The following is a 72,089-nucleotide window of genomic DNA, read 5'->3' on the forward strand; positions in this document are numbered from 1 at the left end:
ACTCTCGGCTGATTATTCTTATGGTTCCACAATTGAGTATCGGGTCGCTTAGCATGATTGACCCACTTCTTATCTTTCTTCTCTTCTTCTACCACAACATCATCCATATCCAGGTCTTTATAAACCATCTCTGTGAGTTCGACAGCAGAGTCAAAAGTAGCAGGTTTATTCGCCCTGACTAATGTGCGGACCTTCTGTGGCAATCCCCACACAAAGCACTTGATCCTTTTAGCCTCAGTGTTGACCATATCGGGTACCAACCTAGACATTCGGTTGAACTATGTGGTGTACTCACGATGTGTCATCGTTCAAGCTTTCAAGTTCAGCAACTTCATCTCTGCCCTCTCAACTTCTGCGTCATCACATAACTTCTTCATTACCAACTCTTTCAGATCCTCCCACTTCATTGCCTTGATCTCCTCTGGACTCTTCCTCTGCTCAATCGATTCCCACCAATACATTGCCTCATCACCAAATGATTGGGTGGCATATCCCACAGCTTGATCGGGACGACACTCGCTAATGCGGATAACCTTGTCCATAGTGGATATCCATTGGAGAGTAGCGATTGCGTCTCCCAAACCAGTCAGCTTCGGCGGGTCACAACCTTTAAATGACTTGTAGTTGCATCCACCTCGGCCTCTCCTCCTATCATCAACTTTCACAGATTTAACCACACTCGAGGCCTCCCACTCCCTTTCATCATCTTTCTTACCATCTCCTCCCGCCCTTCAGCAGTTCTTTCACGGCCTCCAGCAGACCCCACCGGAGTTAAGTTATTCACAGCAGTGGCTACAGCTTGAACAATAGTTGCTTGAATAGCGGGATCCAGTTGAACCCCTTAGCTATTGCCTAGGTTTCGTCCAGCTGCGCTCCCTTCATCTCCGGTGTTGGAAGCTGTTTCTACCGAAGGTTGTTGGACACGACGAGGACTGCCTCGACGTCCAGTGCCAACAATCTCTCTTGCTACAGCCATCGTATTCTAAAAGGGAAAGCACAAACGTCAACACTCAAGGAACTATTTAGTACAAGAATAGTAAGGCTAATAGGTAATAACAGTGGCCAGCTGTGATTAGCTGATGACGTTACTTTCCGTGTCCTATACACTTCCCCTTTTGAGTCCATTTGTGTTGGTTCTACTCTTAAACAGTTAATCAATCAAACAAGTCAAGAAATCCTATCCCTACGTAAACATATCCTTTCTTTAGCAGTTAAGCTAACATTAACATTCATTATTTAACCATACACTTTACCTTTACTAAGCTTGCTCGAGTGACACATGGCTATCTTGAACTGGCATCTTCTTTGTTTTCTTACTTAAATCCCATTCTCTTTTCGATTCTAAGCATGTAGGATGCTTAAATCTCGAACTTTGCTCTGATACCAACTTGTAAGGCCCCGTTACCAGTGCCCTACATTGGACGTTGGATTTACTCATAAACACAGTTCTAAATATCAGAGTTAATTAAAACTTTACGTGAAATATAAAACCTTGATATCATTACAATAATAATTCAAAACATGTGTCACACCCCCATTTCGGGCCCAGGAGTGTGATCACTAGTTGGTATCATGTTTGAAAATAAATCAGAGTTACGGTTTATAGTGGAAGACTTATAAAAACTTAAGGATCGAAATTATAAATATTTACATTACAAAATACGAGACGAAAGTCTCGTTTTAAGTTTACTTGTTATGAGTTTTACAAAACCACCATATTTTAATATTTAATCAAAATTATCCGAGTCATCAGATTCTTGAGCTTCTTCGTCTTCACAAGCTCTAATCTTGATTACCTGCAAAATGTTATAAAATACGTCAGCAACGAATGCTGGTGAATATGCTGACGCTAAAAATATTTTCTTTACTTAATCACCCCTCGAGACCACGTAAGTCTCGGCCCATATTGGCTTAGGAATAATCAAGTTAAACAATCATTATAAACTTGAGTCTCTACACTAGGTCACCTCAGCAAAACACCGCAGCGTTTCGACATAACTTAGGTACCATAAATATACACATGATCAGTCCACTTGGACATAACTTAGGTCCGGCCCATCGTGGCTGGAGGTCGTGACCAAGCGTGGTGCGATGTACCCACCGCGTTCCACATATGTAAGGATCCAGACAAACGTATACCACATCCTGAGGGCTAGGCTTATACTCTTATTTACAATGTTTTTAGAGACACGTAGTCTCATGTAAATTTTTACACATAACACGTTTGTTTGTTTGAAAACAAGTTTATAAAAGTGGGGCGTATTCACCTTTTCAATGGGATATGCTTCCAACACCGTCCGTGAGTCTTTCATTTGCTATCTCGCACCTATAGTACGAGTATAACTTTCATTAGTCGGATACACGACCCGAATTAAGACCTTTAGTTTTATTTATCTCAATGAACCTTTAGTTCATTATCTCTTTTTACTTTAAAACCTTTAGTTAAAAAGTAATCTTTATAATCCCTTAGTTTATTTATAAAACCCTACGTTTCTTCTTCTTTAAGAAACGTATTTCTTTCTTTATTACTTAAGTATACTCATTATACTTAAATAATATATTTTATAACAACGATCAATCATATACATATATATATACTCACATATATATTTTATTTTTCTTTCTTTATTTTCTTTGTTAAATATTTCTTTGTTTATCGAGAATAACTTCGACTAGGGGTATTAAGCCCTTACAATATTTTATTATTATTTTATTCGGGCATCATGCCTACCTTTGTCGGCTCAATACCTCCTACTCACTCGGGCAGCACTTCGACTCTATTTCTTTATCAACGTTCGATTGATCAACCCTTTGCTTGGACACACGAATCGAACACCAACACTTCTCGGCACGCACTTCGAGATAATTGTCGGAACGTCGGGACAACACCTCCTTCTTGATTATAATGTTGTCGGGGAGTGGCATGAATATCAAGGTATAGCACGCTTATCGAGGAATCATGACACGGATTTCGAGATGTGTTGGAACCCAGATAGTATCAATCTAATAACAATAACAGATCTTAGATCTGTGAATAATCGATCAATACCTTAACTATAGATCTAGCTCATACTTACCTTAGATTCAGTGTTATATATGTTTATGTATTATCAGTATAATGTTATAATGTTAGGATGAAGAATTGAGAGAGAATCTGGACAAGGGTTCGTTAATTAACTCAAAACTTTAAATTAAACGTGAACAGTGTTCACTATATATAGAAGATAGGTTTGGTTCGCTAACATTGTCACACCTCGTTAAGCGAATTGCGGAAGCGTAAAACGGAAATGCCACAGATACAACTGGTATCAAATACATTGTTCATAAAGAAACATTACTAACTAATTTACAATTTATTACATCGTTCTAACATCTTTTACAAACTAGGTGATACAATTTAACCTGTTCTTCAATCACTTTACTTCTAACTCAAATGCCCACGACATCAATCACCAATCAGACACGTAACGCACAGGAAATTACTTCTCATATCTGATTACCTGAAAAGCATGTCAAAACAGGTCAACTACGAATAGTTGGTGAGTTTCATAAGTTTTAACGAAATCAGTTCTGCGCACCATACAGTCATAGTTTGTATGTACGCGCGTATGTAAAAATATGTATTTACGGTTGTATAAATATGTAGAGCCATATCCTTGTGTGTGCATATGCACACATGTAGGTTTATAATATAAATTCGAAATTTCGGTAAAATCGTGATGTTTGTTCGTACTACCTGTTTCCAATTTCCGTGTTTAACCAACCACTGTGGACCCCCTTTCTCCCACAACGGTTCCACATAAACTTAACCACTGTGGCCCCCCTTCCGCCCACAACGGTTCCGCGTTAACATCAACCACTGTGGTCCCCTTCCACCCACAATGATTCCATGTAAACTCAAACATTATATAGTGTACACGCAAATAATTAGTATATTCTACACATAGTATTTCCTACGGCTAATCACATAGCATGTATATAGACACATATACACATATAGTATTTATCACGTATCACCAAATACTGTGGCTCCCCATCCGCCCACAATACGCATAATCACATTATTTTCTTAACATTCATGTCATAATCAAGTAGTTTGTTTAACAAGTTGCAGCAGAACTTGGCTCATAGGCTATACTCAACTTTAGTTTATAAGTTGTAGCAGAACTTGGCTCATAGGCCATACTCAACTTTAGTTTGGTAAGTTGCAGCAGAACTTGGCTCATAGGCCATACTCAACTTTAGTTTATAAGTTGCAGCAGAACTTGGCTCATAGGCCATACTCAACTTTAGTTTGTTACTATTGTGGCCCCCCTTCTGCCCACAACAGCCCCATAATCATCACAGACCGCGTTATCCCCATGGCCATTACAGACCACGTTGTCTCCCAAATTAGTTATGTTTAACATTACATAACGTGTTTGTATAAACATGCTGTCACGTGTAGTTTCATTATGTTTTGCAATTCGTATTATCTCCACTCAATATATCAATCAACGATAATAATCATCTTTCATCAGCACGTAGTCAATCATTATGTTTGTAGGGACTTCTCATATATAAATGTTCAGATTTTTTATATCCTGATCCGTGTTTAGATAAATAACGTGTATAAACATGCTTTCCACCCCAAAAGTTCGTAAAATAGTTTAAAGAGTGGGGTCATGAAACTCACGGTTTTGTAGGCACTCAGTGCGAGATCAGCACGGGGTTCGTTTCCCTTGCTATCACTTAGTCCCTATAGTCCATATTATAATAATATTAATATTTTAATATTATTATAATCTCAGTATTAAACTGGGCTGTATAACTAATCTGGGTATAGCTGGTACGCCCAGAAAGTGGTAATAGGCTTAGGCTGTGATGTTGTTTAATGTCTAATACTTAAAACTGAACTTGGCTCAGATTCCCGTTTTCCCAGCTGGGCCAAGTTGTTCGTTTACGCGTTCAGAAAACAGTTATGGGAAAATAAGCTTGGGTAAATGTATTGGTTAATAAAATGATTAAGTTATAAAGAAGGATCACATACTGGGGTACCGGATTAGCCTCGGGGTCCGTTTCCGTTTATTCAGTTTGATTTAAGAAGAAACGCGCCCAATCTATCCGGATTGTCCAGGTTTTTCATAGAAAAGTTCGTTTTTACTTAATTAGTCCAAAAATATGATTTTTGATCACTCTTGGTGTTTTGATATTCCCGCAGGTTCGTTAGTCGCGAACTTGCCGGTTTTTATAAAAACTGAATTTGTTTAATCTTTAAATTAGCATAATGAATTAACCGTTAATCATTAAATTATGAAAATTTAGCCACTTATCAATTAAAATATGTAGATTTTTATAAAAATATTTCTAGAATTATTTACTGATTTAATAATTTATAAAATTTCATTTTATCAGCTATATTTCGCCTGAAAATCGTCTGTTTATCCCTAACAATTTCCAAAAATTCCACAAAATTTCCTGAATACTCAAATCATGTCCCAAAACAACCTGTATCAATTCTAGAATGTAAAAATCCTGTTCAATATTCTTTTCGGCCCAAATTCGGCTATAAAAATTCGCATGAACGCATATGAACAAAACACCCTTAGACTTATCCAAATGATCTCAAAATTCATATGTGATCAAAATACATTAAATCTGAGTTCCCAGAAAAATTTCATAATTTTTGAAGTATTTTAGCTATTTTTCCCAAATAAACGTCCCAATTCGGTAATAAATTCGCCAAATATTCTCGGATGGTTAAAAAATTACCAACTGTTAACAGGGACTCAATGACATGGTCCCTGATGTTCCTGAAAAATTTCAAGGTCTAATAATATGCACATCACAACCTTAACCTAAACAGCCCTTAAACGAGTGTTACGGGTTTACCTTGTCGGTTTTCGATGAGTTTTGCTAGCTTAAACGACTTTCCGGGTCTCGGGTTGAAATCTCAGTGTATCTACATATCATATAACATCAAACCAAGCATAAATCATCCATGTGACAGCCTTGATAATTAGGGTTTCGGTTTTGGGTTCAAACCGAACTTTCAAACCGTAAAAACGTTATATTCATGTTCTAATCCGCGTTTTTGACCAAAAAAGTATATGTTCCTGATTTGTAAACATTTTTAACATCAAAACATGATTTTACTTGATTTTTATGGTTTTTGGATGGTTAAACATGTTTAAAACTAATCAAGGATTAATTTTTCATGTTTAAACTATGTTAATTAAGTATGAAATCAATGAAAATTAGAGGGTTTACCTCAAAAATTTGGCTGAACTTGAAGAACACAGCTGAAGAAGGTCTGGTCTTTATGTTTAATGTATAAAATAGGTGGCTTATTCAAGAAGCTTTTAAGGTAATATATTTGGTAGAATAATGTAAGGGGGCGACCGCAAGTATATAAGGCCCATTGGGCCTCTTTTTGGCCCAATGGTGCCTCGGTTTTCGTGCCACACGTAAACTTCGGTCCAAAATTTAATTCGGGTTTGGTTTTTCGCATGAACGCATATGAACAAAACACCCTTAGACTTATCCAAATGATCTCAAAATTCATATGTGATCAAAATACATTAAATTTGAGTTCCCAGTAAAATTTCATAATTTTTGAAGTATTTTAGCTTTTTTTCCCAAATAAACGTCCCAATTCGGTTATAAATTCGCCAAATATTCTCGGATGGTCAAAAAATTACCAAATGTTAACAGGGACTCAATGACATGGTCCCTGATGTTCCTGAAAAATTAATTCGGGTTCGGTTTTTCGCAAGAAAACCAGTTCGAGTGCGAAAACCAGCGCGAAAACGAGTGTTTTTCAGCTTCTTTTTGTAAAATAAGAAAAACGTACTGACTCGTTGTAAAATTCCAAAATATTTTCAAGGATTGCTTAGAACATGTCATATAAGTGTTTTATAAATCTTTTTCGGCTTAACGGATACTACAATGCTCGTTTTGATATTAACGATTGCGTTTAAGCTTATAGCGTATCGATAAACGAAACCTTTTTCGTTTAAAGAGTTTTAAACGTACTTGGGCCTAAATATCAATATGTTAGCCTCTATAATATATATATAACTCGTATATGACCCCTCAGTATATATATACGGGTCATAATTAGTATCGGTCGGTTACTCGTTTAAGCACTACGAATTAACCGATTTATCGTTTACTTGTTACGTAATGAATATAGTATACCTTGTTTTGTCACGAATGTCACATATATCGCTTATAGATAGCACCCTGGGATATCCGGACCATAACCAGACCCGTTTAGTTATTCGTTTGTTCGTTACGCAATAAGCGGTTAAACGCTTATTCGAGTTTGTAAGTACTAAGGTGTACTCGGTTTTGCCACGGATGTCACATTCTCCCCCAGTTAAGAAATTTCGTCCCCGAAATTCAATATGCCAAATATGCTCTTTTTGGGGAAAATTTTATAACCATTTGTTTCGGAATTCGTTTTTCTGTTTCCGAACACGTTTGATTCCCCGTTGTGGATTCCACTGAATTTTATTCAATGAGATTTTATTGTGTCGTAACTGTTTGATTTTCCCCGCTCAGAATTTTCACGAGTCTCTTTATAGAGTTTAGTTGTATAAAAGTTTTCAAATAATACTAATTATGCCCTGTCAGTAAGGCACTTGTTTTGATTCGATATATGAAATATCGGGAGTGAAATAATTTTGTTTAATACGTTATGGGGTTAACTTTCAAGACAATTTTGTACAGTGCTATATATTTTAGAATCAACTCACCGTTCCTCAACTCAACTAACAACTTTCAAAATTTGATAACTTCTCGTATTTCTCAGTATAGACCTCTTGTTAGCCTTAGGCGGCTTTCGGTTTGTTATTAATATTACGAGCTTTATTTATGATTCTCGAAATCGAATCGGATTTTGTATTTTGGATGTCACCAATTTTTTTTAATTTTAATAAGATGGGGAGATACATTCTTGCTCGTATAATATAGTATATTACCACTTGTATAATATTATGATGACTGTTAATGTACGAGGATTGAAATTACTGGTCTCACTTTCCTCTATTGTTTGAATAGTTTATTTGATTTGATTGTTTTATAGAGGATTATAGACCGTGCTTAGGCCAATTAGGGATCTAAAATTTCATACACAATTCACCAAGAGTAAGATTTTGTTAAGGTGAGTTTTTCAGTTGGATATTTGTTACAAATCAGAAGAAGGTATTTGGAGTTGATTAGTCAGGGAACTATCATTCAGCTTGAATTGCTTTCTTGGGATGTTTAAGGAACACATATTAAGGGTTCCATTTTAGTTTGTTTCCCACTTCCAATGGGGTATCTCGAATTGTTGTAGCATCTCCGAGGATCTTTAGTATTCCCCCAGAACTTATAATAGTGCACACTTTACAACACATGAGCCTATGATTCCTTTATAGATTTCGCTTGCGTCTTTATACTAGTACTCAGTTTATCTAAATATCTGGCCTGACTTTTCCTTGTTCATCACTCAGTTATTAAGGCTATAGAAGTTTAAAGTTCAAGTTTCGGTTACGGATAGTATAGTTTTTCTCATCCGTGTTTCATCATTGAGGTACTAGGTTTTGTTCCGTGTACGGGATCACTTCTTTATCTAGAAGAGGCAGTATAACAGTTCTATTTCTATATATAACCTTCATTTGAACTCAATTAACTAATCCATACTGACTATTACACAATGACTCCTCACTTTCACCGGGAGTGCATCGATAGGGAATAGCTAGTTATTTAGGTTAAGAGGGTAGTTTTTCGAGTAATATAGTTAGTATTTATAGTCTTACTTTTGGTGGTTTCAATAGTATACAGAATTGTTATTTTACTAGACGGTATATTTTCCAAGGTAATAACTTGTAGGAACGAAACGTCTATCAGTGTCCGTAATAAATAAACTAAAGTATATTAGGCATTACTAGGAACGTACCTGTTACTACATTTGTTCTATCCGGTTTATTCACAATACTTGACCCCTAGTCGAGTTAGACGTCAATGTCGGTCCTTGCCTTTGTCTTCCTGTCGCAATTGGGTTCAATCTAGGGTAGTCTTTCTTGATGTGCTTCACACTACCACACTCATAACAGGCATTACGATTTATTATGGTTTGGTTTTGGTAGACTGGTTGTTGTCGTGTTGGTTGCGGTTGGGGTAGTTGTGAGTCCTGGAGTTGGGTTGGTGGATTTATAGTATTCATAACGGTTCTACAATTTCGGGCATAGTGTCCCACTTTCCCACATTTGTGACACTCATTGGTCCGACATTCACCAACATGATGATAACCACATTTTCCACATCTAGGCAAAGGCCCGTTATACTTATCTTGCTTCACATCGGAACTGATCATAGTGTAATTTTGTATTGTAAGGCGCGCACATTTACTCTGTTGTCTTTCTTGTATTCCCGCTCCATAATTGGTTCGTTTTGTACCAGATGATTCCCCGGGCATTCTTAACGCACAACTTCTAATCAAATCAGAAGTTACAATGCCAGCTTGTAACACGGCATTTTCGAAAGTTACAGGGCCAATTGAATTAACCAAACTCCTGACTTCGGGGGCTAAACCCCAAATGTAGCGTTCAGCACGTTTAGATTTTGGAGTAACTAACCATGGGACTAGACGAGCCAGTTCGTTAAAGCGATGGGTATACTCCAAGTGATCTGCACCCTTCATTTCTAGAATCCAAAGTTCTTGCTCTAATTTCTGAATTTCGTTTATCGGACAAAAGTGTTTTATCATAAGATTTTTAAGTTATGTCCAAGACATACGATTGGTTGCCTCTTGTCCTCGAATTTGCACAACAGTATTCCACCACATTAGGGCGTGGTCTACAAATGTAGAAGTAGCAAATTTGACAATACAATCTGGTGGACAGTTAGTGATATTAATGATGGATTCAGTCTTTTCGATCCACTTTACCAGTCCATTTGGTCCTTCAGTACCGCTCAATTCCATAGGTTTACATAGCATGAAGTTCTTAAGTTGATATCCGTGTTGCGGAGGATTTTGATTGTTACAACTATTGTTCAAGTTCGGTGGGAGATTATCATTATTGAAAGTAATATTGGTATTCAACGGAGGAGTATTAGTTGTGATAGTATCAGTATTTATCGGGGGAGCATTTGTGGTTGTATTAGTATTTGTTGGGGGATTAGTATTTACGGCCGCGTTAGCGTTCGACACTTGATTTGTATTCATAGTTGTATGGATACCAGCAGCGAATTGTGCTGCTATTGTCGGAAGTACTGTTTGTAGTTGTCGAGCGATCATCTCGGCTATATCTGCCTCAGACAACATGTTTACTTTCTTCGGGGCCATTCTATAACAATAACCAGTTATCCAACAATTAACAAAATTCACATACACTAATGATCACAAAAGGAATTACAATAACAAGTAATCAGGTATTTCAAGTAACACGTATATATCACACTGGTTTGTTCTCGAGTCTGAATACTAAGGATAGTATGTAAAATTAGCCTAGCAAACGCCAAAGTTTGCATATATATTAAAAGTTGTCATCTCATGACAAGAAATTTTAACCCAATAGGGGTCAATGTTTGTATTAAAAATGCCCAATCGTCCTCCATATTAGCATAGCGCACCACCATATGCTTGTATGGAGTATCAGAAGCTATTCACGACAATACCATACTATCCTTATCTATCAAAGCACGCGTTATAACAATTATAAATAGTTCACAACTTATACGACAATTGTTCCTATACGATCCCATTATTGGGAAGCTGTTTTTGTTCGGTCTCTCCTGTAGGTAGATATTTGCTCATTACGAGTTTAATCAGTACGTTATAATGGGAATGCACGTGTACATTCCACCTGACTTCTGAATGTTTGTTAACTATAATCGTAAAATATATTCTTTCGCCAGGTCATTCCGTTTTCGTAGGCATGTCGGACTTAATAAAAGTAGTAGTTTACTAGTTGGAGGTAAGTAGGTTCCATTCCAGGCCGGGCACGTCATCATTTCTTGAGCATGAGATTTCTCTCCTATAATGACCAATTGGAATAGCAAAATATAGGAGAGGTTGGAGGTTGTCTTTCATAGATGGTTCGAAGAGTTTGCTAGTTAGGGAGGTTCATCAGATTTAGTTGTACTGGTGATACGTAAAGGAAATTACTATTATTAATATTTCTTTTTGAAATATTATTAGTACATTATATGTACTGATAGTAACGATTGCTCATATTATAATTGACAACTCAGTTTTGGTAATTATCATATTTATAATTTGATAAATCGGGCTCATCACTAGGTATTTCCCCTAGGGATGATGTTTGTTTCTGAACAACAAAATTGGAAGGATGACCGGAAAATAGTTTAGATTAATGTCAAAGGAACCAGTTTATAAGATAGGATTGGATTCAAACTGTGGAGTATTATATATATATATATATATATATATATATATATATATATATATATATATATATATATGTCTTTGTGAAATTATTATCTGTAAGTCACACCTCCAACGGTTCGTTCCCGGGCCTTATATATTAAGCCCCTTTTGTGGTTCCGTCACATCACCAGCTTTAGTTTAAACTTATTGAAGCATTCTTGTATTCTCACTCACGGGCAACACCGGTTCTTCATCAATTGTAAACTACTCACATCTTTCGGTGCAATCGCTAATCAGAAGAGAATGTTTTTCGATAGCTTAGATCCGCACAAAAGATATTATTAATTAGGGCAGAAATAAAATATTTTATTTGTTATGAACAGATATAATATTAATTACAATAAAATATAATATTAATTTTGGTAAGATATAATTTTGATTAGAATAGGAATTAATAGTGATTATAACCGAATATAATATTGGTTATGATAAGATTCAATGTCATCCGTAGTACCGTACGTACACGTATCCCTATACCTCGTCTCAGATAAGCACGTATGCACATGTCATATATACTTCACATCACCTTTATGCACGTATGTTGCCATTTTTTTACCTATCAATATGTTCCGCGACTTCTCCCGGAATTCCCTCGTACAAGCAAGTCTGTTATTACGTTCCGGACCCTAATAACTCACTTGCCCTTCGAGTTCATCCCGGCATCCATCAGTATCTATCGTTACTCATTATTAACTTTCCCAGTGATAATCGAGCCTACGGTTATATTATAGGTATCCTATGGGATAACCTAATTCTTCATAACCAATGGCTCTGATACCAACTTCTGTCACACCCCGTTAAGCGAATTGCGGAAGCGTAAAACGGAAATGCAACAGATACAACTGGTATCAAATACATTGTTCATAGAGAAACATTACTAACTAATTTACAATTTATTACATCGTTCTAACATCTTTTACAAACTAGGTGATACAATTTAACCTGTTCTTCAATCACTTTACTTCTAACTCAAATGCCCACATCAATCACCAATCAGACACGTAACGCACAGGAAATTACTTCTCATATCTGATTACCTGAAAAGCATGTCAAAACAGGTCAACTACGAATAGTTGGTGAGTTTCATAAGTTTTAACGAAATCAGTTCTGCGCACCATACAGTCATAGTTTGTATGCACGCGCGTATGTAAAAATATGTATTTACGGTTGTATAAATATGTAGAGCCATATCCTTGTGTGTGCATATGCACACATGTAGGTTTATAATATAAATTCGAAATTTCGGTAAAATCGTGATTGTTTGTTCGTACTACCTGTTTCCAATTTCCGTGTTTAACCAACCACTGTGTACCCCCTTTCTCCCACAACGGTTCCACATAAACTTAACCACTGTGGCCCCCCCTACGCCCACAACGGTTCCGCGTTAACATCAACCACTGTGGTCCCCTTCCACCCACAATGATTCCATGTAAACTCAAATATTATATAGTGTACACGCAAATAATTAGTATATTCTACACATAGTATTTCATACGGCTAATCACATAGCATGTATATAGACACATATACACATATAGTATTTATCACGTATCACCAAATACTGTGGCTCCCCATCCTCCCACAATACGCATAATCACATTATTTTCTTAACATTCATGTCATAATCAAGTAGTTCGTTTAACAAGTTGCAGCAGAACTTGGCTCATAGGCCATACTCAACTTTAGTTTATAAGTTGCAGCAGAACTTGGCTCATAGGCCATACTCAACTTTAGTTTATAAGTTGCAGCAGAACTTGGCTCATAGGCCATACTCAACTTTAGTTTGTTACTATTGTGGCCCCCCTTCTGCCCACAACAGCCCCATAATCATCACAGACCGCGTTATCCCCATGGCCATTACAGACCACGTTGTCTCCCAAATTAGTTATGTTTAACATTACATAACGTGTTTGTATAAACATGCTGTCACGTGTAGTTTCATTATGTTTTGCAATTCGTATTATCTCCACTCAATATATCAATCAACGATAATAATCATCTTTCATCAGCACGTAGTCAATCATTATGTTTGTAGGGACTTCTCATATATAAATGTTCAGATATTTTATATCCTGATCCGTGTTTAGATAAATAACGTGTATAAACATGCTTTCCACCCTAAAAGTTCGTAAAATAGTTTAAAGAGTGGGGTCATGAAACTCACGGTTTTGTAGGCACTCAGTGCGAGATCAGCATGGGGTTCGTTTCCCTTGCTATCACTTAGTCCCTATAGTCCATATTATAATAATATTAATATTTAATATTATTATAATCTCAGTATTAAACTGGGCTGTATAACTAATCTGGGTATAGCTGGTACGCCCAGAAAGTGGTAATAGGCTTAGGCTGTGATGTTGTTTAATGTCTAATACTTAAAACTGAACTTGGCTCAGATTCCCGTTTTCCCAGCTGGGCCAAGTTGTTCGTTTACGCGTTCAGAAAACAGTTATGGGAAAATAAGCTTGGGTAAATGTATTGGTTAATAAAATGATTAAGTTATAAAGAAGGATCACATACTGGGGTACCGGATTAGCCTCGGGGTCCGTTTCCGTTTATTCAGTTTGATTTAAGAAGAAACGCGCCCAATCTATCCGGATTGTCCAGGTTTTTCATAGAAAAGTTCGTTTTTACTTAATTAGTCCAAAAATATGATTTTTGATCACTCTTGGTGTTTTGATATTCCCGCAGGTTCGTTAGTCGCGAACTTGCCGGTTTTTATAAAAACTGAATTTGTTTAATCTTTAAATTAGCATAATGAATTAACCGTTAATCATTAAATTATGAAAATTTAGCCACTTATCAATTAAAATATGTAGATTTTTATAAAAATATTTCTGGAATTATTTACTGATTTAATAATTTATAAAATTTCATTTTATCAGCTATATTTCGCCTGAAAATCGTCTGTTTATCCCAAACAATTTCCAAAAATTCCACAAAATTTCCTGAATACTCAAATCATGTCCCAAAACAACCTGTTTCAATTCCAGAATGTAAAAAGCCTGTTCAATATTCTTTTCGGCCCAAATTCGGCTATAAAAATTCGCATGAACGCATATGAACAAAACACCCTTAGACTTATCCAAATGATCTCAAAATTCATATGTGATCAAAATACATTAAATCTGAGTTCCCAGAAAAAGTTCATAATTTTTGAAGTATTTTAGCTATTTTTCCCAAATAAACGTCCCAATTCGGTAATAAATTCGCCAAATATTCTCGGATGGTCAAAAATTTACCAAATGTTAACAGGGACTCAATGACATGGTCCCTGATGTTCCTGAAAAATTTCAAGGTCTAATAATATGCACATCACAACCTTAACCTAAACAGCCCTTAAACGAGTGTTACGGGTTTACCTTGTCGGTTTTCGATGAGTTTTGCTAGCTTAAACGACTTTCCGGGTCTCGGGTTGCAATCTCAGTGTATCTACATATCATATAACATCAAACCAAGCATAAATCATCCATGTGACAGCCTTGATAATTAGGGTTTCGGTTTTGGGTTCAAACCGAACTTTCAAACCGTAAAAACGTTATATTCATGTTCTAATCCGTGTTTTTGACCAAAAAAGTATATGTTCCTGGTTTGTAAACATTTTTAACATCAAAACATGATTTTACTTGATTTTTATGGTTTTTGGATGGTTAAACATGTTTAAAACTAATCAAGGATTAATTTTTCATGTTTAAACTATGTTAATTAAGTATGAAATCAATGAAAATTAGAGGGTTTACCTCAAAAATTTGGCTGAACTTGAAGAACACAGCTGAAGAAGTTCTGGTCTTTATGTTTAATGCATAAAATAGGTGGCTTATTCAAGAAGCTTTCAAGGTAATATATTTGGTAGAATAATGTAAGGGGGGCGACCGCAAGTATATAAGGCCCATTGGGCCTCTTTTTGGCCCAATGGTGCCTCGGTTTTCGTGCCACACGTAAAATTCGGTCCAAAATTTAATTCGGGTTTTGTTTTTCGCAAGAAAACTAGTTCGAGTGCGAAAACCAGCGCGAAAATGAGTGTTTTTCAGCTTCTTTTTGTAAAATAAGAAAAACGTACTGACTCGTTGTAAAATTCCAAAATATTTTCACGGATTGCTTAGAACATGTCATATAAGTGTTTTATAACTCTTTTTCGGCTTAACGGATGCTACAATGCTCGTTTTGATATTAACGATTGCGTTTAAGCTTATAGCGTATCGATAAACGAAACCTTTTTCGTTTAAAGAGTTTTAAACGTACTGGGGCCTAAATATCAATATGTTAGCCTCTATAATATATATATAACTCGTATATGACCCCTCAGTATATATATACGGGTCATAATTAGTATCGGTCGGTTACTCGTTTAAGCACTACGAATTAACCGATTTATTGTTTACTTGTTACGTAATGAATATAGTATACCTTGTTTTGTCACGAATGTCACATATATCGCTTATAGATAGCACCCTGGGATATCCGGACCATGTTATTCGTTTGTTCGTTACGCAATAAGCGGTTAAACGCTTATTCGAGTTTGTAAGTACTAAGGTGTACTCGGTTTTGCCACGGATGTCACAAACATCCCCTAGCGAACCAGACGCTACTTCGTTACATACATAAATAAGACGAAGCACCCCCCTGATTCGTTAACATTTCCTAACGAATCAGGAGAGAATAAGCTTAAGTCTTAGTTCGCTAACATCCCCTAGCGAACTAGACCTTACATATAACGAACTAGACAATAATTAACCTAATTATTACATTAAATATAAAACAAATACGTTAACGATAATTACAAAGACTCAAGACGCATAGCCGTGCACTAACAGACACCCCCTCATCTTGAGCTCTTTGTCTTTGGTTTCCTTTAACCCATGCAGCAGCAGTGTCTTTCTATTCTTGATCAACATATCGATACGCACTGATAATTTTACCCACCTTCTGGCGTTTGAACCATCTTGCAATATCATCATCAGTTATGACTTCAAGTGAATGAACTGTCCGCTTACATTTCAACACTTTTTCCAATTCGTCTTCTGCCACTTTAACCGTCTGTTCATCAAATATCGGAGCACTTTGATCAACATTAGTGTGTTGAAACAAGTCAAGATACTCCTCAACAGTTACATCTTCCATCTCAACATCCTCATTTTCATAAATGAACTCCGTATTCATCTGAATAGACGGATCATCTTCTATACCTTCCTCATTCACTACTTCGACATCAGGCTCTGTTTCTAACATGGTTAATTGTTCATCATTTAACCCAAGCAGTATGGAAATCTGCTCTCGTGTCAGAGACTTATCAACAAACTCACCCACTTGGATCTCATCCTTATTCACCACACTTCTAACCACCCCCGAACCATCTAAAAATATCACAGTGTTGGCTGCAATCATCTCAATTGGCTTAGCGGCAGTTGGATCTTGATATATAATAATCTGTTTGCCCGAGTCTTCACCACCACTAGTACCAGCACCGGAAGATGAGTCATATGATTGTTTAGGCTCACTTCCTGCACCAGACTCATCAGGATCTTGATCATCATCTTTGAGTTTCTTTAGGGCATCTTCTTTGCAAGTTAATTGTAAGATCAACTCTTCTTGTTCTTTCATTTTCACCCCTTGAGACTCAACAATCGCTCGTAGCGCTTTAGTCTCCTTCTGACAAAATGAGATATAACTCATCATCCGTCGTTGATTCTCCATAAGACGTTCTTGATTCTGACGGTCGGCTGCCATTTGATTTTCATAAAGGTGGAGAATATTCAACAGCATCTCAGTCTGACGGTTTGGTGGCAAGTTGTATAGTGATGGATGAACAACATCTCAGTCTGGCTCGAGCAGTGATTGCATAACGTATCACTGAACGTCTTAAGAACGCTAATATGTCTCCGAATACGTCAACGTCAGAAATATCTTGATCAATATACGCACAGATGTTGTGTTTCGTGTCATATGGAAATAGAATAACATCCTCCTGCTGTTCTTGTTGCCCTTGATCAGCAACCGGTGGATCTGGATTTACTTGATCAGCCATTTGAACTGTATAAATATAAATGATTATAAGGAATGTGAAGATCTTGTCGCCATGAAGATGTCATATATATTTAGGACATATAAATATCTATTTATTATAAATGGTGTATTTAATTTCATAGGATATGTGTAATTAATTTATTTACGTGTTTAGACTGTTGATATACTTTATTTCATTTAAATATTAATTTTAAATTTAATTAAATAATTAAAAATGAATGTCATTCTTGTAGATATTACTCTGATTCGTTACCATCCAGTAACGAATCAAGCGATTCGCTATCAGGTAAATAAGTTAACGAAAGAGACACAACGAATCAACTATGTAAGTTTAACGAACTGAAGTCTAGTTCGTTACAAATTTGACGAATCCATATTTGATTCGTTAAGAAACCGATTCGCTGAGCTAGTTCGTGTATTTCTTTAACGAATTGGACACGAAGCAGTTCCAATTCGCTAAAGATAACGAATGGTCAATAATTTAGACTTGATCTTTGACTCGCATAGTCAAAGTCAAAATTAATAAGAACACCGAAGGTCAACAACACAGACCCAACTACAATTAGCTCATGCTTATCGTTGAACAATCAAACTAGCAGGTCTATGTGACTCGGAATCGCAATACGAAGCTCACGGTGTTAAGATTGAGGCTTAACACCGTAACATAAACAAGAACAATCAGTACCTTAAACAGAGTTTAAACCGTCAAACATAGTATCATTCAATCAACCTAGCAAACTATAATCGATCAATGATTAAAGTCTACCCAAGGTCTCGGAATCACATTCCGGTGACATTGAATCATAAATAAGCAATCTTAACATAGTAAATCATAAATAAATCAGGGTTTAAGAACTCGGAAAACCCTTAAACCACAAAAGACCATAATTAGTCTATCAAAACACAGTCATTTTTGAAGAAAATCACATCGTTGTGATCATCTATACCTTAGACACACAATGAGATCCTTGAAATGTCGAAATTTGAAGGTCGAATTTCAAAGAAAAATTTGAAAAGGTGTCTTTAGAGTGAAGGAAGAAGATGAACAGTGAAGGACTGTTCTTCTTTTCTATCTTATATAGCCCAGCACGCTACCCTAGGTACCCACCAAGCGATTCGTTTGAATTTTAGACAACGAATTAGACAATTCGTTATTACAATTCGTTACCTTAGAGTAACGAACAAGACATGACTCATGTCTTGATTCGTTAAATATGTATAACGAAGTAGAGATGTTTCGTTACAGAGTGCGGAAGCGAATTAGGTGAGAGAACTAGAATCCAGTTTGCTAAAGAATCACCTAGTTCGTTATCCATAATTAACGAATTAAACACTTTATTTAATTTTAACTTAAATAATTAAATAATGAATTAATTAAATAATTAAAAATTTTAACTTAAAACAATTATTAGGAACCTATTTATCTCGGTATTTAAATACTTTTAAAGAACGTTTCACTATTACGAAACATAAATTAAAATTAAAAAATATGTCAAGAAAGAAAGATAAAATATTTTTGGTATTTTGTGAAAAAATAAAGAATGTATTTACAAAGAAGTATCCGAATATTAAAAATGGACAATCTTTTTGTGTTTTTTTTTCAATGATTTATCAAAAGTAGTTCAATTTTTTATTTTGAGTTTGAGCAGAGAATCGTATTGACCAAAATGCCCTTCCATCACAGTTTTATATTTCAGCGATATTACAACTGGCGTTAAGTCGGTCATTGATATTGTTGTCCACTTAAATCTTATAATAAACCTTCGAGCATTTATGTGATATGATTTATGGTTCAATTAGCGCACAGAATGTCAGAAACTATCAGCCCCTAATCTCGGTTCAATCTTAATTTGATTTTTGCCAAATCACCCAACTTGACTTAAACCATTATAATGTTGATCAAAATTTTTGAATATCAATTGAGAAATTTTGAGCAATGCATCAAGTTTCCTTTACTGTGAGTGAGTATGCACGAGTCCATCTGTTGGCTTACATATAGTGTATCCCCTGGGGTCCGTTTCTTATTGGTATTGAGACGCACGCAAGGGAGGAACAATTGTATGACTAACAACGGATTTTGATCAAGTCAGTAATTTGGATTGTACGAAGTACAGCAGTGATCAAGTTTAATGACTTTGGGTTTGCTCTAGAAAGCGAGTAAAATATTCATGCTTGTGAATTACCAGATGATTAAGCCGCATAAAGACTCACAGTGTCCAGAATCCTAACACTTGTTATTTGCTTTATTATATTTTTTTAGTGATCAACAACTATAAGGCTTGAGTATGACCGGTTATTACATTTCTGCCATCTTCACTGAAACTTTTGCTAGAGACTAACACCTCTTTCAATTTGGCTTTTCTTTAAGTTTGTATCACTTACTTTACTCTTAACAGCTTGTTTAAGACCTATCAATGCACCAATGATTAAGCACTCAGTCTTTTAAGCTTATTTCTTTCTGGATTTGGGGTCAAATAATCAATGTACTATCATTTTCTCTTTTTGCTTCAAAAACTCAAAATTTTGAGGAGCATATAGCAAAATGATTTTAATTGCCCCAGTTAATTTAAGTTTATAAATAAATGGCTATCCTATCCATCTACAAGTAGAGAACAGGACCAAAACGTGCAAGCACGCTTCACAAACTTAAATAAATGACTAATTTTACAGCTAAAAATAAAGTAGAAAACTTAACGAATGCCCCAAGTACTATCCATTTGTCAGGTAAATGGTTAACCCGAAGATTTACAAGAAATTATCAGGACCAAACATATACAAGTATATGTCCTTCAAAATAGAAGCAAATGACATAATTTTCAGCGAACATCAGCAAAAATCTTTTTGGTTTTCTCTTTACAAACTTAAAAACACAATCTTTTTGTCTTTTCGGATTTTTCTTTACAAAATAAGAAACTTCACATTGTTTTTGACTTTTTCAGAATTTATCTGTACAAACAGAAATCACAATCTTTTTGATATTTTCAAAATTTTTTAATGTTTTTGGATTTTATCTATACAAACAAAAAGCACAGTATTTTTGTATTTTCTAGAATTCACCCCTTAAAACCTAAAAACAAAAAAAATTAAAAGTAGAACAAACTAGAATAAAGATAATCATCCTAACTTTAGGATCTCAGCAAGGGTCTTCAATCCATTTAAACCAAGCAAAAATTTAAAACGTGTGTTATCAAACGCTTTGGTAAATAGATCAGCTTTTTGAAAATCAGTGTGCACTTTCTCAAGATCAATTAATTTCTTTTCATAAGAATCCCATATAAAATGATATCGAATTTCGATATGTTTCGTTTTAGAATGTTGTACGGGATTCTTGGTGATACTAATGGCAGCAGAATTATCAATCAAAGAAACTTCAAACCGTAGTCGCGAAGATGTTGTTGTATCCACAAAACCAGGGAACAGCAACTCGAGACTGCAACATACTCAGCTTTGGCGGTTGAAGTGGAGACCGTTGTCTGCTTCTTACACTGCCAGGAAACAAGCCGGCTTCCTAAGAATTGACATCTCGCTGTAGTAGACTTGAAATTGATCTTGCATCCTCCATAGTCTGAATCAGAATAAGCAGTAAGATCGAAAGTATCATCCTTGGGGTACCACAACCCGATGTCTGGATTTCCCCTCAAATAGTGAAGAATTCTTTTTACCGCAGCTAGGTGAGTCACTCGGGGACTAGCTTGGTACATATCACATAAACAGCAAACATTATGTTGGGTCGAGAAGCAGTTAAATACATTAAAGAACCAATCATAGCACGATAGAGGGTCGGATCAACGGTATCCTCCAATTCATCCGGTGATAAATTGTGACCCACGGGAAGAGGAGTAGAAGGGATTTTTTCGGCAGTAATCTTGAATTGGCTCAAGACATCGTTCACATATTTTGTCTGATGAATGAAGATTCCCTTCACAGACTGATGAACCTGCAACCCTAAAAAGAAATTCATCTCTCCCATCGAACTCATCTCGAACTTGGTTTGCATAGACTTCTCGAAATCCTTACACAATGTATCATTTGTAGACCCAAAGATTATGTCATCGACATAAATCTGAACAAGGAGAAGATCATCACCAATATTCTTATAAAACAACGTGCAGTCGACAGTTCCACGTTTGAAACCATTATCCGTCAAATGGTCGGCGAGCGTGCCATACCAAGCTCTCGGGGCTTGATGTAGACCATATAATGCCTTGTTTAAACAGTAAACACGGTCAGGATAATCAGGATCTTCAAAACCTGGAGGCTGTAGAACAAACACTTCCTCATGAAGTTCACCGTTGAGAAAAGCACTTTTAACATCCATTTGATACACTTTGATATTCTTGTAAGCAGCATATGCCAGGAAGATTCGAACAGACTCTAATCTTGCAACTGGAGCATAAAACTCAGTGTAATCAATACCCTCTTGCTGATGAAAACCTTGCACCACCAAACGTGCCTTGTTTCTCACAATTACCCCACGATCAACTTTCTTACATTTAAATACCCACTTTGTCGGAATTGCTTTCTTGACTCTAGCAGGTTTGTCAATAAGATCCTAAACACCTAAACGTGTAAATTGCTGTAATTCTTCTTGCATGGCTTCTACCCAAGATGGATCTTGCAGAGCCACACGAGGAGTTGTAGGCTCAACTTGGGATAGAAAACAAGAGAATTTAGCTTTATTTACAATACCAGTGGAATGTAAATCGGCATAAGCACATAAAACATTATTTTCAGTTGAAGAAGCAACTTGATGTCGTGTCTGAACTCCCACATCAAGGTCTCCAATAATGTTTTCCTGTGGATGGTAATTATGAATCCTGAGAGTAGGATTTTCAGAAACAACAACATTTTCAAATAAATTAGTGTAATGTTCACCCAATTCAGGAGATGAAACATCACTGTCAAGTTCAATAACTTGATCCACAATTGCATTATCATCAGATGAAGTAGAAGAATTATCATGATGAACAGGAGACTCATTGTCAGGTTCTTCAGTTGGAGCAACCAATGGAACTTCAACATCATTTGAACTTGCAAATCTTGGAATTTCTAAATGTTCTTCAAAATAAGCATGGACTAAATCTTCATCTGGATGATCGGTTGATGGAGTAAATGAATTGAACAAGCCATCGTAGTCAAACATCCAGTTGGGACATTTCCCTTGTGGAGGAGTGGTGTACTTTTGACAGTCAACATGGTACCACTCTTCAACACAACCAGACGTAAAATTAAAAACCCGTTTCTTAGGAGACGCATACCCCAAGAAATAACCTTCAATGGCCTTTTCATCAAATTTACCCACATCCCTTTTTAACATAGTACAAGGACACTCAAAAGGTTCCAAATACATTAAGTTAAGCTTACGATTATTCAATAATTTATAACTGGTCTTCTTGAGTCGTTTAACTGTTAGAACACGATTGAGTGTATAACAAGCTGTATTCACCGCCTCATTCCAAAACTGAACAGGAAGCTTAGAATCAGCAAGCAAAGCTCTTGCATCTTCAATCAAGGTTCTATTCTTTCTTTCAGCAATGCCATTTTGTTGAGGTACATAAGGTGCACTATATTCACGGTGAATTCCATTTTGGACACAAAAGAAATCCAATATAGTGTTTTTTAATTCAGTTCCATTATCACTGCGAATTCTCCTCACCTTTTGTTTGTAAAGTGATTCGATTTTAGTGATAAGGTTTTGTACCAAAATAGGCGTTAAATCTTTCAAACTCATAAATAAGACCCATGAGTATCTCGAATAATCATCAGTCACTACTAGGCAAATGATTCACTGGACCGAACAAATCCATATGAAGTCGTTCAAGCGGAGTATCAATGGAATTTAATACCTTAGATGGGTGTGGTTTCTTCTTCTTTTTGCCCATCTTACAAGCAACACAGTGATCGGATAACTTAAAGTTCTTTAACGACACCCCTTCTACCAGACTGTTTGCCATTAAATAGTTCATCTTTCGAACATGTATATGACCCATTCTTCGATGCCAAAGCACTGAGTCTTTCTCGGTTGCTTTCGAGACAAAACACGTTTCGATCGATGTAGATACATTAGTATTCATATTTAAGACAAAAATATCATTTGAGCGTGGTGATCGCATGACAACCATGTCCTCGGGAATCACATAACCCGGTTTCAAAATCAGACACTCTTTATCTGTAAATATTGTAGTGTATTGCTTATCACAGATTTGCGACACACTCAATAAATTATGATCCACTTTATCACAATAATTAACCTTCTCAAACGTAATCTTTCCATTTGAAACATCACCTTCCTGTGTAATCATACCCCCAGAATTCCCAGCAAACGCCACATAACCCCCTTGAATATTTCTCACATTTGATAAGAGGTTGAGATTTCCTGTAATATGACGAGAACATCCACTGTCCATGATCCATTTTTCACCAGAAATGGTCTTGGATGAACCCTACACACAAAAGAAATAATTAGTTCAAAAAGGCAGCCCAGGCCTCAGTCTTGGGCACCTTTTGGTTTTCTTGAGAAAAATTAACCTTAGTTGCATTCAATTCTTGTTCAGCAACTTGAGAATAAGTTACAGGCTTTCAAGACTTTCGTCTTAAGTAAGCGGCTTGAACCACATTTGAATTTTCATTCTTGCATAAGGGTGCAACAGGAATAAACTTAGGTTTAACAGAACCATGAGTTTCATTCATATGAACCACTTTTCGAGGATGTACATCAGAAAACATAATATGAGTATCATCAGCATACGACACAGGTCGTTTCAGAATCTCCTTTACCAAAGGAACTGGCTTAGAATGGTCCTTGATAAAAGGACGAAGATTCTGATAGTTCTTCTAACTACAATTCCTCACTACATGACCATGCTGACCGCAAAGAAAGCAGCTTCGCATGTCTACACGATGATGTTGAGAGGTAGTTAGAACGAACGACGCAGAAGTTTGATGATGACTCACATTTTTGGTCATGCTCTTAGCAAACTCATCAGATAATTCAGATTTCTTTTTCAAGTAAAAATCTAAATTAGAACAGTTCGAAAAACTTTTCAATGTATCTGTCCCAGTTGACTTCACAAAATTAATTTTCTTAGCTTGTTTTAAAAACTGCTTTGCATTAGTCAATTGGTCAGATGGAACTGATGTTTTCGCTTGAGCATATTGACGTTCAAGTTCACGAACCTTGGAAGTTTCATTGTGAAACACACTCTCAATCAGTTCAGGTTTAATGATACTTATTGGAATGTCTTTCTCAGTGAACATTGTGTCTATCCCCTTTAACTTAAATACACGAGCAGATGATGGCTTAGATGTTTTAGGATTTATAAAACGCAACAAATCCTCATCAGAAATTTGGGTTTTTTCTGGTTTCTTAGCCTTCACTGGTTTGACAACAACATCTTGTTTCATCTTAGTTGTGTGCGAACCATACACAGCCTCCTCAAATTCATGAGGTTCACGCTGTATGTGATTAGAACTTGGAATGTTCTTGTTCTTGTGTATAATTTCCGGTTCAAACACATCCTTAATGATAACTTTGTCAACATTTTCAACAAAAACTTTTTTGCTTTGAACATGAGGTTTCTGAGTTGAAGATTGGGGTTTAAGACCTTTGTTAGAAACAGGTTTTGATTTTTCTGAAATTGTAGGTTCTTTGGGAATAACATCTTCCTCAGTTGGAGCAAAAGGATTAATTTTATAATCATTATGAAATGGTGGAGGAATTTCAACAAAACCTATACCTTTCTTTGAGTCCTTTTGTTTCCAGAAACTTCGATAATTTCATTCAACAGAAAAGATGAATTTCGAAATTTACCCAATTTGTTCTTTAACTCAAGAACCTCATTCTCAAGCTCGGTTATCTTTGAACGATGTTTCAAAATTTCTTGAGACTTTTGGTCATTAGTTGTCATTTTCACAGATAACTCGGCTTTAAGATCATGATTGCTTATAGTCAATGCCTCAATTTTCTCTCTCGAGTTGATTTGAGAGGTCAAGGATTGCCTATAAGTATCTTTTAAAGACACAATCTCTTTTAGCAAATTATCATTTTGAAGTTTTAATGAGTCTATCTTGGACTTATTATACTCACAATCAACACATGATAACTTAGATTTAGAATTACTAACCTCACTTTGTTTGGCCATGCAAGCAGATGTGGTAGAATCACTGATCTTCGCCATACAAGCAAAGCTAGTTGGAAGCTTTTCACTTGAATTATCAGATTCAGACTCAGTTTCAGCATCAGAAGAAACTTCACTTCCACTTATATCTTGAACGTATTCAGGAAACCCAAACATAGCTAGATTAGCTTGATTATCATTGCACAATAGTCGTTGTGACCAATCACTTCCATCAGCTAACATTGCATGTAACCTAGAAGTAGACGATTTCTTTTCAGCATCATTGACCCGTGGTGTGGAAGAATTTTGATTTTGACCACGAGGACCAGTATACTCCTTCTTTGGCTTGTCACATTCTTTCGCAAAGTGCCCGAATTCTTGACAGTTATAACATTTTACCTTCAACTTGTCAAATCCCAACTTCTTATTCAGGGCAGGAAGATCTTTTCCGGTTCTTTGCATAAATCTTTTTACCTTACGAACAATCATTGCCATGTTCCACTTTAAATCCATGAGCTCGAGATCATCGGGATCAATTTGATCATAATCTTCATCGGTTAAATCACTAGTTGCAATCTTGCTACTCACCAAATTCTCGTAAGAGGACATAAAGGCAGACAAAAATGCAAAGTTTTGTTCAGCCTCCTTTATGTTTACATTAGTTTGAGATGAGAATTGACTTCTAGATGATGAAGTTCCTGATCCTCCAGATGGACCAGAGATACCAGAAGATCCAGTATTTCCAGCTGTGTAGAAACAGGCTCGTGGATCACTATACATTGTAGTAGCATTCTCACTTGCAGCTTGAGTAAGGAAAGCAGTCAGTGGAGAAATAGTTGAACTTAGAGGCATACTACCACCATAGAAAGAAGGATCTTGACTTTCCTTAGAAGATTTCTGGCACTTAAGATCATATTCCCTAGCTTCAATCTTTTGTAAGAATTCAAGAGCAGTCAAATCTTCATTCAAGAAATAATTATTCTCCTTGAGAACCATTAAGAATGTGGAATAATAACTTGGGAGTACACTCTTAATAGTTTCAATTTTATCCCTCTCAGAAACTTCTAACCTCATCTTGTCCATTTCAGCAATTAAGTGATTGAATCTCGTTGTCATTTCTTCAACTGTCTCACCTTTGATTAAATTAAAGTTTCTAAATTTAAACTTAAGCATCACTTTCTTGCTTTCAACCGTGTTTCCCATACTTCTCATTCGAATGTGTTGAAACAAAGAAGCACATATTTTTATGCTACCCACTTGGTAAAAAATATTTTCAGGAAAAGCCATGGTTAGAGTAGAATAAGCTTTTGTCTCTATCTCTAATGCTTTGTTTTCTTCAGCTGAGTATTGTGAGATAGCCTTTGGTGTATAACCAATAGTCTCATCTCCAATCATAGGAACGGTATAAACTTCATCTAAACAATATGAACAGTCTGGATGAACTGAACCTAGATGAGCACGAAACCTAGGTTCTCACTTGGCAAAGTCACTAAACTTCATCAATCTTGGACATTTCGAATGTGAACCTATCTCGGTATCAAGTTGCAACATTTGTTGCATCAACATGTTTTGAGACGCTAATGCATACATACCGGCCATTTTTGACAAGTTTCAAAAACTTCAAGGGTGTAACGAATCAATCAGCGAATAAGATTAACGAATGAGAATTTTAACGAACTGTAAACAGTTGTAGCAACTGTGAACAGTAGATTAACGAATCAAATCTTAACGAAGCTAAGATTGATCAGACAACGAATCAAAGTTGATTTTAACGAATCAATCTAACGAATTAGAAGACCAACGAACTAGAAAGTCAAACTAACGAATTGACTAACGAACTGGCTAAGTAATTGATAAGAAAAACTTAACGAATTAGAAAGTATTCAGTAGCGATATCACTAAGAAAAACTTAGCGAAATAGATAACGAATCAGCTACAGTTGATTAGCGAATCAACTATAGCGAATCAGGTTGTTACAACCGTTTGTAACAAACTCTGACACCTTATGCCACGTGGCAAAGGTTGTTATGAGACAAATCCCAAAGTGGACGCGTGTCACGCAAATCAATTAATCCAAATAACGAATCAGATGACACGAATTAACAAATGATACGAACTGGCTAGCGAATCACTTGAAGATTATGACGAATCGACTAAATTCGATAATGAATCAAAGTGAATAATATAACGAATCATTAGAAAGATGATAGCGAAACACATTCATCTTCAAATCCTCAAATCTTCAACAGAGAATTTCCAGAAATCTGGAAATGATGAACATCAACCCAGAATCCAGAAACTGAAAATTTGTAATACTAACTCGTTACTAAACCAAATCAAACAAATAACTAATCAAAACACTCGTAATTCAATCGCGAACCCAACACACTGATACTTGTAACCGATTATCTCCGAAAACCAACTAGATTAGACCAAATATACCCCTGTTTCGGCCTTAAACCAAAACCAATACAAAAACAATCCAAAATCAATTCAAAACTCAATTCCAATTCAAAAAACCATTCCAATACTTTAACCAACTCAGATTCAATCCAATTCGTCCATAATTCAATCAATTCATCTCAAAATTGATTCAAATTCACTCAAACATAATATAAACAATATCAAAAACTAATTAAACACCAAATCAAGTGTAATTTAGCCCCGAAGGCTCTGATACCACTTGTTGGAACCAAGATAGTATCAATCTAATAACAATAACAGATCTCAGATCTGTGAATAATCGATCAATACCTTAACTATAGATCTAGCTCATACTTACCTTAGATTCAGTGTTATATATGTTTATGTATTATCAATATTATGTTATAATGTTAGGATGAAGAATTGAGAGAGAATCTGGACAAGGGTTCGTTAATTAACTCAAAACTTTAAATTAAACGTGAACAGTGTTCACTATATATAGAAGATAGGTCTGGTTCGCTAACATCCCCTAGCGAACCAGACGCTACATCGTTACATACATAAATCAGACGAAGCACCCCCTGATTCGTTAACATTTCCTAACGAAACAGGAGAGAATAAGCTTAAGTCTTAGTTCGCTAACATCCCCTAGCGAACTAGACCTTACATATAACGAACTAGACAATAATTAACCTAATTATTACATTAAATGTAAAACAAATACGTTAACGATAATTACAAAGACTCAAGACGCAAAACCGTGCACTAACAAGATGGATCGAGGGCACGTTTCCCAAGGTATAGTGAGAGGTTAGAGAGAGAGTAATGTTTGTGTTTTGGGATGTGATGGATCTGAATTCGTAGCCCTCTATTTATAGGCTGAAATTGGACCCACCCCATAGCGGTACGCGATGGGTCCCTTGTCAAAACAAATACGTTAACGATAATTACAAAGACTCAAGACGCAAAACCGTGCACTAACAAGATGGATCGAGGGCACGTTTCCCAAGGTATAGTGAGAGGTTAGAGAGAGAGTAATGTTTGTGTTTTGGGATGTGATGGATCTGAATTCGTAGCCCTCTATCTGTAGGCTGAAATTGGACCCCATCGCGGTACGCGATGGGTCCCTTGTCAAGCCCATCGCATACCGCGATGTAGGCTTGCTGAGTCAATGTGTTGACACGTGGCAGGCGCCGCGCCACGTGGCGACACGTGGCGGACGTGTTGCCACGTGGTGACACAGGCGGCAGACGTTGCCACCGTGTGCCACGTGGCACACGTGTCACTGCGTGTCAGATACCCCATCGCGGAATGCGATGGGGCTCTCTCATGATTCATCGCATTGCGCGATGGGTCAGGATTTCAGAATTTTTATTTTAGTCCCTTAAGTTTGGAAATTGATAGTTTGGTCCCTCGACTTCGATTCTTGACATTTTTGGCCCGAAATTTACGTGATGTTACAACATGTCTTAAAACATTCTTGTCTTTCAAAATTAAAACATCAAATATAAAACATCATGCGTCCTAAGATGCCAGACTCTTATTCTTCTGCCATGTGTCCCCGCTCAAGTCAGCTGTCTCATTCTACTCACCTGCGTGCATACTAAAAGTCAGCTACGCTTAGTGAATTCTAGTTAACTTAATTCGTTATCCTTCACGTTCTGATTCGCTAGCTTAATTCGTTATCTTAACATAGTCTGATTCATGGCCTAATTCGTTATCAGAACATGTCCTGATTCGTTACCTTAACTTAGCGAATTGGTGAGTAACGAATCACCTGATTCGTTATCTGTTTCATAACGATTTGGCAAGTAACGAATCACCTGATTCATTATTTGATTCGTTATCCTAGTCCGTTAGTCTAATCCGTTATCTTGACGTGACCTGATTCGTTATCTTAATATAACGAATGGGTAGATAACGAATTAAAGGTTCATTCTTTATCAAATCACACGAATGAGTCCCATTCGTTATGACCGCGTAACGAATTGATCAGTCATAACGAATCATCCTAGTTCTTATCCAGATCTTTGACTCAAGAGGTCAAAGTCAAAATCGTCAAGAACACGAACTGGTCAACATATAACAAATATGCAATTAAGCCTTCGATTCTTAAAGAAACGTCATGATTTAGGTATCAATGAACTCAGAATCCCAGCTCCAACAAACCCAATTCATTAATCACCCGAATATCACGTTTTAAAGGGTGCGATTTACCCATATATACATACGTCTCGTTAATCAAACAATTAAACCATCAAATGCTAACGAATTCGAATAAGGTTTGATGCATCGGGTTCGTTTTTACCATTTAAACATAGATATAAGATTTCTAGATATAAATCGGACCTAAACGAACAAGTTCTCGATATAAACGTACCTTAAACGAGTCGGTTTACGAACACGGTCTAGTCTTGATGTTGTTTCGGGTTCGTCAGTGCGTTCTAGCACCAACAAGCTCGGGTTTTCACCTTCATATCTCGGCTCTGGTTATAGGATGGTGTTAGTATGTGTTTTTGATGGTGTAGGCTATGGTGTAGAGATGGATAATTTGGAAAGGATTAGGGTTTAAGGGGTATTTATACTCCCTTAAGCCCATAGACCTAAGGCCCATTCCATCCCTTATTCCATCTTTTAAATGTTCAATCCCACCTTCTATAATTTATTTATCTAAACCGATAAACAACACAATATTAAATCAACAAAACTTATTTTATTAATCTTATCAAAATCAGGATGTTACACATGAGTTAACACACGAGTTACACACGAGTTAACAATAAAATAATAATAAGATTTTTACACAAATGTTAATTGTTAACCTAAAGAACCGGGTATGTAAATGGACCTATCGCACCATTAAAAACAGACTGATTAATGGTTTAGTTGATTGGAGTTTGTAGGCGACATATATACGAGTAGATTGATACCAATTTTGCGTTATTTCATCAAGATTTGAGGGTTAATCGGAGATCTGGTGTATGTTGACTGTTTTGGTGTTCTTGACGATTTTGACTTTGACCCCTGAGTCAAAGTCTGGATAAGCACTGTTGATCATTCATTATGATTGATCATTCGTTACGCGGTCATAACGAATGGGACTCATTTGTTTGACTTGATAATGAACGAACCCTTTATTCGTTATGTACCCATTCGTTAGATTAAGCTAACGAATCAGGTCATTTGTTATATTCTCATTCGTTAGGATAAGATGACGAATAAGGTCATTCGTGATATGCTTATTCGTTAGGATATGATAACGAATTAGGTCACGTCAAGATAACGAATCAGCTAACGAATCAGGTCATGTTAAGATAATGAATCAGCTAACAAATCAGATCACGTAAGATCACGAATCAAGGTAACGAATCAGGCTTAATCAAAGGCTATTCGTTATAGCGAACAAGTTAACAATAAAATAATAATTTAAGATTTCTAATGGAAATTTTGTTAAGAACAGTTAATGAAAATAAATTTTTTCCAAGCTGACATGGCAGCTTAACCCAGCCAAGGGCTCTGCCCCCGAACCCCCGTTCGTTGTGAGATTACATTAAACTAGAAATACGATATGGATAGTTATAGTTGATTGATACGCGTAATCGTTATACAGTTAGCCGTGCCCATTGAAAGAAAAGAATAACTATTAACGGTGAACATAACAGGACTCGGGTGAGTTTCTAGCCCCATTTCCTTGTTATGTTTTCGGGGCTGTGTGCATACTCGATGTGAATGTTAATACACTTACCTTAAATGGTAAGTGTATGCTATGATGATTGATGTGATAATATATATGAATGTTATGAATGAATATTTGTCGGTGCGTGAACGATCTACGGATATTGCACGTATCATCAGGAAAAGTAATGTGTAGTATGTCTAGTATGAAATATGTATGTATGAAGGTAAGTGATGAAAGGAGTATGTACGAAAGTATGTTATATAAGGAAAAGGTATGTATGATTAAAGGATTGAATGAATGTATGATTAAAGGGTTGCAGACCCTAATAATATCTGCGAAGGTTAGAGGGTTGCAGACCCTAATAATATCTGCGAAGGTTAAAGGGTTGCAGACCCTAATAATGTCTGCGAATGTTAAAGGGTTGCAGACCTTAATAATGTCTGCGAAGGTTAAAGGGCTGCAGAGCCTAATAATATATGCGAAGGTTAAAGGGTTGTAGAGCCTAAGAAGGTTAAAAGGTTGCGGACCCTAATAATATATGCGAAGGTTATAGGGCGAAATGCTCTTTAAAATGAATCGTTAGTTATGTATGAAATGTACAGACTAAGGTGCTGTTTGTTTTTTCAGAGGTAAAATGTCTGCAGTCTGCGGACCACATCTGCAGGCATCAGCTATAGAAGAGGTGGACCAAACTCTGCAGTTTGCAAAAGAAGACTGTTTGTTTTTAACGTCTGCAGACTGCTAACAATTGCACTAATAACAAATGAAGTGTTATAAATATTTTACAAGAACTGATTTTTAGTACGTAGCTGGACGGGTAACCAATTTTTTGTAGGATTTTGTATCACGGAGTTATAATTGACTACTTCTTCTATAAAGTGTTTAGAATTAGATAAAACTCATGTGTACTCAAACTAAATTAATATGTAGGTTGTAAATGAAACGTTGTTAAATAGAATTTATATTTATTTACTACAAATTATTATTTAATTTTTTGGTACTCAGCCCCGTATATTACACTGATTTATAACCTAGTATTAATTACATAGTTAAGGACTTAAGGGGTTAATTTTATTAGGTAGGAATAAAAATATAAATAGCAACTTTTTATTCAAAACACAACAAAGTCAAATATTAGTCAGGGGTTAATTGTGGTCATTTCTAAACTCGATAAGAGAGTAAAGTTAAAATTGTGTTGGTGCTTGAGAAGAAGATACGAAACCACCCAGAAAGATGAATTATTTGTAACAAGTCACAACTCAAGCTTCAAGTCAGCGTCATTAATTAATATTCTTCTTCGCTGATCAGATTCTTCGTAATTCCTTTTCCTACACCTAAATTGTCGGAGCTTGAATACTAATCATCGACATGCAACTCAACTGACTGAAAACTACTGGTGTCTGGCTCTCTCTCCGTACAGCGATCAGAGGTGTGGCTGGAGGGTGGCGCCGGAGATGCGGGTGGAGGGCGGCGCCGGAGGTGGGGAGAGGGGGTGACGGGAAGAGGGGGAGATATGGAGGCTAGGGTTTGTGAAGATAAATGTATGATGTTGTTGTGAACAGGTGAAAAAGTTTAGAAGAGGTGAAAAGTGAGTGGTCCATGTCTGCGCCAAGAAGAGGGCGCGCAGACATTTTTTAATGAATTGTATTCTGGAAAACAAACAGTCTGCAAGCCTTCATGTCTGCGCGTGGTTTGTGCGGCGCAGACAAAAGAGGCCAGGAAGCTCTTTTAGGAAAAAACAAACACCCCCTAAAAGAATAAAAGTATGAAAGAAAGAAAGTATGTATGTACGAATGAAAGAAAGATAACAGGCTAAGTATGTAATATGTGTATTCGGATATGTATATATCTAAGTATGTGAATGTATTGTATGTTGCCTTATTAACTGGAACTCCCTCAGCGTAGCTGACTTTTAGTATGCACGCAGGTTAATAGACTGAGACAACTGGCTTGAGGGGGAACACATGGCAGGATTGAAGAGGGTGGCATCTGAAGATTTGTCGTGATGCTTTGATACTATGTTTTGTTTTATGTTTTAAAAAGACAAGTTATGAATGGTTGAAGTTATTAATATTCCGCGAAGTTTTAATTCACTCTGATATTCAGATGTTTGTTTATGAGTAAATCCAACGCTAAAGTAGGGCACCGGAATCGGGGCCTTATATTTATGGATACATTTGATATGTTTACCAGATGAAGCAATAGAACTTTTGTAAGGCCTAGACCCGGTGCCCTACTTTAATGTTGGATTTACTCATAAACACAGTTTTAAATATCATATTGTGTTAAAACTTTTCAGGGAATACAAAAACATCAAACATTCATTACAAAATATTAAAATCTTGTTTTCAACCTTTAAAATTAACTTAACATAAAACATCATAACTTTTCGTCAGTATATGCCTGTCGGCTCAGCCCATGTAATGTGCCTCCCTCAAGCTAGCTTCTTCATCCTATTTTCCTGTGTGCATACTAAAAGTCAGCTACGTTGAGTGAGTTCTAGTTAATCAGGCAAACACACATTACATTCATATATATATATATATACGTATTCGTGCATACATATTACATACTTAACCTGCTTCTTTCATTCATGCATACATTCATACATTCATACTTCTATAATTTCATACTTCCATTCTTTCATACTTTCATACTTACATTCTTTCATACTTTCATACTTTCTTGTTTTAGCTTACTTATACGTACATAATTATCTCTACGTTTTAAAGAGCCTTTCGCTATATAACCTCACAGTTATTATTAGGGTCTGCCACCCTACTTTTCACATACATTATTAGGGTCTGCCACCCATCATTCACATATATTATTAGGGTATGCCACCCTACTTTTCACAGATAATATTGGGGTCTGCCACCCTCCTTTGACAGATATTATTAGGGTCTGCCACCATACTTTTCTTATATATTATTAGGGTCTACCACCCTCCTTAACCATACAACCATACATACTTTGCCATACAACCATTGTAACATCCTGATTTGATAAGAATAATAAAATAAGTTTCGTTTATTTAATAGTGTGTCGTTTATCGGTTTAGATAAATAAAATATGAGTTATTATGAATTGGGCTTGTGTGGGTACATAGATGTGAGTTATGGACTCGGGTTAAAAAGGAAAGAGGTAAAGACCATGGGCTTAAGCCCATGACCCATCTTATATAAACAATAATTAACCCTTAATCCATTCATTTACACATATTTCATACACCATCCAAAACACCCACTTAAGCTCTCTCTCTAGTTTCTTCCTTTCTCTAAACCGAAACCAAGAAGGAAAACCGATCCCGACAATAGGTAATGAAAGTATGATGTTGAATGGATCCAAGCCCGCTAGATCTAGCCGCGAAATGATGAACCAACACCCTCAACCATTAAATTCACGAGATCCGGATGGAATCAGGTATAAACCGGTCAAAAGATGACTTAGGGGTCACCCTATCTCAGATCTGGATCGAACTGGACGAAAAACGGTGAAAAATGGGGTAAAATACGTTTTTCCGGCCACCACCCGTTTTTCCGGCATGACGGCGCCGGAAAGGCGGCGCGGGCATTTAAGGATGTCAGAGAATGTTTCTGACGTTCTCTGACCTAACCCTAATTCGTTAGCGCGGAATTAACGAATTAACGGTAATTCGTTATGTTGATTCGCTAAGGAAGAACAACGAACTAGCTTCAAATCGTTAAGCAGTTCGTGATGATCATTCGTTAAAGTCAGAAAGCCAGTTCTCTATGTTAAAATAACGAATCAAGTGATTCGTTACTTACCCAATTCGTTATGTTAAGAAAACGAATCAGGTCACGTCAAGATAATGAATTAGCTAACGAACTAAGATAACGGACCAGAATAACGAATCAGCTAGCGGATCTGATCAGGAAAGATAATGAACTAATCGAACGAATCAGATCATGTAAGATGACGAATCAGATCAGCTCGACCCCAGCCAGGGGCTCTGCCCCTTGGACCCCGCTAGGGGCTGCCGCACCTAGAACCTCGCTGCCAGGGGTGCTGCCTCCGGACCCCCGTTCGTTGAGGGTTATAAGTAGACTAGAAACGCGATATGGGTAGTGATAGTTAATTGATACGTGTAATTGTTATACAGTTAGTCACGCTCAGCTCAAGAAAGGAATCACTATTAACTGTGAACGTAACCAAGTTCAGGGGAGTTTCTAGCCCAATTCCTTGTTATGTTTTCGGGGCTGTGTGCATACTCGATGTGATTAGTTAATACACTTACCTTAAGTGGTAAGTGTATGCCTTATATGACTTATGTATGAATGAATACTTGTCAGTGCGTGAATGATCTTCGGATATTGCATGTACTGACAGGTGATGATTTGATGATATGATTGTTGTATAAGATGAATGAATGATGTATGTACGTATGAGACTTATAATTATATATATAAAGGTATGGCATGATACTAGGGAAGAAAGGGAGATCAGACCCTAACAATATCCGAGGATGGAGGGTACCAGACCATAATGATATCCGAGGATGGAGGGTATCGGGCCCTAATAATATCCGAGGAAGAAGGGAGACCAGACCCTAACAATATTCGAGGATGTAGGGCACCGGACCCTAATAGTATCTGAGGTATGTAGGGCGAAATGCTCTTTATAATGTAAGGATAGTTATGGATTTATATGGAAGAATGATGAACAGGTTAAGTATGTAAAGCGTACATTCGGGCACGTATATGTGTATGTAAAGTAAGTTATCTGATTAACTAGAACTCACTCAGTGTAGCTGACTTTTAGTATGCACGCAGGTGAATAGATTGCAACAGCTAGCTTGAAGGAGACACATGGCAGGATTGGAAGAGACTGGCATCTGAAGATTTGTTATGATGTTTGATATTATATGTTATGTTATGTTTTAACGAGACAAGTTATGAACGTTTGTAATGAATGGTTGACTTTTAATAATATTCCGCGAAAGTTTTAATTAACTATGATATTTAGAACTGTGTTTATGCGTAAATCCAACGTCCAAAGTAGGGCATCGGTAACGGGGCCTTACAACCATACATACTTTTAGTTATATATTTTAATATACATCTACGCACATACTCTCAACCATTTCTAAAACATTCAATATGTTTTATAAACATTCATATAGCATACACTTATGTAAGGCCACACTCCCGGTGCCCTACTTGGACGGTGGATTTACTCATAAACACAGTTCTAAATATCATAGTTAATTAAAAATATTCGCGGAATAGAGAAATGTCAACCATTCATTACATAAGACTTAAGTTAAAACAGTATGAAAAATGTCTTTTAGTTCAAACATTAATAACTAGGTTATTGACCCGTGGGCGTCATGGGTGGAAAAATATAAATCATGTAACATCCACACGTAATATGAAAGTGGAAAACATAATTTCATATATAATTGTGGAGACGACAACATGACATATAATTGTTAATAATGCCGGTAACAAACTAAAAGATTTTTTAAACATAACTTTCAACGAGAAAATATGAAATATTATTAAATATTTCCAATAATGCTGGATATACAAAATCAATCAGATCAGAAATAAGATCGCATGAAACACAATCAAAAGATCATCTCGTATATCTATAATGGCATTGTTGTATTTATAAATAATGAAATGCAAATGTTGTATTTATAAATAAATGATAAGTTTACATAAATTATAAGACATCATAACTTTTTTGAATTAGATACAAAAACATAAAAAAGACTAATAAAGATAAATGAAAAATTAAAATATTTTTTAACTTATATCATCATGAGTACAATAATAATCAAACAAAAAAATTAGTCTTCAAATCCTCAAAACAATTTTACAATTTTGATTCAACAAAATTTCTATCTCAATGTTAATTCAAAAGATGAACTTTATTTAAGACATTTATTACACATCAATAACCGTAATGTTTATTACTCTAAGATTTTACCCGTGTTTATTTACACATCAATTTAAATATTTGTTGCACATCAATGTTAAAAGATGAACAATATATAAGACATTTATTTTTATAAGTATATTTTAAAATTATGTTACCAAAACAAACTGTTATGACAATCTAAAACCAAATTTAGTCTTTCATAATACTATAATTAATTGATCTTCAAAATACTGTCTTAATCAATATTGAATAACATATTAATTTTCATTCAAGTATAGTTGACATATATTTGATTCCTAATATATATTATTTAGGAAATTAGGCAAAACATTCTCATTCATATTTATATAACTCATTTGTGGATAAATTATGTTAAATAATTATTGAATACATATAATAATAACAAAAATAATAATAATAATAATAATAATAATAATAATAATAATAATAATAATAATAATAATAATAATCTAATATTGTTTTAATAGATTGCGCTCTTTATTTTTTATTCTTCTTTCAATATGTATCCGTTTAACCCGTCTTTTTTGTAGCTGTATTTTTTAAGCATTTAGGCAAATTGCATCTACTCGTGAGATTAAACTTTTTGACATATTTCGTACATGCTAATTTGGTGGTGATGAAAATAGAAATTTAATTTTGTTAAAACTTAAACATAGAAATAATTAAAAAATGTTTTTTTCATTATGAGAATAATAAGAATAAACTAAAAAAACATTCCATGTTCACTAATGGTTATTTTACGGTGAAAATTGTATAAATTAAGTAGAAAACGTGTTTTATTTTTAGCAACCACTATTTGTTTGATAATTATGTTTAAATCATTTTATGCTTTATTTTTAGGTGTTTAAAAATATAAGATTTAATGTAAATTAAAGTTTGTCAACTTAAGAATTAATAGGAAGTCAAAACTTATATTAGGTCAAGAAAAGTATTATCCTCTTGTACAATAAACATAGTAATACGAATTAAAACATAAATTAGTAGATGATGTATATGAATATGGTTGATGACTGTTAAAGAAACTTTATAATTAATTTTATTCAAACGAATAGCAGTTAAAAGTTACAAATAATTTTTATTTTTTTGTGTTACAACTGCCGATGGAACATATTTAAAAACATAATGTATATGTAACATCATATATATTTAATGAAATGCAAATGTTGTATTTATAAATAAATGATAATTTTACATGAATTATATGACATCATAACTTATTTGAATCAAACACAAAAACATACAAAGACTAACAAAGATAAATGAAAAATTAAAATATTTTATAACTTATATCTTTAGTATAATAATAAGCAAACAAAAGAAATTAGTCTCTAAATCAACAAAACAATTTTACAATGTCGATTCGACAAAACTTCTATCTCAATGTTGATTCCAAGATGAAATTTATCTAAGACATTTATTACACATCAATAACCGTAATGTTTATTACTCTAATATAGCACCCGTGTTTAGTTACACATCAATTTAATTATTTATTGCACTTCAATGTCAAAAGATGAACAATATCTAAGACGTTTCTTTTTATAAGTATATTTAAAATCTAACTAAACTATTCAAACAAATGAGTTTAACTCAACATGGTCTCTTCCTATTGGTGGAATCTTAAACTTTTCATTTTTATCTACCATTTATCTATTTTTTATGTGAATAAAAAAGTTCTAAAATAAATTAAAATACTAGACAATAAATTCTATTAAATGTTTATTGATTATTAATATTAATTTATATCATTTAATTATTCCTTTTTCATTATTCATTATAACATATTTTACCCTACACCCAAATCCATTATCCCCTCTTTCACGCCTCCATCCTGTTCTTCCACAGATCCTCCACCTTCATTTCATTTATCCGGCAAATTGACCGTCCACCGTCGATGAAGCTGTTCACCAGCCGGACGTTTAATCTACATCAATTCGGCCTACCTATGACTGTGTTAACAAACCATCAGTGTTTCTACCGGTCACTTAAAGCATCAGGTATTATATTGTGTATGTTGATTCACATGAAATTATAATATATTTTTTTGTGATTTCATACGCTAATTTAGGTTGCCCAATAGGTGTCCGATCAAATGTCATTTTGTTATTATTTATTATTATTGCTTCATGTTTAATTTTTTAATTTATTAATTGATATAAATTGGTTTTAATTTTAGATTTATGAGATTTGACCGATTAATTGCAAGTAAACTTGAAATCTGTAATCAATTGGAAGTAAATTTCTCTATATTATGAACAAATTAACCATATGATTAAGGATTACTTTGATTACAGAATTTCAAAATTATAATCAGTTATGATATATACGTGGTATGAATGACTTTAACATAATCATCAAATCAACCATATGAATAAGGATATAATATTATCATAATGATTCTAATTTTAGGGATGATAATAAAAAAAATAAAATTTATTATACAAGAAAACAATTATCATAGGGATTCTTAAATTATCATAAATCCACAACTTATATCAATTATGCAATTATTTAATTGATGATTAATTTTATTAATGGTAATATATAAAAAATAAATTAGTTACATATTTTTGTACATTACTATCTTTATGCTATATGTTGAAATATGGTGTAAATTTAAACATATTAATTTTATTTATATTGTAATTATAATATAATAATATAATTTAACAACATTAAATTCAAATATTTCAAATTTTCAAAATCCTTAATTAAAGACCTCCTAATTTTCATCCATATTTCAAGCTAATTCAAAATCTCTAATTTTATGATTTTTAATTAATTACATTTATACCTTCCTTATTTATTCATTTATCCAAAAATTCAAACGTCTAATACTTATGTATAAATACTCTGACATTCACACAATAATTGTAACATCCCGTTTTCTAGTTTCGGTTAATAAATAAAAATACGAGTTACTATGAGTCGGGCTAGTGTTGGGTTAAATGGATATGAGTTATGGACTTGGGTTATAAAAGAAGGTAGGAAAGACCATGGGCTTAAGCCCATGATCCATAATTATATAAGTCAGAATGACCCATTTAATCTCATTTCACTCATATTCCATACACCACCAAAACACACACTTAATCTCTCTCTCTAATTCCTCTCCTTTCTCTAGCCGAACCAAGAAGGAAAACCGATCCCGACCCGAGGTAATGATAGTATGATGTTGTATAAGCTTAAACCCGTTAGACATGGTCACGAAACGACGAGCCGACACCGTTAAACCATTTAAGTCACGAGATCCGGGTGGAATCGGGTATAAACCGAACCTAAGATGAGCTTAGGGATCACCCTAGCTCAGATCTGGATCTAACGGGGCGAAAAACGGTGAAAAACGAGTCACAACTCGTTTTTCCGGCGAAACCGCGTTTTTTCGGCGACGGCGCCAGAAATGCTACGAGGTTAAGAGGAATGTCAGAGAATGTTCTGACATTCTCTGACCTAACCCTAATTCGTTAACGGAGAGTTGACGAACTAGGGGTGATTCGCTAGTTGATTCGTCTAAGAGAGCGTAACGAACTAGCTTTAGTTCGTATCCAATTCGTTAAGGGAAAAAGATAACGAATTACCCTTGATTCGTTATAGTCATTCGTTAGAAGAGATAACGAATTAGATGGACTGATTCGTTACATGGACTGGTTCGTTATGGACTGATTCGTTACATGGACTGGTTCGCTATGGACTGATTCGTTACAAGAACCAGTTCGTTATGATAATTCAATTCGTTAAAGAACTGAGTAACGAACTGAAAGTTTAATAAAATGACAGAACAGTCCATGGACTTAGAAAAAGAATGATTTAATCACAAAGAAGCCCTTGAACTTTTAAGTTAGCAAATTAATAATGAGTTAAAATTTTAATGGAAAATGTGTTAAGACGGTTAATGAAAATAAAACTTTTCCAAGCTGACCTGGCAGCTCGACCCCAGAAAGGGGCTCTGCCCCTTGGACCCCGCTAGGGGCTGCACCCCTAGAACCCCGTTGCCAGTGGCGCTGCCCCCTGTTCGTTGTGGGTTATAAGTAGACTAGAAACGCGATATGGGTAGTGGTAGTTAATTGATACATGTAATTGTTATACAGTTAGTCGCTCTCAGCTCAAGAAAGGAATCACTATTAACGGTGAACGTAACCGAGTTCAGGTGAGTTTCTAGCCCCATTCCTTGTTATGTTTTCGGGGCTGTGTGCATACTCGATGTGATTAGTTAATACACTTATCCTAAGTGATAAGTGTATGCCATATATGTATAATGCGAAATGTATGAATGTTTTCTTGTCGGTACGTGAACGATCTTCGGATATTGCATGTACTGCTAGGTAATGGTTCGATGATGTATATACTGTAGATAAAGAATGAATGATGTATGTACATATGAAACTTACAATTATGTATATAGAAAAGTATGGTATGAAGGCAGGGAAGAAAGGGTGACCGGACCCTAATAATATCCGAGGATGATGGGTACCGGACCCTAATAATATCCGAGGATGAAGGGAAACCGGACCCTAATAATATCCGAGGATGGAGGGTACCGGACCCTAATAATATCCGAGGTATGTAGGGCGAAATGCTCTTTATAATGTAAGGATTGTTATGAATGTATATGGAAGAATGATGGACAGGTTAAGTATGTAAACCGTACCTTCGGGCGCGTATATGTGTATGTAAAGTAAGTTATTTGATTTACTAGAACTCACTCAACGTAGCTAAATTTTAGTATGCACATAGGTGAGTAGGATGAGGCAGCTCACTTGACGAAGACACATGGCATGGAATTGAAGAACTAGCATCTCAAGAAAATGTTATGATGTTTTAAAGACTATGCTTTGATTTTATATAACTAAGAATGTTTGTTAAGACAAGACTTGAAAGTTATGTAATTTGCTATGGTTGAAGTTTTATATTCCGCGTAAAGTTTTAATTAAATCTGATATTTAGAACTGTGTTTATGAGTAAATATAACGTCTAATGTAGGATACCGGTAACGGGGCCTTACAATAATTCTCACACCATCACACCGGAATTAGCAAAAACGAATTTGTTTCTTTGTAAGGTATATAGTTTGGTCGTGCTTATATAATTCATTTTGTTGTTTAGTTGTTTGGTTCAATGTATAATTGTTCAAAAATTAATAGTTTGTTACTTTATAATTTTTCACCACCAGGAAGATGGAGCCAACAAACGTTACAATGTTGAACCAATTGGATGTGCTTAACAACGATTGTGTCCTCAAGGTTCGTATTTTGAAACTATGGCGTCTCCAGGATAATAACAAGTCCGGAGAAGATTGGTCGATATAGATGATTTTGCAAGACAAAATAGTATTGTTACATAAAAATAAATAGCTTACCATAATCCGGACTTTTACTTTTATTCCTAATTACACATTCATTAATGTTAGTATATTATTCACACAATTTTGTACTAATTATTGGATGGTGAATGATTTTATATTTATTGGTTATGTTTTCACCGATTTTGTACTAATACACATTTATATGTTTTTCCGGTAAGGTTTATATTTGTTTACATAATTCAAATCTTCTATAATTGGTAATTTATTTATTATGTGATATTAATATTAATATTTAATTTTATCATTTCAGGTTAGTGTCCCCAACTTGATATAATGGATTGAAGATTTGTTGACAAGATGTCTTATTTTTTCTTTGATGTTAATGTATATTTTTGTTATTAATCATGTATTTTTTTTTTTCACAGTTCATGTAATTTAATTGATTATTATATAGTCTGGAAATGAAATTTAATTGATCATTCTATAATACATTAAATTAGTTATAGTAAGATAATCAATCTTATATTGTTGTTGTTCAAATTCCAATTAAATCACTAATGTCAACGCAATTTAAAAAATTATTATACTTTCCAATATTATCGTATTTAACATTTTAAAATAATACACATTTAATATGACATTTTAGAAACCGATTTTTACCATTCAAATTTGGATTTTCAGTATTCAAGTGAAGTTTACAAAAATGTGTTATATAGTTTGACTTTCACAGCTATTCAAGAACCGAAATTTAACGAATTTGACCGTTTCATAAATTTTCAATATTAATGCCTTAAATAAAAAAAATTTATTTTTAATAAGCATTTTTAAATATTTCTAGTTATTATGATTTTAATGTCAATTTCAACTAAATCTATTAATATATTTATTCCTAAATATAAATAATAAAATATATAATACAATGTACATTTATTTAATTAGGTGTTTATATAATAAATTTAGTATATGGTTAATATTCATAACATATTTAAACCCTTATTTCTATTTTTAATATTTGACCATTTTTAATTATGTCTAAATTTCAAGATTCATACCTTTAATAAAACCCCCATATTTTCTATAACCGATTAAATACGAAATTTACAAACTTTTACAAATTGAATCTCAAAATTAATGTATAAAATAAACCCCCATTTTAATATTACAAAAATAAAAAAAATCAGTTTTTAAAGTTTATTTATTACAATACAAATGTACTAAATACTTTTTTGAAGTTTACTTATAATTTTTTTTGTTTATAAAAGTGAACTCTAGAATTGGATTTGATAGATCTAACAAAAAAAAGTTATTGAATATTTATGATACAAAAGTGTAAGGCCCCGTCACCGGTGCCTCACATTTGGACATTGGATTTACTCATCAACATAGTTCTAATCATCAGTGTAAATAAAAACATTCGTGGAATATAAAAACTTTCATAAAACATTTCATAACAATCCATAACTTGTCTCAAACAAACAACTTGTCATTCAAAAACTACTTATTAAACATAAAACGCTTTAAGTCTTCAGATGCCAGCCTCTTATTCAATGTCACATGTTCCCCTCAAGAGAGCTGCCTCATCCTACTCACCTGCGTGCATACTAAAAGTCAGCTACGCTGAGTGAGTTCTAGTTAATACAGGTAACATGCAATACGTTCTTATATTACTTACTTGTCATTCTTTACTTTCTTTCATACATACATAAGTGCATATACTTTCATTCTTACTTTCATACTTTCTTTCATACTTCATATTTTATCTTTCCTTACATACATACTTATACGTTTTAAAGAGCCTTTCGCCCTATAACCTCACAGATATTATTAGGGTTTGCCACCCCTTATCGTCAAATCCTTCATATCTTACTTTCCTTTCCTCTTTATAAATTTATATACTTTCTTTCATTCTCATAATCTATATCATACATACAATATATATATATAAACAATCACATCCTTTAACTATCTCTTGACAGTACGTGCAATATCCGAAGATCGTTCATGTACCGTCAAGCATTCTTTCACAACTTTCACATATATCATAATAGGCATACACTTACCACTTAAGGTAAGTGTATTAACTAATCACATCGAGTATGCACACAACCCCGAAAATATAACAAGTATTGGGGCTAGAAACTCACCTGGATCCTGTTGCGTTCGCCGTTAATCGTTATCCCCTTCGTTAATTGTGCACAGCTAACTGTTATATATATATATATATATATATATATATTTGTTAATTAACCGTATAATTGATTAAGTTGGTATTTTAGTTTACCGACGTATTTTCTAAGTTGAGCTTGTTTGTTAAGCTTAAGACAATGGGCTAGTTTGTTTTAAATTAGATATAGGCTTAGCATCATGTGGGCTTAGTTAATTCAGGCCCAACGGTCCACCATTTGAGCCCAACTGTCCGTTATGGTATCTGAGCCCAACTGGACTCAAGCCCAAAATCCAACAGAGAACTGTGGCCGAGAACTCTTGGCAGAGAACCCAGGTTGACCGAGAATCCTCAGTTTGACTGAGAACCCTTAGTTTGACCGAGAACTCTCAGGTTTGACCAAGAACCTTTGGCAGAGAACTCAGATTATCGAGAACTCATCGAGGACCCGTGACCGAGAACTCAAGTCACCGAGAATCCCCACACTTTCAGCTTTATTTTCTATCTTTTCACCCTTAACCCAGCTTTAGGTACCCATTTCATTAATCTTACAACCTTTTCTACCCTTCTTAACCATTTTGCACCCCATATTAGTACATCACCAAAATCTAGCCCTTTTTTGGTATAAAGTTTAAACCTTTACGGATTTAAAACATTTTAGGCTAGATCTAGGGTTTTCTTCATGAACCGTATCTAACCGTAGGTCCATTAAGTCCATTTAATCATCAAGTTTGCAACTTTATGGTTTGTCTAGACCCAATCTACTCTAGGTTTGAGTTCCATGATTATTCGTTCAAAAAAACGTAACCTTTAAGATCAAGAACATACCTTTATGATTCCTTCCGACTACGGTTGGCTTGTTACGTGATCTTGGACTTGTTAGCTTGCTTATATGATCGAAGATCTAAGGTTACTATGATCGGTTTATGGTTTAGATGATGGCCGACGACTAGGGAGGTGTTTTTGGCTTAAGTGTGTGTTTTAAGGTGTAGGAAAAGGTGTAGAATGGATGGAAATGGAAAGGATTAGGGTTTAAGGGGTATTTATACTCCCTTAAGCCCATGGACCTAAGGCCCATCTTTCCTTTGTAGTTCATGATTAATTTCATCTAATTAGCCTACTAATCTTATCATCTTTAATATTTTATTATTTATTTATCAACTCAAGTAAACTTTCCCATCGTAATAAATATTATATCAAATGTTATTATCCGAAATTTTAGGATGTTACAAAAAGTTAAAAGATTTTAATACTTTTCAATATAATATATTTGTAGTCGTATCTCAAACTCAGCAAATATTATTTGACCAATTCTCATTGACATTTAAAAGATTTTGATACTTTTCAATCTTAGAAAAGTTTACATTTTTTTATTTGACAATTTTATAATTATGTCTAAATGTCAAGATGCATATGCCTAAAAATAGTATCAATTGACTTCCTGAATTTTTGTACTTTGAGCATTTTGTTATTCCATCATTATTATCAAATTAACTCACTTTCTATTGTTACAATATTTTATAAAATAAAAAACCATTAGTGTTAGAGTCAAAAATCAATATTCGTTTTATATCAATAATAATCATATTACCAAAATTATCGTTATATTAAATACAATTACTTTAAAAATAGATTCATATTAATTAAATATTTATTTAGTAACTGTTACACTTTTAATTATGGTATCAAAATATATCAATACTGTCACACCCCGACCAAAGGCGGAACATGTCGGGGCATAACGTATTGATTGGACAGTAGCTCAAAAGACACTAATTAAAGCGACAATAATTATTTAATTTCATTAACATTAAACAAGTACACAAATTCAACAATTACATCATGTTTTGTGTTTTGAACAATATCCTAAGGTAAAACTAATTTCTTCGATCTTGAACAAAGTATATTACTTGTACCTATAGCATGTATAAAAATAAAGTTTGTCAACAAGAATGTTGGTGAGAGTACGTAAGTCTTATTGGAGATATATATAGATAAAAAGCACAATTCTTATGTTAATGTTGAGCATTACAAGTGCTATGAAAATGTAAGCAACTAAATAGATGTGGACCCGTTACAATTGATACGAAATCAATGTACTTGGGTAAGTGTATGATCATACTAGATGAGAATAGATGAGGATGAAATACCAACCACCAAACATAAAATAAACACTTAAGCACATAGAGCATAGTCATAGGTATTGTAATCATCACACATAAACATATAACGAATTGTGTTTTGTAATAGATGTAGAAATAAAACAATGAACAAAATTAAATAAGGTATTCATGCTACCCTAGAAATATAAAAGAAGAAAGAGGGGTATGTAAACTCACATGAAATATATAGGTGTTGTTAAAAAGTTGTCGGATTAAGCGAGTTTATTGGTCACACGGTGAATTACAATAGGTTGTCCTAAGTTAAAAGTATAAATGAAGTAAATATCAAATCGAAATAAACTAACTAGGCACAATAGAATGGATTTATAAAGGATTTGGATCGATAAAGTGTTATATATATTTTATATTAACTTATAAAGTTGAATTGGAATCTTAATCAATTTTTAAACGTCACTATAATATTAGACATTTATAATAAACGAACCATTGTTATGAAAGATTAGTATGCTACACATACTAATAAACGAACCATTGTTGAATTGGCCGGTTTCCAAGTTTTAATATTCTACGCACCAGCCAACAGGCTGGTGTTCTCATTTGTGAAAGATAACAAATAGAAAAATATATGAACACACAGCCAACAGCATAACCCAGCTCAAGGATAAACCCTAATTCCATTTTGCTCCATTTGATCAACAATACGATGATGGTGCTTAAAATTGGTATAGGGTTAACGTTCCTTAGCTAAAAACGAACTGAATGCATGTTTTAATTACCGCATTAGGTGACGAATGGGTACAGATCAACGAGCTAGGGCTTGCGGCTCAGTTCCTTATCAAAACCGATCTTGATGGTTTCGTTTGCTGCAATTAGCTTAGGGCTTAGAGTCGTGATACGGTGAGGAGTTTATGGTGTAATTTAATTGCATTATGGCTGAGTATATATAGTGTTTTAGAGTCGGTTTGATCCGCGGTTTGTTTAGGAAGTGATTAGCTGTCAATTAGTTGATGTTTACCACAATTAGGGTGTCGGTGGAACGCGTTTAGGATCAAGGATTGATTTGGTAACGTTGATTTTGTTGATTAAGGCCGAATTTTACGGGTTGAAGTATGGTATGGTGATGGGGGTTGTTGATGATGACGAGGGATGTGGAGAAGGAGGAAAAAAAAGATTTATTATTTGCAATTAGGTCCTTAGGCTTTGGATGGCTAACAAGTTAGGGTAGAACATGAAAAGGGGTGATTTTTGCTCAATTTGGATAGTTCTAATATTTTATTAAATAAACGAAACAAATACAAGTGGCGTAATGTAAATAAATGATCAGTGACCAACCAAACTTATAAATTATTGGTTTTAATAAATAACCAAACGTCCGGTTAATAATATAAAAATTTAAATGGGTCAATTTCAGGTTTTAAATATTACGAATGTTACAATATTCACAACTTTTTGGAAATTTCGTCCCGAAATTATAGAAAGACCATAACGTAATAAAGGAAAGTAAGAGTCTAAGAAAGAATAGATTTTTTTTATAAAAATATAACGCAGACCTTCGAATGACCCGAATAACGCTACAAATGAGAAATATGATAAGAACACTTATATATAGGATGTACCGGCGGCGTATCCACCATATCCTTATCACATCGACATTTGTATTATTACCCAAAATCACCCTCGGTTCTGAGTTATGACACACAACCGTATTCACTATGAGTTCCATGCGAGGACTTTGAAACTTATGCGTGCACTCATAATTATTTAGGTCTTCGCATGATGCACATAGTTCGTCCCGTTGTGCGGGTTCGAAAATAACAAGGTAAATGAAAAACTTTTTAAGTCGATAAATAAATGGAACTATCTGAGCAAGAGCAATAAAATAAAAAATAAATAAATAAATGAGTGAAATTTTATTAGCATAAATAGCTAGTAACAACTTTGCAAAATAAAGCGAAATTACTAAGTTAATCGTCAAAAGTAATAATAACTAAATTAAATAAATAGATAGAGGGAATTTTGAATAGAAATACTTAGGATGACAACAAAATTCACGAATAAGTATTCACATAGACAGGTTCACATAACAAACGAATCACATGATTAGAGAAATATAATAACATATGAGGCTCGAAATCAAGATTATAAAATCGAATGAGAAAAGAGTGACGTGAGAATGAGGTGAGTTTGGAGGGTTTGGGTAGTCATGTATTAAAATATCTAAATAAAATTTGTACATGTGACTCCTATTAGATAACTATGTACAACACATGTTCATAGTCCCAATTTCCAAAACGTTTATAGGAAATCGGTCATAGGTAGTTTATGAAACAAATACGATAGTATTAGATAACTATGCCATCACCATGCGCATAGTCCCGGTAAATAACCGGTCATAGACCACTTAAATCAATATAATAAATTGTTCAACATTAAATAGTGCACTAAACGACATAATAGATTGAATACCATTATAAATAACCAAAATTCTCATTCATAACAAAACTGGTGTAATGAAGTTAATACATTAGATTTAAATAAAAAGAACTAAATAAAAGAAACGTCTTTTGTGTACCATGTCTTCATAAAGGGTTAGGCTTAAACTTGGGAACCGTTGATGTAACACACTTGTCCTTGAGTAGCTTGGTCACTTGAGGTTGATTGGTTGATCGGGGTTTGGTTGACTTGAATTGGTTGAATAGGTTGGACTTGAATTGCTTGGATAGGTTGAGCTTGGATTGGTTGAAGTTGATTTACTTGGGCTTGATAAGCTTGATATTGAGCGGTTTGGGTTGGGTAGGATTGAATTTGGTTCATGTGTGCGGTCTTGGGCATGCGTTGCGATAATGGTTAGGGTCTCCACAATTGTAGCAAGCTCTCATAGTTGAGGGTGATTGAGTAAACAGTTGAGCATAGGGTAAAGTTTGGGGTTGGGTAAGAGGTGAGGTAAATGGTTGCATTAAAAGTTAGTTGCGTTCACGACATGTGGTAAAGAGGTGACCAAATCGATTGCAATGGGTGCATTGTCGACACTTGAGGTTAGGCGAATGGTGAATGTTACATGTATCACATAATGGGTGGGGTCCTGTGTAGGGCTTCTTGGTGGGTTGGGCTTGCGATTGGGTTAAGACATAGTTTTGGGAATTGGACTTTCTTTTGTTGTTGCGGTAATGAGGAGAGTTGTTGTGCTTGAGGGATTCGGGCTTGGAAGATCCGGGCTTGGGTTCTTCGGTGGGCTCAGATGCAGGCTTATCATTGGGCTTCTTGGAAATTTTCCGCGTCAAGGTCCCGACCTTAACGTGGTTTTCAGTGAGGGTACCGGCTAAGGTGATGGCATCATGGAGGGTTTGAGGGTCACGACTTAGGACGGAATCTCTGATTTGCATAGGCAAACCCGAGATGTACTTGTCGATTGAACGTTCAAGGGGAGTGACCATGTGGGGGATGAGAAAACTCAGTGCATGGAAACAATCGTTGTAGAGGGTGTCATTACCACTTTCTTTTTTCAAATTCCAAAAGTCTTCTTCCAACTTCCGAAGCTCATGTTTCGGACAAAACCTCTTGAGCATGAGTTTCTTGAGCTCGTCCCACGGCAAGGCCATGGCAACCTCAGTGCCAAGCGTGCGCTTCTCATCGTTCCACCAATTGAGGGCATTCTTCTTGAGTACGCTAGAGGCGTAAGTGGTTTTCTTTTCCTCGGGACATTCACAGTGGAGGAACACGCTCTCCATTTCTTCTAACCATTGGAGAAGAATAGTAGCACCGTCGATACCGAAGTATTCAAGCGGGTTGGCACTCTTGAATTGTTTGATGTAGAAAGCAATAGGGTTCGAAGTTGTGGATGATGTAGGAGCATTCACAGTTTGGAGTTGAGAGATGATTGTTGGGAGGGCTTCCACGATTCCCTTAGCGATGTTGTAAGGCCCCGTTCCCGGTGCCTCACTTTAACGTCATATTTACTCATAAACACAGTTCTACAAATCAGAGTTTATTAAAACTTTCGCGGAACATAAAACTTTAACCGTTTATTACAAAACATTTAATATTTTCTTTAAAACCATAACATAAATCATCATATTAAAACATCATTTCTTCCATCTTAAAATGCCAGCCATTCGATCCATGCCATGTGCCAACCTCATGCTAGCTCTTTAATCATATTCACCTGCGTGCATAATAAAGTCAGCTACGCTGAGTGAGTTCTAGTTAATCAGGCGACATATAATACATACACATATCTTACATACATACATATCTTAACCTTGTATAAATATCCATAAGAGGAACGTCACATAATATCTATTAAAAGAACTATTACTATTACCCCTACTATTTATATTCTCCATAGGACACACTCTCTCTCTCTCTCTATATATATATATATATATATATCCATAGAAGGAACATCCTATATACTTCCATAGAAGGAACACTATGCTTTCCATTAAAGGAACACTATGCTTTCCATCAAAGGAACACTGGGCTTTCCATTAAAGGAACACTATGTTTTCCATCAAAGGAACACTGGGCTTTCCATTAAAGGAACACTATGCTTTCCATTTAAGGAACACTCTATATATTATCCGTAGAGGGAACTCTATATATAAGTTGTCATTTTACATCCATATAAGGAGACAATCATCACTATTCTTGGCAATACATGCAATATCCGAAGATCGTTCACGTATCGACAAGCAATCAATCGTATCTCACATATATCATACATGGCATAGACTTACCATTTAAGGTAAGTGTATTAACTGTCACATCGAGTATGCACCCAGCCCCGAAAACATAAGAAGGAATGGGGCTAGAAATTCACCTGAACTCGGTTACTTCTTCCGTTAATGGTTACTCCTTTCTTTGGTTGTGCACGGCTAGCTGTATATCAATTATGCGTATTTATTACTATCACTTTTCATATCGCGTTTCTAGTTAAATTATTACCCTCAATGAACGGGGGGTTCCGGGGGCAATGCCCCCTGGCAGCGGGGTCTAGGGGCGGCAGCCCCTAGTAGAGTCCAAGGGGCAGAGCCCCTGACTGGGGTCGAGCTCATCCCATTCGTTAAATATTTATTCAAAATCTTTACAAAAATTTCATCCAAATTCATCAAAATCTTAAATAAATATTTATTTGCTATCCCATTCGTTATCCCATTCGTCATCCCATTCGTTATGACGAAGGCTCCCATTCGTTATAACGAATGGTTTGACCTGAGACGAAGAAGTGCATAACGAATGACTAAGGACATTCGTGCTTTCCATAAGACGAATGAGAGGCTCATTCGTTACAAGAGCATATGAATGTACCTCATAACGAATTATTATCCAATTCGTTAACTCATTAACTGTCTTAACACATTTTCCATTAGGATTTCAAATTATTATCCAATTCGTTAACTCATTTGCTATAACTAATTAAGCCTAATTCGTTATCAGATCACGATCTAATTCGTTATCAATTCACAGTCTAATTCATTACAAAATCCTCTTTCATTCGCTATAACGAATGGCCTAGTTCGTTATCTCAATTATAACGAATTGAGTTTGATTCGCTAACTGATTCGTTACCTTATCTTCATCTGATTCGTAACCCAGACACAACCTAATTCGTTATCTGAATTATGAAGAATGGTGGGTAACGAATCGCTAATTCGTTATCTTCACAGAACGAATGGGCGAGTAACGAACTACCTGATTCCTTATCTTAATTATAACGAATCATCTAGTTCTTATCCAGACTTTGACTCAAGGGTCAAAGTCAAAATTGTCAAGAACAATAACAGTCAACATATCTTAGATCTACAATTAAACCTTCAATTCTTAACGAAATATCATAATTTTGGTATCATTAGAATCGTCTATGCAGCGCCTACAAACCCCAAGGGTCCAATCGTCCAAATATCTGAGTTTATATGGTGAAATTTATGTATATACATAACGGTTTTTTTTATTCTAACAGTTAACCTATCAAACTGTAATCAATTTTAGTAAGTTTAGCTTTGTTGGATTCGTTTTTACCATACTAGCACAGATTTATGATTTCTAGACTAAATCCGAACCTAATGAACAAGATCTCGATATAAACATACCGTAAACGAGTCGAACTACGAACACGAGCTGGTCGTTGATGTTGCTTTGGTTCGTCACGACGATCTAGCACCAATAAGCTCGGGTTCTCGTCTTCGGATCTTGGCTCGGGTTAGAGAATAGTGTTTGTGTGTGTTTATCAAGGTGTAGGCTATGGTGTAGAGATAAAAATGGAAAGGATTAGGGTTTAAGGATTAGGGTTTAAGGGGTTTTTATACTCCCTTAGGCTCGCAAGCCTTGGTGTCAAGTGCTCAGTAAACAAGTGTGTCACTCTTACAGTTTACTACATATCCGTCACACGAATCTTCCTCAAGGAGAGGGGAGTGAAAAGGCGGGATAACTTAAGGAATTTCCCATTTTTTTCCCTAAAGTTTGAAAACAAATTTGAGAGTGAGGTATAGCCTCGGATTAAATGTGTGCTTTTGTGTACAAGTATAATATTAAATCATTAAATAGTATTTAAGCTACTGCAATCAATAATATAATTCAAGGTGCAAACACGTAAAGACATAACACGTATAGGGACCATAAGCATGCTAATAGGCCGTTATATCTAACCACCTATCTTATAGCATTCAGCTCTGATACCAATCTGTCACAACCCGACCAAAGGCGGAACATGTCGGGGCGTAACGTATTGATTGGACAGTAGCTCAAAAGACACTAATTAAAGCGAAAATAATTATTTAATTTCATTAACATTAAACAAGTACACAAATTCAACAATTACATCATGTTTTGTATTTTGAACAATATCCTAAGGTAAAACTAATTTCTTCAATCTTGAACAATGTAAATTACTTGTACCTGTAGCATGTATAAAAATAAAGTTTGTTAACACGAATGTTGGTGAGAGTACGTAAGTGTTAGTGGAGATATATATAGATAAAAACCACAATTCTTATGTAAATGTTGAGCATTACAAGTTCTATGAAAATGTAAGCAACTAAATAGATGTGGACCCGTTACAATTGATACGAAATCAATGTACTTGGGTAAGTGTATGATCATACTAGATGAAAATAGATGAGGATGAGATACCAACCACCAAACATAAAATAAACACTTAAGCACATAGAGCATAGTCATAGGTATTGTAATCATCACACATAAACATATAACGAATTGTGTTTTGTAATAGATGTAGAAATAAAACAATGAATATAATTAAATAAGGAATTCATGCTACCCCAGAAATATAAAAGAAGAAAGAGGGGTATGTAAACTCACATGAAATATATAGGTGTTGTTAACAAGTTGTCGGATTAAGCGAGTTTATTGGTCACACGGTGAATTCCAATAGGTTGTCCTAAGTTAAAAGTATAAATGAACTAAATATCAAATCGAAATAAACTAACTAGGCACAATAGAATGGATTTATAAAGGATTTGGATCGATAAAGTGTTAAATATATTTTATATTAACTTATAAAGTTGAATTGGAAACTTAATCAATTTTTAAACGTCACTATAATATTAGACATTTATAATAAACGAACCATTGTTATGAAAGATTAGTGGTGAACGTTTTTTGTTAAACGGGTAAAAATTATTTTTTAATATAACTACCCTTTTAAAATTATATTAGGTTTTTAAAAAGAGAAAATATAAATTTATAAGTATATGTAAAATTGTGTGTGTGTGTGTGTGTGTGTGTATATATATAGGGAGAGGATCATGAGAGAACTCCTTTTTATGGAGAGAACTAGAGAACTAATAATGAAATATATTTAATTTAATTAAAAAAAATGTAAAATTTTTTTTCTTTCATACTTCTTATATGTTGTTATTCTTCACCACAAAAAAAATATAAAAATAAAAAATAAATAAATAAAATTAACGAGTAATGCATATATGCAATACACCGACTTTTTTTATAATTCATATGTGCAATAGTGTGCATTTTGATATTTGAAATAGTGTTGAATAGCATATATTTATATAGTTGTTTGTATTGTATATTTTGCAATAGTGTCATATTATATACAAAAATTAAAAAAAATCGATATAATGCATATGTGCATTAGTGATGTATTACATATATGTGATAATGTGTTTTGCATACAATTATTAGTGTTGTATTTGCATATATTCAATAGTGTGTATTTAGATAATGTATTTGTGTTGTATTATATGCAATAAAACACTATTTTATATATACAATACACATTAATGCACATATGCATTACATCGACGTTTTTTTTTGTTTTTTTTATAGGAACAATATCATCTTATCAGAAGAAGGAAAGAAAAAAAAATCACAAAATAATTTTTTTAAAATAGTTAAAAATAATTCCTTACTAGTTCTCTAGTTCTCTCTTTAAAAGGAATTCTCTCTAGATCTCACCCCTATATATATATACATATACATATATATATATATATATATATATATATATATATATATATATATATATATATATATATATATATATATATATATATACGGAGATGTTAATTTGATAATTTATTTTGGAAGTTTGACGGGGTTCGGTTCTTTAAACGAGGGAACAGAAAAATATTATATTAGTTTTGAAAATAATAATTATTTAATAAAATTAAATAGATGGATTTGTTAAGAAAATCAAAAGAAAAAAATAAATAAAAAAAACGGGTCAGGGGGATCGAACCCGCGCCCTGGCCGGTTTCCAAGTTTTAATATGCTACGCACCAGCCAACAGTTGTTGGCTGGTGTTCTCATTTGTGAAAGATAACAAACAGAAAAATATATGAACACATAGCCAACAACATAACCCAGCTCAAGGATAAACCCTAAATCCATTTCGCTCCAATTGATCAACAATACGACGATGGTGCTTAAAATTGGTTTAGGGCTAACGTTCCTTAGCTAAAAACGAATTGAATGCATGTTTTAATTACCATATTAGGTGACGAATGGGTATAGATCAACAAGCTAGGGCTTGCAGCTCAGTTCCTTATCAAAACCGATCTTTATGGTTTCGTTTGTTGCAATTAGCTTAGGGCTTAGAGTCGTGATATGGTGAGGAGTATATGGTGTAATTGAATTTCATTATGGCTGAGTATATATAGTGTTTTAGAGTCGGTTTGATCCGCGGTTTGTTAAGGAAGTGATTAGCTGTCAATTAGTTGACGTTTACCATAATTAGGGTGTCGGTGGAACGCGTTTAGGATCAAGGATTAATTTGGTAACATTGATTTTGTTGATTAAGGCGGGATTTTACGGATTGAAGTATGGTATGGTGATGGGGGTCATTGATGATGACGAGGGATGTGGAGAAGGAGGAAAAAAAGATTTATTATGTGCAATTAGGTCCTTAGGCTTTGGATGGCTAACAAGTTAGGGTAGAACATGAAAATGGGTGATTTTTGCTCAATTTGGATAGTTCTAATATTTTATTAAATAAACGAAACAAATACAAGTGGTGTAATTTAAATAAATGATCAATGACCAACAAAACTTATAAATTATTGGTTTTAATAAATAACCAAACGTCCGGCTAATAATAATAAAAATTAAAACGGGTCAATTTCAGGTTTTAAAAATAACCAATGTTACAAATACCTTATTCCCAACTAGAAATAAAAATTATTTGTAACTTTCAACCTATATTCGTTTAAATAAAATTAATTATAAAGTTTCTTTAAAATCATCAACCATATTCATATACATCATCTACTAATTTATGTTTTAACTCGTATTTTAATCAATATTTTTATTGTACAAAATGATAATACTTTTTTGACCTAATATAAGTTTCGACTTCAAATCAATTCTTAAGTTAACAAACAGTAATTTACATTAAATCTTATATTTTTAAACAACTAAAAATAATGCATAAAATGATTTTAACATAATTGTCAAACAAATAGTGGTTGTTAAAAATAAAGCACGTTTTCTCTTTAATTTATACATTTTTCTCCGTAAATAACCATTAGTGAACATGGAATGTTTTCTTAGTTTATTCATATTATTCCCATAATGAAAAAACAATTTTTAATTATTTCTATGTTTAAGTTTTAACAAAATTAAATTTCTATTTTCATCACCTAAATTAGCATGTACGAAATATGGCGAAAAGTTTAATCTCCCGAGTAGACGCAATTTATCTAAATGGGTAAAACAATACAACTACATAGCACAATCTATTAAAACAATATTAGATTATTATTATTATTATATGTATTCAATAACTATTTAACATAATTTATCCACAAAGGAGTTATAAAAAAATGGATGAGAAAGCTTTGCCTAATTTTATAAATGATATATACTAGGAATCAACTATATGTCAACTATACTTGAATGAAAACTAATATGTTATTGAATATTAATTAAGACTTTATTTTGAAGATCAATTATTTATAGTATTATGAAAGACTAAATTTAGGTTTAGATTGTCATAACAGTTTGTTTTGTAACATAAATTTAAAATATACTTCTAAAAAAATATATTAGATATTGTTCATATTTTAACATTGATGTGCGACAAATATTTAAAGTGATGTGTAAATAAACACGAGTACTATCTTAGAGTAATAAGCATTATGGTTATTGATGTATAATAAATGTCTTAGATAAAGTTCATCTTTTGAATCAATCTTGAGATATAAGTTTTGTTAAATCAAAACTGTAAAATTCTTTTGTTGATTTGGAGACTAATTTCTTTGTTTGCTTATTATTGTACTCATGATATAAGTTATAAAATATTTTAATTTTTCATTTATCTTTGTTAGTCTTTGTATGTTTTTGTATTTGATTCAAATAAGTTATGATATCTTATAATTCATATAAAATTATCATTTATTTATAAATACAACATTTGCATTTCATTATTTATAAATACAACAACGCCATTATAGATATACCAGATGATCATTTGATTGGTGATTCATCTGATCTTATTTTTGATCTGATTGATTTTGTATATCCAGCATTAATGGAAAATTTTAATGATATTTCATATTTTCAAGAAATGGCCATACTTACACCTTTAAATGAGGTTGTACAAGATATTAATGACAAAATTTTGTCTTTGTTTCCTGGAGAAGAAGTTAAATATCTCAGTTCTAATAGCATAGACAAGTCTGATAGTGTTGGTCCTGGTTTCGATCCAGCATTACACTCACCGGATTTTCTAAATGGTTTAAAGATGTCTGGTATGCCTAATCATAGATTGGTTCTAAAAGTTGGTGTGCCAATAATGTTACTAAGGAATATTGATTAGAAGTATGGTTTATGCAACGGAACCAGATTACAAGTAATTAACTCGGGGAGGCGTTTTATCGAACTAAAGGTTATTTCAGGTACTAACATTGGGTTTCACACTTATATTACTCATAGTGGTCTAACTCCTTTTGATAAAAACTGCCATTCATATTGAAACAAAGACAGTTTCCTGTTGCGGTTTTTTTTGCAATGACCATTAATAAAAGTCAAGGCCAATCACTGGAAAGAGTTGGCATATACCTGCGAGAACCGGTGTCTACACATGGTCAACTATATGTGGCTTTATCACGAGTGAAGAGTAGAGACAGTGTTAAAATGCTTTAATTAGACAAGGAAGGTAAAGTTACAAATAAAATTACAAATGTGGTTTATAAGGAACTATTTACTAATTTATAATTGTATAATGGATGTTATTTTAGTTGAATGTTATGTTTTCACATGATTTATATATCAGTTGATGCTAGAAACGTATGATGTTACATGATTTATATTTTTCCACCCGTGGCACCCACGGGTCAATAACCTAGTTATGTTATAAAACAAACTGTTATGATAATCTAAAATCTAAATTTAGTCTTTCATAATATATAACACCCCGTAACCGCAGCGGAAACGTAAACGGGATGCAACAGACGCCTCTGATATCAACCACATTGTTTATAAAGAAAACTGAATGCATTAATATACTTCAAAATTACATTATCTCATATTTCATTACCGTCTAGGTGATACACACATCATACAATACGATACATAGATTCTATTTATTATAATGTATCCTAACATCCCGCACGCAAATCTTACACACATCAAGCACTTAGCACGTAAGCAATCACTTCATCTTAGTTGTACCTGAAAAGCATGTGAGAAAACGGGTCAACTACGAATAGTTGGTGAGTTTCACAATTTGAGTAAACCTTGATAAATCAATATCATAATATAATATTATCTGGGGACACTGTTAACCCAATACTGTACCCTTTCCGGGGGCAATGTTAACCCAGAAATGTAACACCCCGACCGATGGCGGATTATACATCGGGGCGCCACGTATTGTTTCATTACTCGTGACACTATTTGGGTGTCAATATTTAATAAATACATTTCATTGCGCACGCGCAGAACACGACATAAAGTAACATAAATCATATCATAACTTAAAATATTCAAATAACAAAACTTGTCTTGTTACATTTTAATCTAGGTCCAAAGAAAAAGAAAACATCCTATGCGTCCAAGAGATTTCCAAAAGCAGCTACAGCAAACCTGAACATGTGTTAAAATAAAACGTCAACACTTGCGTGTCGGTGAGAAATCAATTTTAATAGATATAAATAGATAATACAAACACTGCGCGCAACATGTGCATAACTGGGGTTTAACATAGGGTGTAATCAGATTGTGATCAAGCCTTAGATCATAGTTCATAGTTCAATCCGTGCTCCCAATTGAGCACAAAAACAAGAAAACATTCGTGCATGTGTAAGAAATCAAGAAAACCGTAAACGATAGGTCTCCCGTGTTCATCTAATGGATCCATGAAAACTTCGGAATAGGCCGTCAAAGCGGTTAATGAGTCACACATACAAATAAACAGCCAAGTAAACGTCCATAACACATGGGGTTTTGCGCACATAAAGTTCATAAACAAGTTTAAGACTCAAGTTGTACGAACACATGAACATCCCAAAACGTAAAAAAATAAAAGGGGATTAAGTACGAGATTACTCACTTGTAAACGGCGCGATGAAAGATAATGCAAGAACCAACTTTTAAACAAGCACAAGTTAACCTATAAATAAAAGTTATTGGTTTAACGATGGGTTTTATGTCTTAAGTATCGATTCCTGTTAGTTAAACAAATTAAAACAAAATATATATTTATATTTACCGAGATTCTGGGCAGAACAGAAGAGAAGACGGAGGCAAAGAGAGGAGCTGAGGATCTTCGGCAGAGAGCAAAGGGAGAAAGATTTAGGGAGAGTGTTGTAGTGTGTGTAGTGTAAAGAAAATAGTTTTATTTATAGGAAAACCCTAGGGAACACAATCCCTTGAAAAGGGGGAAAAGATCTTATCAAATCAAGCAAAAGATATTAAAAAGCACAAGAATCCAAAAGCAAAAGATATTAAAAAGATATGCCGGCAGCTGCAGGGGGATGGGGGAAAGCTGACAGGTTACAGGTCAAGCATGGGAGGAGTCAGATAAAACACTGTTCAAGACATGCAAAAGAAGATTTCAAAAGATAATGTCAGTCACTTTTTCTGTCAACCAATAGGATTGGTGCGCATGCTGCGCCGAAAGTGGCTTTTCGGACAGATGTTGGAACTGACCTAAAGAGTTCAAACAAAAGATAAGATATCTCAAAAGAATACAGGCTGACCTAAACAGAAGAAAAGACTTAAGGTCTAGCACGAGAAGACTCGAGCGCACGCGCGAGGGCGAAGGCAGACAGAACAAACCTTAGCGCGTCGCGGGAAGAACTACCATTCTTAGCGCGTCGCGGGAAGAACTACCATTCTTAGCGCGTCGCGGGAAGAACTACAATTCTTAGCGCGCCGCGAGAAGAACTACAATTCTTAGCGCGCTGCGAGAAGAACTACAATTCTTAGCGCGCTGCGAGAAGAACTACAATTCTTAGCGCGCTGCGAGAAGAACTACAATTCTTAGCACGCTGCGAGAAGAACTACAATTCTTAGCGCGCTGCGAGAAGAACTACAATTCATAGCGCGCTGCGAGAAGAGTTTGTCTCGCGTATCGCAGGAACAGCTGGTCTTCGCGCAGGCTTCCTTGAAAAGAGTCTGGCGCGTGGAGCTGCGCAGACATCCTTAGGCGGGAAGAACCAAAGGACAAGCAAAGGGTCAAGAGAAAAGGGAGTTCAGGGCTTAAGGGTTAAGCAAAGAGGCGGGACGGCGACAAGAAGGAGAAGGAGGCGGGACGGCGACGAAAGAGAGAAAGAGGCGGGACGGCGACGAAAGAGGGAAAGAGGCGGGACGGCGACGAAAGAGAGAAAGAGGCGGGACGGCGACAAGAGAGAGAAAGGGGCGGGACGGCGGAAAGAAATTATTATTATTAGTAAGTAATAATAAAAAAAATATATAATTTATTTAATGTTAAATTACAAAGATTAATAATCAAATTTTAAATCATAAAAAGAATCGGATTCGAAAACGGGTACCTGGGTCGGGTCGGATTGGGCAGTTGTCACAGTCTCCCCTACTTTAAGAAATTTCGTCCCGAAATTTATCTCGAAGTAGAATGCGCAGAGAAAAGGTGCGGGTACTTGATCTTCATCTGATCTTCCCTTTCCCAAGTGAACTCGGCTCCGCGCTTGGACTGCCAACGAACTTTAACAATAGGGATGCGACTGCGCTTGGTTTGCTTTACCTCGCGATCCATAATCTCAACGGGCTTCTCAACGAAATGCATAGACTCATCAACTTGAACTTCATCAAGTGGTATGTGGAGGTTCTCGTCAGCTAAACATTTCTTGAGATTGGATACATGGAAAGTTGGATGCACATTGCTGAGCGCGGGCGGCAGGTCCAGTTTGTAGGCAACTTTTCCCACCCTCGCAAGAATCTTGAATGGACCAACATAACGAGGTGCAAGCTTACCTTTCTTCCCAAAGCGGACAACACCCTTCCAGGGCGACACTTTGAGGAGAACAAGATCACCAACTAGAAATTCGAGAGGCTTCCGCCTGCGATCTGCGTAACTCTTCTGTCGGCTTCTGGCAGTCAGCAGATGATCACGGATCTTGGCAATTTTATCGGTTGTCTCTTGAACTAGTTCGGGTCCTGTGATTTGAACTTCACCCACTTCGTTCCAACAAATCGGTGAACGGCACTTTCGACCGTAAAGTGCTTCAAATGGGGCCATACCGATACTGGAATGATAGCTGTTATTATAAGAGAACTCGATCAGAGGTAGGTGTGAATCCCAATTACCTCCAAAATCAAGAACACAAGATCGAAGCATATCCTCAAGGGTTTGGATGGTTCGCTCAGACTGTCCGTCAGTCTGAGGATGATATGCAGTACTCATGTCCAAACGAGTTCCTAACGCAGATTGGAGAGATTTCCAAAAGCGAGATATAAAACGGCCATCGCGATCGGATATGATGCTCAAAGGAGTACCATGACGGCAGACAATTTCCTTGACATATAGATGCGCAAGTTGTTCAACACGGTAGGTTTCACGAATGGGCAGAAAGTGGGCAGACTTGGTCAATCGATCCACTATTACCCAAATGCTATCATGTTTGCTTGCGGTCAAGGGTAACTTGGTGATAAAGTCCATTGCTATACTTTCCCATTTCCACGTAGGAATTTCAGGTTGTTCGAGCAAGCCAGATGGGCGTTGATGTTCAGCTTTTACCTTAGAACAAGTTAGGCATTTAGCTACGAACACAGCAATATCCTTTTTCATACCAGGCCACCAATAAGAAAGGCGCAAATCTTTGTACATTTTGTCAGCACCAGGATGAACGGAATACCGGGTTTTGTGCGCTTCACTCAGTATGACAGAGCGAAGATTCTCATCATTGGGGATCCAGACGCGATTGAGATAACAAAGAATTCCATTCAGGTTAGGGACTAGATGTACTTCTGCACCACACGCTAACTCGGCGCGTAGGTTGCCTTTGCTGATCGATGCGCGCTGCGCGTCGCGAATGCGCGATTCAAGATCGTTTTGGATCGGCGCGAAGCGAAGCTGCGTGCGCGGCAAGATACAGTTAAGTTGGCTGGGTTTTCGGCTGAGCGTATCGGCTACCACATTAGCCTTTCCAGGGTGATAACGGATCTCACAATCGTAATCGCTGATGAGTTCGTTCCATCGGCGTTGTCTCATGTTAAGTTCCTTTTGATCAAAAATGTGCTGGAGGCTTTTATGGTCGGTGTAGATGATGCACTTAGTCCCATAGAGGTAGTGTCTCCAGATTTTTAAGGCAAATACAACTGCACCAAGTTCGAGGTCGTGAGTCGTATAATTCTTTTCATGAATTTTAAGTTGCCTTGACGCGTAAGCGATAACCTTGCCTCGTTGCATAAGTACACAACCGAGACCTTGGTTGGAGGCATCACAATAAACGACAAAATCGTCAGTACCCTCAGGTAACGCTAGAACAGGAGCTTCGCACAACAATTGCTTGAGCGTTTGAAAAGCTTCTTCTTGCTTAGAGCCCCAAAGATACGGTTTGCCTTTGTGCGTTAAAGCTGTTAAAGGCAAGGCGATTTTTGAGAAGTTCGCAATGAATCGCCGGTAGTAACCAGCTAAGCCCAGAAAGGAACGGATTTCGGTAGGAGTGGATGGCGTAATCCAGTTCTTGATTGCTTCAATTTTGGATGGGTCAACATGAATACCCATCTTGTTTACAACATGACCAAGAAACTGTACTTCATCCGACCAGAACTCACACTTGGAGAGTTTGGCATAGAGTTGTTCGGTTCGAAGCTTTTGCAACACCAACTGAAGATGTTGTTCATGCTCGGCCTTAGTTTTGGAATACACCAGAACGTCATCGATAAACACGATCACGAACCGGTCCAAGAAAGGTCTACACACCTGGTTCATTAGATCCATGAACACAGCGGGTGCGTTGGTTAAACCGAAGGGCATGACCAAGAATTCAAAATGACCGTAACGGGTTCGAAAAGCAGTCTTGGGAATATCCTCTTTGCGGATACGCAACTGGTGATAACCAGAACGGAGATCGATTTTGGAGAAACAAGAGGCACCTTGGAGTTGGTCAAAGAGGTCGTCAATACGCGGTAAGGGATACCGGTTCTTAATGGTGAGCTTGTTCAGCTCGCGGTAATCGATACACATGCGAAACGATCCGTCTTTCTTTTTAACGAACAACACCGGAGCACCCCATGGCGAAGAGCTAGGGCGAATGAATCCTTTATCGGTCAACTCTTGAAGTTGACTTGCTAATTCTTGCATTTCAGCGGGTGCAAGTCGATAAGGAGATTTGGCTACGTGGGAAGCACCAGGGACAAGATCAACACGAAACTCGACTTCCCGAGCGGGAGGTAAACCAGAAAGATCATCGGGAAAGACTTCAGGAAAGTCACGCACGATGGGGATTTCAGAAAGTTTCTTCTTTCCTTCATCGGGTTTGACCACCTGGGCTAAGAACGCGACACATTTCTTCCGCAAAAGTCTTCGGGCTTCGGAGCATGACATAAGTTTAAGACCGTTAGATGGTTTCTCGCCATAGATATGAAGATTTTCACCATTTTCCCGAGGAATGCGAATCAACTTCTTGGCGCAGATTACTTCGGCGCGATTTTGCGAGAGCCAGTCCATTCCAATAATCACATCAAAACTTCCAAGAGGCATGGGAATGAGGTCGATTAGAAAATCGTGTTCATTAAGGTTAAGCGTGCAATCTTTGATCACGGAGTTTATTAAAATAGTTTCACCATTAGCCAATTCAACTGAAAAGTTTTCGTTTAAGTTTACTCGCGGTCGCGCGAGTTTTTGTTCAAATGCGCGAGAAATAAAACTTCTATCGGCGCCAGTATCAAAAAGTATAGATGCATATTGTCCGTTAAGTAAAAATGTACCATTAACCACGTCATTATTCGCTTGCGCTTGGTGCGCGGTTATATTAAAAGCTCGGCCGCGCGCCACTTGGTTTGAAATTTGGTTAACCGGATTAGCTTGCGTAATTTGTACTTGCAGTCTCGGGCACGCGTTCCGAAATGACTGGGGTCACCGCAGTTGTAGCACGACCTGGGTCGTGGATTAGGGTATGTTGGTTGTGGGTTTAGCGGGTAAGTTGGTGGTGTTTGCGCGATTGGGTTGGCGGGAAGGACTCTACAGTTCTCAGCAGTGTGACCAGTACGGCCACATCGGTTACACTGTCGGCACGGGACTTGAGTTGGATGGTGAAGTCTACAGGTTGGGCAAAAGGGTTGGTTTCCTGTGTAAGGTTTCTTAGTTGATGGGGCAGGGAGTGCGGGATTGGTTAAGGCATAGTTATGGACTACAGGGGGTGTTGGGTAGGTTGACAGTGGGTTAGGAGCGTGTACTAGAGGTTGGTAGGCGGGTTGCTGGACAACAAGCGGGTTGGTAAGCGCGTAGGCTTGATGATTGGATTTGCGCTTACGCCTGAGGTTGTTACGGTTTGAGGGTTCTGGCTTGGTTTCTGTTGGTTCTGGGACAGTCTTGGTGAGTTTGGTCTTCTCGGCTCCCCGCAGGAACAGGGTTCCTGCCCTGACATGGTTGTCGCTGAGCACAGCGGCCAACTCGATGGCGTCAGAGAGGGTTGCTGGGTTCCTGGCCCATACAGAATCTTGAATTTCCATGGGAAGACCCCCAAGAAACTTCTCGATGGCTCGGCGGGAAGGGGTAACTAGGTGTGGGACAAGCAAACTTAGTTCGTGGAAGCGCATGGCGTACTCGCGCGCTTCGCCACTGTACTGCTTCAAGTTCCAAAATTCCTCCTCAAGGCGCTTTATTTCGTTGGGAGGGCATAATTCTCTAGTCAAAAGTTCCTTGAATTCCTCCCAGAGCATGCTAGAAGCAGCTTCTGCGCCACGCGCGTGAGCTACTCCATTCCACCAAGTAAGCGCCCTTGATTCTAGGACACTTGAGGCGTATAAGGTTCGTCGGTCTGGAGGGCATTGGGTATGGAGGAAAGTGTTCTCAATTTTCTCGAGCCATTGGAGCATTACGGTGGCTCCATCAAGCCCTGTGAATTTCGGAGGGTTACCCGCATTAAAGGATTTAATATTGTATCCGGAGGGGTTGGGATTGTTTTGGTTTAAGGCTTGGGCTATTGCGGCGGCCATTTCCTGGGAACGTTGCTGCCTACGTCTGCGCGAGGCTTCTCTCCTCTGATGACGGCGAGATAGCGGAGGCATTCTATAAAAGTTTTAATTTTTGTTAATATCTTGGTATGGGAAATCGTTTTAGCGCAAAGTATATCGTCGTAAAGCTTGTTTTGCGGAGTCAAGTGCTATCAAATTTTTGAAGTAAAATATGAATTTAAATGCAAACTTAATACAGGTAATAAATTCGGATTGAAAATCGTCAATTCATGCATCACCATGACTTTCCGAATTCTCAATTTAAAATATCGAATAAACGAGCATTGAAGGTTGACAATTCATGTATCACCATGGCTTTTCAAGTCTTCAATTTAAAATATCGAGTAAATGAATATTGGAGATTGACAATTCATGTATCACCATGACTTTTCAAATCTTCAATTTAAAACATAAAGTTAATGGTAATTGAAAATCAACTATTCATGTACCACCATGACTTCTCGGATTTTCAATCCCCACAACAAACGAATATGTAAGTAATAAATTGAAATTCAATAAAAATCGAAAGATCGCGAAATAAATATGAAATCATGTGCTGCATATGCGCGAGCATATTTTATAAATATCGAGTAATTAACAATTAGCGCGCAAACATGAGATATTTCTCATGCGCGAGAAGGGACTCTTAGGTATTCTAGGTCGTTACGTCTAACCACCTATCCTAAAGTCACGGAGCTCTGATACCAATCTGTAACACCCCGACCGATGGCGGATTATACATCGGGGCGCCACGTATTGTTCCATTACTCGTGACACTATTTGGGTGTCAATATTTAATAAATACATTTCATTGCGCACGCGCAGAACACGACATAAAGTAACATAAATCATATCATAACTTAAAATATTCAAATAACAAAACTTGTCTTGTTACATTTTAATCTAGGTCCAAAGAAAAAGAAAACATCCTATGCGTCCAAGAGATTTCCAAAAGCAGCTACAGCAAACCTGAACATGTGTTAAAATAAAACGTCAACACTTGCGTGTCGGTGAGAAATCAAGTTTAATAGATATAAATAGATAATACAAACACTGCGCGCAACATGTGCATAACTGGGGTTTAACATAGGGTGTAATCAGATTGTGATCAAGCCTTAGATCATAGTTCATAGTTCAATCCGTGCTCCCAATTGAGCACAAAAACAAGAAAACATTCGTGCATGTGTAAGAAATCAAGAAAACCGTAAACGATAGGTCTCCCGTGTTCATCTAATAGATCCATGAAAACTTCAGAATAGGCCGTCAAAGCGGTTAATGAGTCACACATACAAATAAACAGCCAAGTAAACGTCCATAACACATGGGGTTTTGCGCACATAAAGTTCATAAACAAGTTTAAGACTCAAGTTGTACGAACACATGAACATCCCAAAACGTAAAAAAATAAAAGGGGATTAAGTACGAGATTACTCACTTGTAAACGGCGCGATGAAAGATAATGCAAGAACCAACTTTTAAACAAGCACAAGTTAACCTATAAATAAAAGTTATTGGTTTAACGATGGGTTTTATGTCTTAAGTATCGATTCCTGTTAGTTAAACAAATTAAAACAAAATATATATTTATATTTACCGAGATTCTGGGCAGAACAGAAGAGAAGACGGAGGCAAAGAGAGGAGCTGAGGATCTTCGGCAGAGAGCAAAGGGAGAAAGATTTAGGGAGAGTGTTGTAGTGTGTGTAGTGTAAAGAAAATAGTTTTATTTATAGGAAAACCCTAGGGAACACAATCCCTTGAAAAGGGGGAAAAGATCTTATCAAATCAAGCAAAAGATATTAAAAAGCACAAGAATCCAAAAGCAAAAGATATTAAAAAGATATGCCGGCAGCTGCAGGGGGATGGGGGAAAGCTGACAGGTTACAGGTCAAGCATGGGAGGAGTCAGATAAAACACTGTTCAAGACATGTAAAAGAAGATTTCAAAAGATAATGTCAGTCACTTTTTCTGTCAACCAATAGGATTGGTGCGCATGCTGCGCCGAAAGTGGCTTTTCGGACAGATGTTGGAACTGACCTAAAGAGTTCAAACAAAAGATAAGATATCTCAAAAGAATACAGGCTGACCTAAACAGAAGAAAAGACTTAAGGTCTAGCGCGAGAAGACTCGAGCGCACGCGCGAGGGCGAAGGCAGACAGAACAAACCTTAGCGCGTCGCGGGAAGAACTACCATTCTTAGCGCGTCGCGGGAAGAACTACAATTCTTAGCGCGTCGCGGGAAGAACTACAATTCTTAGCGCGCTGCGAGAAGAACTACAATTCTTAGCGCGCTGCGAGAAGAACTACAATTCTTAGCGCGCTGCGAGAAGAACTACAATTCATAGCGCGCTGCGAGAAGAGTTTGTCTCGCGTATCGCAGGAACAGCTGGTCTTCGCGCAGGCTTCCTTGAAAAGAGTCTGGCGCGTGGAGCTGCGCAGACATCCTTAGGCGGGAAGAACCAAAGGACAAGCAAAGGGTCAAGAGAAAAGGGAGTTCAGGGCATAAGGGTTAAGCAAAGAGGCGGGACGGCGACAAGAAGGAGAAGGAGGCGGGACGGCGACTAAAGAGAGAAAGAGGCGGGACGGCGACGAAAGAGGGAAAGAGGCGGGACGGCGACGAAAGAGAGAAAGAGGCGGGACGGCGACAAGAGAGAGAAAGGGGCGGGACGGCGGAAAGAAATTATTATTATTAGTAAGTAATAATAAAAAAAATATATAATTTATTTAATGTTAAATTACAAAGATTAATAATCAAATTTTAAGTCATAAAAAGAATCGGATTCGAAAACGGGTACCTGGGTCGGGTCGGATTGGGCAGTTGTCGCAAGAAACACCTCTTTGGACATCTGGGGACACTGTTAACCCAGTACTGTACCCATTCCGGGGGCAATGTTAACCCAGAAACACTTCTAGAGACATCTGGGGACACTGTTAACCCAGTACTGTACCCATTCCGTACGATTCCCATACAATCAAATATTTATAAATACACGCAAATCCATGCGTTCAGTATGTACTTAAACATTTCAATAGTAACATGCTTCCACCCCGGGAAAATATTTGAAAATAATTCAGAAAAAGGGGCTCGTGAAACTCACCTTAGCACATGCAAGCAGGTAACAACAATCATTATCAACTAACACGTCCAAATCTTGTAATATGATCCCTACGATCGTTATTATACAATTATTGTTTATATAATCTTTAACCGTGTTAACCGGTACATCTGGGGACACTGTTAACCCAGTACTGTAACCGTTCCGGTGGAAATGTTAACCCAGAAACACTTCTCCGGACTCAGATTGTGATATCGTTTAGAGTTCCATGGTCACAATTATTATTAGTTTGTTTTTCCCGTTTTGCGTGCCTAGCACGGTTATCCGTTTTTACGTTCCAAAATTGAGTTTGGTCACACACGACCCGAAAATAGTCGTTGACTGATAATTTAATTAAAGTTGTGAAATTAGAGCTCGGTTTAGACGCCCCGATTGGCCGCGGGACCCGTTTCCGTCTTTAGTGCACCGGAAACTGTTAAATCGTTTAAAATTACCCAAATCATCCGAATTATTTTCGGATGATTTATTTTTGCTTGTTTAACTCAGTTATATGAAAATAGTTCATTTTTAGGGTTTTTATACACCAGTCAGGTCTACCCGAACTTTGCTGGTTTACGCGTTTTATATTATAAAAGTTCACTTTTATTCCAAATAAATATCCGTTCATCCTCTGATCTTGAGATTTTGCACAAATAACATTTTGACAGTGGGAAAATTTATAAAAATATTTCCAGAATTAATTTTTATATTTAAAATTTATTTATCTATTTTTAAACACCATTTAAACACTAAATATGTCGTAAATACCAAACAAACTTAGAAAAATCCCAAATTCTACCTGGATGTCCCCTGCCATCCACATAGTCCCCTGTAATTTTTCCAGAACCAAAATCTCTCTTTACATGCCATTTTCACTAAAACCGAGCTAGAAAACCCTAGAACTCGTTTAACCGAAAAGTGTACTTAGACTTCTCCAACTGACCTAAAATTTTGTGTGTGACTTATACATGTTATAAAAAGCTCATCTGCAATTTTCCAGAATTTATCATAATATTTAACTATTTTTCACCATTTTTGGCCAAAACCAAGCATTAAATTCACCAAATATTCATCCTTTGTCCAAAAATTACCAACATTTCACAGAACTCTTATTTTCATGTGTAGAACATCCCTGTAAAATTTCATGACCCAACTCTAAACCATCAACAATCTGTCCAAAAACTCCAAAACCGAACATAAACCGAATATACCTTTCGATCTCCGCCACTACAAGCTACAAACTCGTTTTTCCGCCTTATCTACAACTAAATACAGAACCTAAAACCAACATACCACAATACCAAGCAAGTTACACTCACGATCAAGCCTCTTACACTATAGTTTCGGTTATTGTTTCAAAACTAAAGTTTTAACCGTAAAAATTCGTTTTTGCTTCGTTTAACTCCTTTCTTGGACCAAGATCCCTTGTATAACCCGTATACATCACTTGATCATGCAAGAATCGGTTTTCATCTTTGAAACCTCATTTTCTTGCAAATAAACTCAAGAAACGAAGATGAATACGTGCATAACTCGATCATTATAGTACTTAGCCCCTGGAGTACTTTAATAGATAAACTAAATGACCAATCATGGAGATAGTCTCATGAGGTCCAAAATATTAAGGAGCTATTTTCGGTTTTGCCAATCCTCATATCACCTATCTAAGGTGATGCCTTAAAAATGCCTTGTCACCTCTTTCCAGTGACAATGGTTTCCTTTGAATGTTGGCATAAATCCTTTGCCAATCACGCGCTCCTTTCAACTCATCTTAAATATTATAAATCCGATTGGTTGTTTCCCGAATCAATTCAAATCTTATGGCTTGATTGACGCCCATTTTCAATTTAACAAATTGGTGATAATTACTTCACCCATAGAAAGCTTCAAGCTCTCGATGCTTCCTTCCCGGCCTTTCGATAATGGAAGTAGGAAGACTATTTCGATATGAGATAATTGAAAATGGTACTCCACGACGAGATACCATTTCACCATCATGAATTTGAGCGAGAATTAATTGTTGTAATCGTCATGGATTGGGATGAAATGCGAGGATTGGTTAATCGATCCGCGATTACCCAATTTACCTCATGCCTTTGATATATCATGGGAATTTGCGTCCCGAAATCCATTGTAATTTATTCCCACTATCATTGGCGAATTTTCTGTCGTTGTGGCGTTCCCTAAAGTTTTCGGTGTGCAGCCTTATCTCTTGCACAAGTCGTACACTTACCGACATACGTTGCTATATCCTTCTCCAAACTCGGCCATTAATAAAATCCCTTCAGGTATTCGTATCATCAATAGTCTAATCCGATCCCGGATGTATGGAATATTTCGATCTATGCGCTTCGTCCATGATTAATTCACGAAGGTCATGGAGGGTCGGGATCCAAACCCGATTTTTGAAATAGAGAATTTCGTCCACGCGCTGTTCAAAATTCTTCTCATTGCCGTAAAGTCCTTCCTTTTCCAAATGTTCCTCTTTCAACGCCTCACGTTGAGCGACTCGAATCAGGTCTGAAAGGTTCGACTGGACTATCATCCCTAGCGCTTTCACTCGCAATGGCTTAACCCGATCTTTCATACTCAAGGCATCGGCTACGACGTTAGCCTTGCCGGGGTGATAACGGATGTCACAGTCATAATCGTTTAACAACTCGACCCATCTTCATTGCCTCATATTCAGTTCTTTCTGATCGAATAT

Source organism: Bidens hawaiensis, unplaced genomic scaffold (assembly GCF_021521415.1).
Source record: "Bidens hawaiensis isolate Kalapana, Puna unplaced genomic scaffold, B.hawaiensis_p1.1 tig00036803_1, whole genome shotgun sequence".
In the NCBI taxonomy this organism is placed as follows: Eukaryota; Viridiplantae; Streptophyta; class Magnoliopsida; order Asterales; family Asteraceae; genus Bidens; species Bidens hawaiensis.